General features: G+C 39.5%; 2 protein-coding genes and 2 pseudogenes across 2 annotated transcripts; all 4 read right to left on the reverse strand.

Annotated features, from left to right (window-relative positions):
• Nucleotides 1-16,722: 16,722 nt before the first annotated feature.
• Nucleotides 16,723-17,671, reverse strand: LOC110216915 (olfactory receptor 5V1-like; annotated as a pseudogene).
• A 13,710-nt stretch (nt 17,672-31,381) lies between these two features.
• Nucleotides 31,382-32,357, reverse strand: LOC110216611 (olfactory receptor 5V1-like; annotated as a pseudogene).
• A 15,431-nt stretch (nt 32,358-47,788) lies between these two features.
• Nucleotides 47,789-48,739, reverse strand: LOC110216600 (olfactory receptor 5V1-like). The gene has a single exon (XM_020998459.1). It carries the CDS (start codon nt 48,737-48,739, stop codon nt 47,789-47,791), a length of 951 nt encoding a protein of 316 aa, XP_020854118.1.
• Nucleotides 48,740-67,997: 19,258 nt separating this feature from the next.
• LOC110216892 (olfactory receptor 5V1-like) lies at nt 67,998-68,972 on the reverse strand. Its single transcript, XM_020998938.1, has one exon. It carries the CDS (start codon nt 68,970-68,972, stop codon nt 67,998-68,000), a length of 975 nt encoding a protein of 324 aa, XP_020854597.1.
• Nucleotides 68,973-72,089: the final 3,117 nt, after the last annotated feature.

Genomic DNA, 72,089 nt, shown 5'->3' on the forward strand with positions numbered 1-72,089 from the left:
CAATAAGGTCAAATCGGTTACTGCATATATGTGAAAATATTAGCAGTACTCTTAGGAATGTCACCATTATTTGGGTAGTTGGAAAGAAAGGTTTGGGCTGAGCTGAGTATGATGGGTGATACTAAAAAAAAAATAAAACTGTGTGGGGAGAGAGAAAAAGGAGGCATAAAAGGAAAAACTGATACAGAAGCTAGTAGGGAGGAGGGCCATCAGTGCTAGAACCTTACTGTCAACAGGAATGAGTTAAAGAGGAAGCAATACACATACACACACACACACACATAATATGCATTATATATGTATAAAAGTCTTGTAAATTCAGAAAGAAATAAGAGGGCAAGGGGTAGGTGGGGGGGAGGATAAGGGAGGGACTTTTAGAGGAGTGGGTAGGTTCAGAAATAGGAGGGCAAAGTAGCAGGTAGAAGTAAAGCAGAAGAGTGATGAGGGACAGGGTAGATAGGGTGAGAAGGATAGCGAAGAATAATAGGAAGGAGGAAAATATACAAGTAATTGTAGCTTAGATTGTGAATGGGATGAATTAACCCCTAAAATGGAAATGGATAGCAGATTAAAAATTTGAATTCAACATCATGTTGTTTTCAGGAAATATTCTAAAAATGAGAGATACACACAAAGATAAAATAAAGGGCAGGAGTAGAATTTAGTATGTGAAAAAGCAGGGATAGTAATCATAATCTCAGACAAAATTAAAGTTAAAATAGATTTAATCAAAAGTGAAAAAGAGAGAAGCTACACTATGTGTCAGCAATATTATTCAATGTTGTTTTAGTCCATTTAAAATACCTAGCCAGTATAAAATATTCGAGTGTATACCTGCCAAAACAGACACAAGAAATATATGAACATAAATATAAAATACTTTTTATACAAATAAACTCATATCTAAATAATTGAAGTACTATTTATTGTTCCTGGGCAGGTAAAGCCAATATAACTTTTAAAATGACAGTTTTACCTAACTGATCTATTTATTCAATGGCATCCCAATTAAATTACCAAAAAAATTATTTTCCTGGGTTAGAAAAAATAATCAAAAGTTCATTTGGGAGAACAAAAAGTTAGGAACTTCAAAGAAACCAGGGGAAAAAGATGTAAAGGAAGTACATTCAGCAGTTTCAGACCTTAAATATGTTATAAAGCGAGGGCATTGTTGAAGTGTAAAATGGATAATTTGGATTATTTTATTTTTTCATTATTTTTTATTAATTTATGTTGATTTATCAACAATCACTTCCATAAGTTTTTGAGTTTTAAATTTTTCTCCCTCTCCCTCCCCCTTTCCCTTCCCAAGATGGCTCGCAATATGATATAGGCTATACACATACATTCCTATTAAACATATTTTCACATTAGTGATATTGTAAGGAAGAAATAGAACCAATAGGAGGAACCATCAGAAAGAGGAAACAAAACAAAACAGAGGGAGAAAAATAACAAATGGTATGCTTCTATCTGCATTCAAACTCCATAGTTCTTTCTTTGGATGAGGATAGCATTTTCTATCATGAGACCTTTGGAGATGTCTTAGATCCTTGCATTGCTGAGAAGGGCTAAGTCTATCAACATTCGTCATTGCACAGGGTGGCTGTTGCTGTGTACAACGTTCTCTTGGTTCTGCTCACTTCACTCAGCATCAGTCCATACAAGTCTTTCCAGGTTTTTCTGAAGTCTGCCTGCTCATCATTTTTTACAGCACAATAGTATTCCATTACATTCATATACCACAACTTGTTCAGCTGTTCCCCAATTGATGGGCATCCTCTCAATTTCCAATTCTTTGCCATGACAAAAAGAGTTGCTATGAATATTTTTGTACATGTGGGTCCTTATCCCATTTGTATGATCTCTTTGGGATACAGTGCTATTGTTGGGCCAAAGGGTATGCACATTTTTATAGCCCTTTGGGCATAGTTCCAAATTGCTCTCCAAAATGGCTGGATCATTTCACAACTCCACCAACAATGCATTAGTGTTCCAATTTTCCAACAATTTTGATTATTTTAAATTAAAATTTTCTTATATAAATAAACCTATGTAGCCAAGAATAGAAGGAATGCAGAAAAGTGGGAAAAATGCTTTCAAAAACAATCTCTGTAGTGTAGGAAATGATGAGCTTGTTGATTTAAAAAATCAGGAAAGATTTGGACTTATGGAGGAAGATGCTATCCGCCTTCAAAGAAACAGACGATAGGAGGGGTCTTACATATATGTATGAGTGTATATGTGTATATATGTGTGTGTCTATAGATATCTATGAATACATGTAAATGTATATATATATATGTGTGTGTGTGTGTGTGTGTGTGTGTGTGTGTGTATGTGTATATATATATATCTCCCCACTTAATTGTCACCTTCTTTAGGGTGAGGGGAAAGGGAAGGGGAAAAGGTAAAATAAAAAGTATGCAGCAGAGAACAAACAAAAACCAACAAGGAAGCAAAGGAAAGCTGGGCAGCTTTGAAAACAATGTGTATTATTTATATTTTCCTTTTTTAAATTAATTTATTTTAACCTTAAATAAAAAACTTAAATATACAATAAGAAAAGAAAAAAAATTATAAACTTAAATATTAAAATTTAAATAGAAAAGAAGAAAAGAAAAATAAAGCATTGCCATGTGCACAGCAGAATGTAAAAGGATTCAAAATATACAGTAATAAATTTCCATTTCAAAAAAGCCTATATAATAAATACTACTCATTGTGTTGAGTTGTCCATGTTTTCTTTGCTTCCTTCTAAGTTTTCTTTTGTTCTCTGTTGTGCACTTTTAACTTTGTTTTTCCCCCCCAGTTCCTTCCCCCTTCCCCCAAGAAGGTAAAATTAAGTGCAGATACATACACACGCACATACGCACATCTACATACATAACCACATGCAAACATACATACATACGCATATACACACAAAGATAAATACATGCATATAAACATACATACACTTACATACACATACATATATTCTTTTTTTAATGTAAATTTATTTATTTGTAGTTTTCAACATTCATTTCCACAAGTTTTTGAGTTCCAAATTTTCAACCCGTCTCACCCTCCACCCACCCCAAGATGGCATGCATTCTGAATATCCCTTCCCCTAGTCTGTCCTCTTTTCTTTCTCTCCCCCTTCTCTTATCCCCTTCCCCTTCTATTTTCCCATAGGGCAGGATAGACTTCTGTACCCCATTTCCTGTATTTCTTATTTCCCAATAGCATGTGAAAACTTTTTTTTAAAACATGTTTTTAAAACTTCAGGTTTCAAATTTTCTCTCTTCCTCCCTCCCCACCCACCCTCATTGAAAAGGCAAGCAACTCAATATAGGTTGTACATGTGCAGTTATGCAAAACACTTCCATAGTAGACATGTTGTGAAAAACTAACTCTATTTCCCTTAATCCTATTCTGCCCTCCCATTTATTCTATTCTTTCTTTTGACCCTGTTCCTCCTCAGAAGTATTTACTTCTGATTACACCCTTTTCCAATCTGCCCTCCTCTCTATCATCCCCCTGCTCTCTTGTCCCCTTCTCCCCCTATTTTCCTGTAGGGTAAGACAAACTTCCATACCCAATTGAATGTGTATGTTATTCCCTCCTTAAGCCAAATCCTATGAGAATAAGATTTACTCATTCCCTCTCACCTTCCCCTGCTTCCCTCCACTGTAAGAGACTTTTCTGTTTTTTCTTGTGAGATAATTTACCCCATTCTACTCTCTCCTTCTTTTTCTTCTGAGTATAATCCTCCTCATCCCTTAATTTTATTCTCCAGATATGACCCCTTAATCTTCAACTCACCCTGTGCCATCTATCTATCTATCTATCTATCTATCTATCTATCTATCTATCTATCTATCTACTATCTACATACATATAATTTTTTTCCTCCAACTACCCTAATACTGACAAAGGTCTCATGAGTTATAAATATCATCTTTCCATGCAGGAATGTAAACAGTTCAATCTTAATAAGTCTCTTATGATTTCTCTTTCCTGTTTACCTCTTCATGTTCCACTTGAGTCCTGTATTTGAAAGTCAAATTTTCTATTCAGCTCTGGTCTTTTCATCAGGAATGCTTGAAAGTCCTCTATTTCACTGAATGACCATTTTTTCCCCTGAAGGATTATACTCAGTTTTGCTGGGTAGGTGATTTTTGTTTGTAATCCTATCTCCTTTGCCCTTGGGAATATTATATTCCATGCCCTGCAGTCCTTTAATGTAGAAGCTGCTAAATCTTGTGTTATCCTGATTGTGTTTCCACAGTACTTGAATTGTTTCCTTCTGGCAGCTTGTAATATTTTCTCCTTGACCTGGGAACTCTGGAATTTGGCTACAATATTCCTAGGAGTTTTCCTTTGGGGATCTCTTTCAGGAGGAGATCTGTGGATTCTTTCAATTTCTATTTTGCCCTCTGGTTCTAATATATCAGGGCAGTTTTCCTTGATAATTTCTTGAAAGATGATGTCTAGGCTCTTTTTTTGATCATGGCTTTCAGATAGTCCAATAATTTTTAAATTCTCTCTCCTGGATCTATTTTCCAGGTCAGTTGTTTTTCCAATGAGATATTTCACATTGTTTTCTAATTTTTCATTCTTTTGGATTTGTTTTACAGTGTCTTGATTTCTCATAAAGTCACTAGCTTCCAATTGCTCTATTCTAATTTTTAAGGAAGTATTTTCTTCAGTAGTCTTTTGGACTTCCTTTTCCATTTGGCCAATTTTTTTTTTAGGGCATTTTTCTCCTCATTGGCTTTTTGGACCTCTTTTGCCATTTGGGTTAGGCTATTTTTTAAGGTGTTATTTTCTTCAGTATTTTTTGGGTCTCCTTTAGCAAGCTGTTGACTTGTTTTTCATGATTTTCTTGCATCACTCTCATTTCTCTTTCCAGTTTTTCCCTGCTTCCCTTACTTGCTTCTCAAAATCCCTTTTGAGCTCTTCCAAGGCCTGGGACTGATTCATTTTCTTGGAGGCTTTGGATGTAGGAGCTTTGACTTTGTTGTCTTCTTCTGGTTGTATATTTTGATCTTCTTTGTCACCAAAGTAAGATAATATAGTCTGACTCTTTTTGTGCTGCTTGCTCATGATCCCAGCCAGTTACTTGAGTATTAACCTCTTTGTTAAGGTAAGAGTCTGTTTCCAATGTGGAGAATGTACTGTCCCAAGCTTCAGGGGTTTGTACAGCTGTTTTCAGAGATACTTGTAGGGACCTGTAAATTTTCAGTTCTTCCAAGGTGGTATGATAAGGGGCGAGGTGTTTACTCCTTTCCTGGCCTGTGACCACAAGTATTCCTTTCTGTCCTGTAGCTGTGAGGAGGGGTTCCTATCCACAGCCACTACAAGCTCCACCACACCAGCGTTCCTCCTCACCCCAGCACCGCCACCCAGAACTGTGACCCAGATCCAAACACGGGCAAAGCAAAAGATTCCTGCCTCAGCACTGGCAAAGAGATCCCTGCAATCCCTCTCTGATCAGCCACTGGATTCCCCCTCAGTCTGTGGGCCGGAAGCATGGGAAGCCCACATATACATATTCTTAGATATCTGTAATCATACTCAAATATAGACAATATACATTCATATGCATCTATGTAAGATCATACTATACGTATTCATCCTCTGTTTCTCTGAGGGTGAATAACCTGTTCCTTCATAGGTCCAAGTCTTTCCATATTTTTCTAAGTCCACCAACTCATCATTTCCTACATCACTACGATATTCCATCCTTATACTGTCTAGTTATTTTAAATGGCCTAAAACAATATTGGTTAATATAGCTGACATATAGTGTAGTTTCCCTATTTTTCTCTCATGATTAAATCTATTTTAGCTTTAACTTTGTCTGAGATCACGATTACTACCCTTGCTGTTTTTTTCCCTAATAAATTCTACTGATTTTTATTTCATGTTTGTGTGTATCTCTTATTTCCTTTCCCTCCTGACTCCTCTACTTTACTTCTACCCACTACCTTGCCTTTCTATAATTTAACCTATCCCATCTCCAAGGATCCTTCCCTTATCTTTCCATTCCCATTAATCTAAACATTCTTCTATTACCTCCCCCCCATCCTCTTCCCTTGCTTTCCACTCTAAAAATCCCTCTTATCCTCTTCCCCTTCCCTTACCCTTAGCCTTTTATTTCTTTCAGAATTTAGAAGACTTTTATTCATACATATATGTGTGTATGTGTATGTATGTATTATATATATGTATTATTCCTTCTTACATGGGAATTCTATGATTCCCCATGGAAGTGGAATTCCAGAACTACCAGCCCTCTTCCCCCATATAATTCTGCTATGTCAGTTCTTCCTCCTGCACCTTGTTTATATAAAATAATTACTCTTTTTACCTGTTCCTAAATGGTCTTACTTTTTAAAAAAATCTTATCACACTCAGGTCTACCCCAATCTTTCTTACAAACTACCCGATTAATAATAATTGGGTACTAATAATACTAATATGGTAATACTAATATTAATACTAATAATACCAAAATAATACTAATAATACTAATACTAATAATACTAAAATACTACTACTGATAATAATCTTAGACATATGTTTTACATTTCTTCATATGAAAAGTAAACAGTCTGTCTTTATTGAGTCTCTTGTCTGATACGTACCTTATATTTCTCTTGGATCTTATATTCAAATCTTCCACTAAGTTCAGGGTGTTGTTGTTGTTGTTGTTTTTAACAATATCCTGAAAGTCTGACAATTCATTAAATGTCCATTTTTTTTTCATTCAGGATTTTGCTTAGCTTTGCTGGGTATGATATTTTTGGCTGCAACCCCTGTTCTTTTGCTCTTCGATATGTAGTGTTCTAAGACCTGCGGTCTTTTAGTGCTGCAGGTGCTAGGTCTTATGTGATTCTAATTCTGGCACTGCCGTATTTAAACTTTTTTTTTCTTGTTATTCATAAAACAATGTCCTTGAGCTGAGGGTTTTGGAATTTGACTGTGCTATTCCTATGGGTTTTTGTCATAAAATCTCTTGCAGGTGGTGATCAATGAATTTTTTTCTATTTCTACTTTCTCCTCTTGATCTAATACTTCAGAACAATTTTCTTTAATTATTTCTTGTATTATTGTATCAAGATTCTTTTTTTGATCATAGCTTTCAGGTAGTCTGATTATTCTTATGTTTTCTCTTCCTAATTTGTTCTCCAGATCAGTTATTTTTCTTAAAAGATGTTTCACATTCTCTTCTATGTTTTCATTCTTTATATTTCGTTTTGTTATTTCTTGGTCTCTTATAACTTTGTTGGCTTCCCCTTGCTCAGTTCTAACTTTCAAGGAGTCATTTTCTTCCTTAAGATTCTGGATCTCCTTGTCTAATTGGTTGACTTTCTTTTCATAATTTTCTTGGTTTTTTTTTATCTTATTTAAAATTATTTTTTACCTCAATTGCTCTCATTTGATTTTTCAAGTCTTTTTTAAGTTCTTCTATTAGTCATTTTTGGGCAGGTGACCATTTGACATTACTCTTTGGAGTAGGAGAGCTTTTCTTTTTTTACTTCAGTATCCTCGTATGAAGACGAATCCTAATCTTTTTCATTCCCATAGTAACTTTATATAGTTGGATGCTTTCTCCTTTGCCGGCTTTTTTTTTTTTTTAATTTGTAGCCACTTATTTTTTTATTTTTTGCAATCCTCTCTAGTCCCGGATTGGGGGGGATGGTGCCTCTGGCCTCAGGTCTTCCTTCAATTCTCTCATCTAGCTTGGAACCAAAATCAAGAACTCTGCCCTCCTGTAAGTACCCCCAGCCAGTGGTGTCCCCTGCTTCTGCAACTCAACGAGTGAGTGCTGGTTCCTTCTTGCCCAGGGCGTTGTCTCAGCAGCTCAGCTGGGTCTAGCTTTCCTTATCAGCAGGGGTTCCCTCAATCTCCTCTGGCTCAGACTCCCAACTCTCACCATCATCCAGGAAGTGAAAGTTCCTATAGCTGGAGCCAAGGCTTACCTCCCAATCCAGATAGCCCCAGGATTTGCTACTTGTTTCAGTGGGACTAGCCTGGAGGTATTTACTCTTCCCCAGGACCAAACCTCAGTTCCTGGGATTTTTCTTCTGTTCTTCTAGGATTGTCCCAGGAGGACCATTGTTTTGCCCCAACTCTTGTTTATTTTATTTTATTTTTTTATTTTAACTCTTGTTTACTTTTACAACTCTACGTTTGCCCTGAGGCGCTATTTTATATTGTTCGTTGGGGAGATCTAGGGAGCTTGGAATTTTCTAACCTAATCTTCCATCTTCCCAAAACCCTCTCCTCAATGTGTAGTATTTATTCCATAGCTTTTCTTGAAATGGAAATTTATTGTTTTACATTGTATCCTATGTTCTGCTGTGTACATGACAACATTTTTGTTTTCTCATTTTGTATTTAAGTTTAAAATTTTTAAGAATTACAAAAAATTTTAAAAAGCAACGATATCCCTTTTGTTGTGGATGTATCACTGAATTTGTCTTTTTATACACAGACCCTGGGAACCATGACCCCATGATAACAAATGCTGTACCATCTTAGGGTATTTCCCCCCACGTTAAAATCCTGTTTCCTTTTAAAGTCGTTCAGAACCTAGCCCCCCTGTCTCTGCAGTCTTCTTACTCCTCCGTCCCCTCTACACACTCCAGGATCCTGTCACACTGGCCTCCATGCTGTTCCTCCCATAGGATCTTCCACCTGCCTTTTCATATGTCTACTCCCCCATGCCTTCATGTCCATCCCGGCTTCCTTTAAGACTCGCCTCAAATCCCACCTTCTGCAACAGGCAGAGGGGTATTAGATTCTTGGGCAGAAATGGATACTTAGAGATTAAGATATCTGATAGAGCCTTTTAAACAAAGTTATAGGTTCAGTCACCTTGATGGATGGAAGGAAGGAAGGAAGGAAGGAGGGAGGGAAGGAAGGAAGGAAGGAAGGACGGACCTTGCTGATGGGGAGAAGAGGCTTTCTCTCCCTTGCCCCTGTCACGGTAGAGCTTGCAAACTGATTATTGCAATGCACTAGCCTTTTAGGGAACTGGAGAGATCTGAGATGTCATCTAGAAACATCTCTGGAAATGACTTCTAGTGCGAATCAAAGACAATGTTAGGGAACATAAACATAGGCAGTGACCAGGTTCTGGAACAGGTCTTGTTTGCAAGGCTTGATAATTAAAAAATAAAATCCCTTCATTGTTCATTTCTTCCTTCCTCCCTTCCTCCCTTATTTCCCTTTTTCTTTATTTTTTTTTCTTGGTTCCAACCCTGCATTTCCTTTCAGTTCTTGGCCTAGACTCACCTTCCTCCCCCGTGGCCCCTCCCTCCCCCGTGGCCCCTCCCCCTTGCCACTCTCTTCACCCCCCCCCACCCCACCCCACCCCGCCCCGCGCAGGTGCCCCAGGCACCAGGGAAGGGCCTGACCAAGGGGAGGCTCATCTCACTCTGCACGAGGACGATGTGAGGGAGGTCACGCGGGTGTCCTGGAGCACGAGGCCAGCACCTGGGACTGCCTGGGGGCCTCCCATACTGACCATCCACGTGCTTTCCCAGCCCAGGGAGCACGTGCTGCGGGAGAGGACGGAGCCAAGGCCCAGGCTTCGGTTCTGCCCACCTCGACGATCCGGGAGCACCGCCCAGACCAGAGGGCTGAAGGTCCGAGTGGACCACGTGGCTTGTTACAAGCCCGTCCCCCGAGGGCCTGGGGTTCGAGCCCTGATGCCCGCGGCTGGGGGCCAGAAGGCCAGGCCCGAACTCCTGGGACACGTGGGCGGGTGACAGGCCCGGGAGAAGACAAGGGAGGCGGGGAGGAGAGCAGAGGAAGCAGGATGACCCGGATGGAGCAGCAGCGGTGCCCCTGACCGCCCCCCCCTTCTCCCTGGGGCTCAGCAAGATGCCCCCCGAACCAGTAAATGAAGATTTTTTAAAAATCTTAACTCTCAACTGAGATACAGTTGAGAAACTCTGTAAAGTTTCTCTGCTATTTTTAAAAAAAGTTATTTGTTAGTATATAAATGTAGAGAGAAGAGAGGAGGAAGTAGTTGATTCTGATAACTTCATTTCCTTTTGGAAATTCAATGTTATCTTTAATTTTGGTCATTTGATAAAAATCCGCTTGGTAGGTTTATTGATTTTATCGGTTTTCTAAAAGAATCAACCCTCAGCTTTGTTTCATCATTTCCGTGGTATTTTTTCCCATTTATCCCTTTTTTCTCTATGACTTCTTTTGTGTTTAGTTTGGGTTTCTTGATGCTTTATTTTTTAAAATATAATTACATGCTCTGTTTATTAATCCTCTCTTTATAAAGTTTGTTGATGTGTTTTAGCCATTGCTTTATGTGTATCCTAAAACTTATGGTATGTTGTATCATTATTATTGTTCTCTTTAACAAAATTGTTAGTTGTTTCTGTGATTTGTGCTTTGATCCATTCATCGAGGATATCATTATTAGTCTCAGTGTTTGACTTTTGTCCCCTGCATTAAGTATCGATTTTAATTGCATTATGGTCCAAAAACGATGTGCTTTATATTTCTGCTTTTTTACATGTATTTTTAATTTTTCTGTGTCCATTGTCTACTTTGTAAAGGTACTACAAAATGCTGAGAATATCTATTTACTTTAGTCTTCCATTCAAAAGATGGCATTCATCTTCTTTTTAAAAATTTAATTTATTTTTTGTTACATGTTGAATTCTGAGCTGTCTTCCACTGTCTTTGAACCCTGCACTACATAAGGCCAATATTTGACATAAATATATATGTGAAACTATGCAATATATACCTTTTTTTTTCTGGGAGTGGATAGCATCTTCCTTCATAGGTCCTTTGTAGTTGATTTTAATATTTATTTGACTCAAAATAGTTTAGTCATTCACAGTTACTCTTGGAACAGTATTGCTGTTACAACATTCTCTTGGTTCTGCTTCTTTCACCCTTCATTGTTTCATGCAAGTCATTCCACATTTTTCCAAAATCAATCTGTTTATCATTTCTTACAGCACAGTAATATTTCATTATGGTTATATACCATGGCTTATTCAGCCATTCCCAGATTGATGGGTCTCTCTTCAGCTTCCAGCTCTTTGCCACCACAAAGGGAGCTGAAATATATTTTAGAACATATAGGTCCTTTTCATTTCCCCCCCAGTCACCTTGGGAAACAGACCTAATAGTGGTATTGTTGGGTCAAAGGTAGGCACGGTTTTATAACTCTTTGGGCATAATTCCAGAGCCATACACCAGCAGTGTATTAGTATTGCCATTTTTCCAGATCTCCTCCCACACTTGTCATTTTTCCCTTCATTCATTTTAGCCAATCTGATAGGTTTGAGATGGTATCTCAAAGTTGTTTTAATTTGCATTTCTTTAATCAATAATGATTTAGAGCATATTTTTCATATGACTACATATAGTTTTGATTTCTTCTTCAAAAACTGCCTATTTGTATCCTTTGACTATTGACCAGTTGCGGAATGACTCATCTTCTTATAAATTTGACAGATTTCTCCCTTTACTGGAGATATGAGGCCTTTATCTGAGAAACTGTCAATTAAATTTTTTCCCCAATTTTCTGCTTTCCTTCTGATTTTGGTTACCTTTGTAATTTAATGGGATCAAAATAACCCATTTTATAATAATCACAAAGCTTTCTATCTCTTGTTATTAATAAATTCTCCTATCCATAAATCAGATAGGTGATATGTTCCATGGGTTGGTGGATAGAGCACTGGGCTTGGAATCAGGAAGACTCACCTTTATGAGTTCAAATCCATTTTCAGACATTCACTAGCTGTGTGACTCTGGGCAAGTCATTTAACCTTGTTTGCTTCAGTTTTCTCATCTATAAAAATGAGCTGGAGACGGAAATGGAAAACCACTCCAGTATCTTTGCAAGAGAACCCCAAAATATGGTCATGACGAGTCAGACACTACTAAAATGACTGAACAACAAGAAATATGTTCCATATTCTTCTAATTTACGTATTATATCTCTCTTTATGTCTAAGCCACATGTCCATTTTGACCTTATTTTGGTTAATGTTGTAAGATACTGGTCTATACCTTGTTTCTTCCAGACTGCTTTCAAGTTTTCCAAACAAATTTTACCAAATAGTAAATTCTTATCCCCAAAGCTTAAATCTTTACATTTAACAAACATAAGTTTGCTATAATCAGCATTAGTCTTTCAAATCTAATTTGCCCCATGGTTATATCAGTTTTATGGTTTCCTTTTAATTTCTCTTTTTGTTAGGTTTCTCTTGCTGTGTGAGACATATTAGTCTCCTGCAATTGTTAGATTACTTTTTTTTTCTATTCTGTTCACCATTATGAATTTAGCTGTTAACTACCATTTTGTGCAGATACACTCAGTTGTGACCGTGGTTTTATCTGGTGCATATTAAATTTTGTTCCAGTCTTCCATTTTCATTCTGTGTATAGCTTTATTTTTCAGATTTATGTGCAACAAATTGCTGGCCCTTATTTTCTTATTTATTCTCCTGTTCTCTTTCTTTTTATTGGATTTTAAAATCCAGGTACATTTGTGGTTATATTTATTGAATTTTCATCTCCTCCTATTTATTTCTTTTGACTTGATTTTTATATCCTTCTTTCAAGTTAATATTTATTTTATCCTTCAGATTAATTTTGCTTATAGCAATTTGATACTTGTCTGTTTCCATAAGCTTTCCCTCTCACTTCCGATTACTACCTCCTCAAAGTTCCTTGAATTAACTTAAATTGTTGATTTCCTTTTCTATGTGTGTATCTCCCCAGATCTTTGATCTTGCCTGATACTCAACCAGATGAATGTGTTATTTGAAATCTTGCCTTCCCACTTCAGCCCCACAGCCAACATTTTAGCTTAAGTAATATTCTTAATGGTGCTTTGTTCCAAGAGGTTTTCATTTATTTTGTCTTCTTCAATATTACTATCCTTTTCTGAATTGTATTGTGTCATAGATGGGATCTGGATATACTTGTATAATATATATGTTATATATAATGTTTATATAAATACACTGTGTGGAGAGAGAAAGACAGAGAGCACATAAGAATGCAAGGGCAAGGCTTAAGTGACATAATTGATATTAAAACACTTTGCAAATTTTAAGGTGCTCAATCTGCGTGTGTGTGCATGTATACCAGTAAACATCATCACTATTATTGTTATAAGCCTAAAGCTTCCAGGGCTAAATCTGGTGATGATTTCATTCCCTCAGCCTTCTATTGCACTCACCCTGAGCTCAAGTAATATGCAAAGCAGTGTGCCAGTAAATATTAACTGGATTCTGCAGGGGGGAAAATGTATGTACACACACTTTAGAGTTTAATCTTACTTGTTTTAACTTTTGACAGCAATGGAAATGAATAAAGCAGCTTGACATTACTTGTGATTCAAACAATGTTAGTTGTCACCAAATTGACTTTACTGTGGTATAATTTCACAAATAAGTGCTGTTTCTCCTTGTAGTTTTATGTTGAATTCATTGTTGTTCAGTCGTTTCAGTTGTGACTGACTCTTCATGACCCAATTTAGGGTTGTCTTGGCAAAGTTACTGGAGTAGTTTGTCATTTCCTTCTCTAGCTCATTTTACAGATGAGAAAACTGAGGCAAACAGGTTTTCAGTGACTTGCCCAGGTTCACACAGCTAGTGAGTGTCTGAGGCCAGATTTGAACTCAGGGAGATGAGTCTTCCTGACTCCAGGCCCTCCATGTAACACCTAGGAGCCCATGAATTCATTAAGAAACATCGAGTCTGCAGCAAAAGCTAATTTTCAGAACTATTCAGTGTTTGATAATAGCAGTTGAGGATGATTCTTCTCATTTAGAAAGATTTCATTCTCAGCCCTAAGCTAAAAAACTCACAATAAAACCTTTTTCTGTCTCTTCGAGTTTGACACGAGTGTGTGCTAGTCATCTAGCTATGCAGCTGTCTACTCCAGGCCATCTAATTATCTGCCTGCCACATGCGTAACTACTCATTTCCCACCCCAGTCCCTTTCCCTGGCTACCACTTGCCTATGTTGTCTTCCCATGCAAGAACGTAAGCTCCTTGAGGGCAGGAACTGTGTGTCTTTTTATATCTGTCCCCAGGATGAAGCAAAATGTGTGACACACGGTAAATCCCTGCTACATGCCTTTTCATTCATCCGTTCCTTCCTTCCCTCTTTCCTACCTTTTCTACCTTATTGAACTTACCCAACCATGATTACCCAGGGCCTGTTCCTAGCTTCTCCTGTTTAGACCCACTATCTAGCTGCCGTTTTTGACCCATTACTGGCGCCATAAGTCAGCATCTGGCTCGTGGAGAGTCCTTAGTTCTATAGATGATGTGGTGGCTGCCAAGTGGTAGGAAGGCAATTGTACAACGAATTTCATTGCACATATTTAAGGATAAAAATCATCTGAGAGTGTCATGTAAGAAGTCAAAAGCTTGCAAGCATATTAACAACTTATGTTAATTTCACCGACAAAATAGAAGTACAGAAATAGTACTCATTAGAAGGCCTGATATAGTAGAACTATAACACTATGAAATGTATAATGTTTTAGACATATAGTTCTTCAAAATGCAAATATCACAGGACAGGGGCATCTACAAGCCCCTGGTTGCTAAGGACACCCTCAACCTCAGTACTTTAAAAAATTAATTTAACGTTTGTTATTGTGTATTATAATTATTAAGCCATTCCATTTTTCAAACATTCTAATTATTAAGAAGATCCCCCCTTTCCCCCCAACACATCAAGATTAAAGTTGCTTCTTCATTAATGAATTACTGTGTACCAGGCACTATGCTAAGGACTGGAGAAAGGCAAACACCAAAACAAATTCTACTCCTTGGTCTCAAGAAGCTTCTAATTGAAACTCACAGTCACGGACTATTGAGTTAGCTTCTAGGTTTGTATCCCTTCCATTCTTTTCTGTTATTCCCACAATAGGAATCATTTAATATGAAGAGTTATGTTGATCTAGATGAGGTATTTTTAATCTTTTTGCTTGGCATGGACCCTTCTGGCAGTCTGATGAAGCCTATGGACCCCCTTCTTAGTCAGTCAATACATATTTTGTTAAGCACTTAGAATATGTCCTCTGCTAGGTGCTGAGAATATAAAGAAAGTTTTACAAAGGCTACAAAGAAAGACAGTGCCTGCTCTCAAGGACCTTATGGTCTAATGAGGGACACACCTGAAAAGGAGTAAGATTGGGAAAGGGTGCTTGCAAAAGGTTGGATTTTAGGTGGCCCATGAAGGGATCCCAGGAAGCTAGGAAGTGGAAGTGAGGTGGGAAAGTATCCCAGGCATGGGGGACCTATGGCCAGTGAAAATGCCAGGAGTCAGGAGATAGAGTGTCTTTCTCAAGGAACACTAAGAAAACCAGTGTCACTGGATCACAGAATAAATGATGGAATATAAGAAGGGCTTTGAATAACAGAACATTTTATATTTGACCCTTGAGATGATAGGGAGCCTCTGCAGCTTGTTGAGTAGGGGGTGAGATGGTCAGACCTGTGCTTAAGGAAGATCACCTTGACATCCATCTGAGTGAAGAAGGCCTGGAGTAGAGAGAGAACAATCCTCAGACTATGGAGTAGCCCAGATATAAGATGGCGTGGGTCTGGTATCAATATGGTGGCAGTAATATGGTCAGAGGAGAGAAGGAACATATACAAAAGACGCTATGATGGGAACATTTACAGATTTTTCAATAGATTAGATGTAGGAGCAAAAGTTAGGAGTCATGAATAACACCTAGATTGTGATCCTAGGGACTAGGAGGATGGGGGTTACCCTCAATAGTAAAGAGAAGTTAGGGAGAAGGGAGGATTTAGGGGGAAAGCTGAGTTCAGCTTTGGACGTGTTGAGTTTAAGATGTCTATGGGACATCCACTTCAAAATGTCCAAGAAGTACTTGGCGATATGACCCTGGAGGTCAGCAGAGAGGGTTAGTTCCAGATAAACAGATTTGAGCATCATCAGGAGAGAGATGATCATTGAATCCATGGAAGCTGATGAAATCACCAAGTGAAACAGGAAAGAGAAGACAGTCCTGAATAGAACCCTGTGGGGCACTCGAGGTTAGTGGGCATGCCCTAAATAATGATCTAGCAAAGGAGATGGAGAAGGAATGATCACTAGAAGAGGCCAGTGTCAGGAAAACCTAGAAAGAAGAAAGTATTGAGGAGAAAAGAGTGATTAACAGTGACAAAGGTAGCAGATGAGGACTGAGAAAAGGCCATTAGATTCAGCAATTAAGGGATCATGGAAAGCTTTGGAGAAAGCAGTTTCAGTTGAATGCTGAGGTCAGAAGGCAGATTCTAGAGAATTTAGAGATTGAAAGGAAAAGAAGTGGAGGCACTGATTTTAGATGGCCTTCTCAAGCAGTTTAGCCACAAAGGTGGAGAGATATGAGCTGATAGCCATGGGGTAATAGAGGATTTTGTTTTGTTTTGTTTTATTTTTGCAGGTAGAGAGAAATGGGGTATATTTGTAGGCAGTAAGGAAGCAACCAGTACATAAGTTAAGACTGAATATAAAAATGCATACTGGAGAGAATAAAAAGGAAAATGTGATGGTAGAGAATAGAGTCTTTAAATGCATGAAAGAGAATGGATTCCAATGGAAATCAATTATATTGAGAATACAGGTAATAAATATTTCTTAAGCCAAGGCAATGCACCCCAGGTTACTGATTTGAACACTGGAATCAGTGGATAAAATTTATCCTACTCATAGTTTCCTCAAGGCAACTTTGACTTCCTTGTTTCTCAGGCTGTAGATGATGGGATTTAACATGGGGGTAACAATACAGAAGAGGACAGAGATCAGGATGTCCACATCCAGGGAGTACCCTGAGCTGGGCTGATCATAGTTGAAGTTTCCAGTTCCATAATAGATAACCACCACAGTGAGGTGAGAGGCACAGGTGGAGAAGGCTTTTTGTCGCCCTTGAGCAGACTGGATTTTCAAGATGGCAGAGATAATGAGCATATAGGACACAGCAGTGAAGAGGCAGGGGCTCAGACCAATGGTGGCATACATAGAGTGCGACCTCATTAGCTGAAGTATCTGAGCAGGAGAGTTTCAGGAGTAAAGGAATATCACAGAGAAAATGTCTGATCTGGTTAGGACCACACAAAGTAAGAGTTACCATGAGCCCTATGTGTGTCAGAGAATTCACTACCCCACACAACCAGGACCCAGCTGCTAAGTAGGCACAGACCCTCTTGCTCATGAGAACTGGGTAATGTAATGGATGGCAAATAGCTATAAATCTGTCATAAGCCATCGCAGCCAACAGGACACACTCAGAACCTGCAAAAGTAACAAGGAAGAAGATTTGGGACAGGCAACCTTCATAGGTAATGGTCTTCTTCTCTCGGAAGAAGTTCACCAGCATGATGGGGACAGTGGTGGAGGTGTAGCAGATGTCCAGGAAGGACAAGTTGCTGAGGAAATAATACATAGGAGTATGAAGAACAGGGTTGATTCTGATGGCTGTTAATATGAGAAGGTTCCCCAGAAGAGTTACCAGATATACAACCAAAAATATCAGGAAGAACAATCCCTGCAGTTCTGGGTGGTTGGAAAAGCCCAGGAAGAGGAATTCAGTGACAACTGTTTGGTTTTCCCTTTCTTTAATGTCCTTCATAGCTGGAATGAAAATAGAAGATGTCATTGTTTCAGGGAGAAAAAAGTTAGCACCTTCTTCTATCTCACCCCCCTCCCCACCTTTACTACACTATTGGCTGCAGGAATCAATGGGAGGTTCTTAACCCATAACAGAGAGAGCACAGGAAGGACAAACATGGACAAACATGTACTCATATGAAGACAGCCTCGTGAATTTGGAGTTCTCTCTGAGTAGATTGCTTCATTGATATTCACTGACCCCTCTGCACTGAGCTCAGTGATGGTTTTCCCTTTCTTTAATGTTCTTCATAGCTTCAATGAAAATAAAAATATCATGGTTTGAGGGAGGAGAGGGTTAACCCCTTCCTCTCACTGGATCATTCATTCACATCATTTGAGATGAACTCAAACTTTAGACAGATCTATCAGAATTGTTAGAGGGGGCTGACCTTTGTCCATCGTTCAGAGTGGATCATCGGCTGCTAGAAACAAATTTGTTTTCATCCCAGCTGGATCTGAAATGAGAAGCAAAGATGAAGAAATGATGCTTTGGAGGGCAGATGAACTCACTGATGAGGCAGGACAGAAGCTGTGCTGTGATTATAAAGGTTGCTCTCAAGCTGTTTAAGCCTGTGACCTCGTTGTACTTCAAGAGAATATAAGATCATAGCAGTGGCCACACTGCATCCAACCAATGGTCCATTCAGCCCAAATCCTGTTGACAACAGACATCCTAAAGGGAAGTACCGGAGGAGAGCCTTTTGTCCACTGATTTCAATTTAAGAGTTGGTAATGAGGTATGGACCAGCTTCATCTGATTCTCCAGGAAAGGAAAGTAATACTCCTGATCACATTACATGTGGAGAATGGTTCAGGACATTTCCTTTTAAAAAAAAAAAGGCTCCTAGAACCTACATTTAGAATCTGAAGAGAGCTGGAGATCTACTAGTCTAATTCCTTCATTTTGTGGAAAAGGAAATTGGTACCCGGACAGGTTAAGTAATTTGCCCAAGGTTACACAGCTAGTAAGCTACAGATCTGAGCACCGATCCTGTGACCCCAAGATCAGAGCGAATTCTCCAGGCCTTGGCTTCAGAGCTATCACATGCTCTTAGTTCTCCTTCCTTTCTAACTGCTCCTTCTGTATCCTTTACAGACCTCTGAAGGAAAGTATCACTCAAAGGTTTAGCTTTGACCCACTTCTCTCCCTACTCTCTCTTCCTTGAAAATCTCATTCAATCTTTTGACTTCAACTCTGTTTTTGCAAGTGACTCTAAACTTATATCTGGAGTCCTGAATCACAGTGGTAAATCTCTCCAAAGAAGTGAAAGAGGAAACAATAGATGAGGAACCCAAATGTACTGGGGGTGGGGGGGTAAGACAATCTGGAAGAGAAGCAAAACCCTACAACACTGAGAGATCTGTGTACACCATATATGAATTTCATATAAGTAAAGCACGTTGATCTTAAAGATAAGATTTAAAGAGACAACTGAAGGATCATAGGCCACCCCGAAAAACACGACAAGTCAAAAAACCTGTGCCAGTACCATCTCAAAGAATTCAGAGTCAGACTACCTCTAATCCAAGTACAGGCATTTATTGAGGATTGATAACCCTCAGAAGCAGACTAGGTTCCAAGAGGAATCAGCAAGTTTAGTAAGACAACACAGGCAAATTTATCGTGTATTGATGACAATTACACAACAGAAATTATGAAAAAGGCAGAAAGGGTTTGTTAAGGGATTAGATTTTAGGGGAGGGGTCCCTTCTATGGTTTGGTGATCAAACATCCTGATCCTGGTACTTTCTGATTGGCTAGCTATTGTGGTCCTGTCTGGTCAAGATGGATAGTTAGGTATTGTGGTCCTGTCTTGGGCTAAAATGAATGATGTTGACTGTGGTTGAGTAAAAGGATGTACTTGTTCAAACGTGTGAATTGGATCTGGGTCAGCGGCTAGCTAGGGGCAGTGGCTGTATTGAATCTGGGGGCTTGTGGTGTGGTTAAAGCCAGATTGTGTCTTCAAATCAAGACATTCCTGTTGTTCAGTGGGGCCCACAAGGAAGTTAGAATATTGGGGCCAGGGGCAGCTTTATTAGGATTCCATCAACCATTATGCAACAAATAGTACCCTCGGAACTTTTGAATACAGAAAACAAAGCAACAATTGAAGGAATCCATAGATCACCTCCAGAAAACAGCAACAACAACATTAACCCCAGGCTTCAAACTCCAAGATACATGATGAGTAAAATTCACAATTCCAATGACAACAAATGCTTCAAGCCACCAAGAAAAATGCCTACCACTGTAAAGGAAAGGAAATTCAGGTAGCCCTTAGGGTGTGCCCTCACTCTGCTTCTCATCCTACATACACTGTCACTGATTTTTGCATACTCTTCACTCCCTGTCTCTTTTTAGGGGACACAGACCTCCATTCGTTCCCATGTTCCACACTGAAGGATTTTTGAGAGGCAGTATTTATGTTGCTTGATCCTTTCCCTCGATTCTGTTGAGCTGCAAGCATCAAGGCTTCTGCTGACCCAAACTCTGGGCCCTCTGATTATGGATTACCTATGGGGCAATATCACATAATTAACACAATTAAACAAATTGTTTAGGGGAAGGAGAAGAAAGAGAGAGAGCCAGGTTTGAGGTCACATCAGAGAGGGAAGGAGAGGCACACAATGAAATTTGGCCACAGATCCCAATACCCCTGGAGTCTTGAGCCAAAGAGGTTGAAGGAAAAGGGTTTAGAGTAAAAGAAATGGAGAAGTAAGAGAAGAGGGTGAATCGAAGGGGCAAAGGAGGCAGTCAGTAATCCCAAAAGATCTGTGCAAGAAACCAGTGATATTGGAATATAATACTTTACATCCAGTAGCTTCTAGAGAATGAGTCTTCAGCAGTTAAGATCAAGCTCATCATACAGAGAATAAAACAAGAGCCCATGAGTGCAAGTCATAGGGAAGCATACTTCAGTTCATTATAGGGAAGACTTCCCTGACAACTAGAGTTTCCCAAGAATGGTTGGTAAGAGGTTATTTCCTCTCTTGATGATAGTCAGAGTTAGAGAGCAAGAAACATGGCAAGAGCTGGAGCCAATGTGAGTCCTTGAATGAGAACCGAAGCCCTGGGTTCAAGTTCTGACCCTCCCACTGGATCAGATAAATGATACAACCTATGTGACCTTATCTGAACTTCAAAGGACATTCAGCTTCTCTGTCTCAGTTTCCTCATTTACAAAACTGGGGCAATGATGTTAGTAGCAGGTACCTCACAGGGCTGCTGTGAGGATCAAGACATATAAAGTGGTTGTAGACATATATTGTTGCTATATAAATGTCAGCTATTGTTATTATCACAGAAAAGACAAAATGAATGAAGAATGTCTGTTGTCCAAATTATGGCATGAATCTGAATGGACATCCTATAGAGAGAGTTTTTCAGTAGTACATAAATCTAGGACAGGCAATGCAGATGGACTATGGACTGTGTCAAGTTGAGAAGGAGGAGTAGAGTGGCTTCAGCTGCATTCAGGAAATTGAGAAGCACTTCTGATGACCTTAGGCCTCTCATGAGAGCAAACTCCTATCTTTTCAACACAAACATTACAGTGCGTTTCCAAAAAGCTCAAGATAGCATCTCCTGGAGGACAGTGGAGAAGTGCATGGTTATCAGGCTACAACATGTCACCACTGAGGAGCTCTGAAAGAGAATAGGTGTGAACAGCATCATCAAATAATTTTTGACGGAAAGAAAAGATGGTCTGGACATGTAGGAAGAGTGGGGAATGAGAGGTAGATAGTCAAAATGCTCCAAAGGGAACTGCACTAAAATGACAGGAGAAAAGGAGGACAGCTTCAAGCACATTGGGTGAACTGAGGCTTTCAGGATGACATAGTCAAGAACAGCACAAGATGAGAGAGCAAGAATGGGTGCCAATCTGTTTCCCTGGATGGCACTCCCAAATCTATGGGATCACAAAACCGTTAGAGTAGCATATTCTCCCTTTTCTTTTCCAGGGCATCTATAACTTCCAAAGTACTCTCTCAAATTTCTCAGTAACTCTATCAGGGCCTTCCTGTCCTTCCTCTCTCCTGTTATCAGTCTCAGGGACTTATTGATGACTTCACTAACAATACGACCTTCTCTTTAGCTTTAGACCTGTAGGGTCAACAAATCTGGAACTGTTCCTCATGAATATCTGGAATTTTGAAATTCTACCATGACCTCTTTCTCCTCCCTTTCCATCTCTCCTCTGACACTCATAGTGAATCTATCCTTTGCCCTTATCACAGTCTATAGTCCCTTGACATTCCTCTATTTTCCCAATCTAACTCATTCCCTGTGGTTTTGTTTTTACTATATATAGCCATGACTACATGGTCTGCCAGTTGAAGGTTTCACTAGTTACTAACCTCTACTCCCTTACATCCTTCAGCTACACTATTAATCACCTATAATTATTCATCCCTGTGTTACCCTCAACATCTGATTTCAATGTTTCTTCTCCAGGATGCCTGTGTCAGTGGTGAAAATCATGCAACCCTGACAATTTCAGCCATTGAAAGCTTGGGTTACAAGCCCTGATTTTTGACAGCACCTCTACTCTACCTCATTCACTTCACATGTTATTCCCCACAGCATCAACTCCAACTTCTTCCCTCCCTCTGACCCTCATTCCCACAAATGGTGATTTTGCCACTTGTAGGTTGTGTAATAGTGGGACTTCTTTTTGTGTATGGGCAGTACAAGATGGCCACTGAGGTCTCTTCTAATTCTCAATCCTGCAATTCTGTCTCCTTCACTAAGAAGATTGAGGACACCAGACATCAACTCACACTTCAGTCTACTATACTCTTCCTTTCCTGAACACTTCTCAGCATCCCCACTCATTTTCTTCTACTTCCCTCTTCTCTCAAAGTGAAAGACATCCCTTCCCCTAACAAAGTCTCCCGGGGCCTTTGAACCATTATCTACCCCTCTTTCAGGACCTTACTACAGTGACAATTCTCTTTTTTATGTACTATCAATCTTTCCTTCCCCCCTGTGTACAGACATGCTCAGGTCTTCCCAATTCTAAAACTTAAAATCAAACCAAAATTTACTCTGCTTAATCTCATCAAGCTGCCATCCTGAAACTTTTCTTATTGCCAAACTTCTTGTAAAAGTCTCCCCGAAAAGCCTCTACTTCTTCACAAACCCATCTTCTCCTCGGTCCCTAGTATTGGGCTTCCATCCTCATCTCTCTGTTGAGACCATCCCCTCAAGGATCATCAATGACTCTTGTTTTCAGATGATTTAGCCTTTTTTTTTCAGTCCTTATCCTCTTTGAATTCTTCACTGCTTTTAACTCATTCTTTGCTATTGGATACCACTGGATATACTTCTTTGGCTTTATTGCCAAGGCAGACAGATGTCACAGTGAATAGTGTTTCAGGCTTGGAGTCAGGGAGATCTGAGTTCAAATCCCGCCTCAGACACTTACTAGCTGTGTGACCCTGGGCAAATTGCTTACTCTTTGTTTGCCTCTGTTTCTTCATCTCTAAAATGGGGATAATAATAGCACTTACTTTGCAGGGTGGGTGTGAGGATGAAATGAGGTAATAAATGCATAGAAGGTGCTGTATAAATATTAGCTATTATTATTATTATCATCATGGCTATCACATTCTCTTAATTCTTCCTTACTCCTTCTCTATCCTTTGTTGACCTCTGAAGAAGGGTATTTCTGAAGGGTCTCTTCTTGGCCCACTTCTCTTCTCTCTACTCTCCTTCAAAAATATCATTCAATCTTATGGGTTCAACTATGTCTGTGTGAGCGACTCTGAAACCTTTACGTGCAACCTTGACCTCCCACCTAAGCTCTAGACATAATTCTAAAAGAAAGTTTCCTTTGATGATTCTAACCCATCTGACTACCATCTCATCTCTCTTCTCTCTTTCACTGCTACATTTCTTGGAAAAGTTGCTTATGCCCATGTCCACTTCTAGATTTTTCTAAGACATTACTAACTGGATTTCACATCCACTCTTCAAACCAAGCTGTTTCTGACTCTGTCTCTCTCTCTCTCTCTCTTTTCCCCCATTTTCTTTTACATTTCTGTTTGTGGCACCACTATTCACTTGTTAACAATAATAGCTACCCTTTATATAGCACTTACTGTATGGCAACCATCGGGCTAAGTACTTTAAATTATTATTTAATTTGATCCTCCCAAAAACACTGAGAGATCGGGGCCGCTCAGCTGGTAAATGTCTGAGCCAGATTTGAACTCAGGTTTTCCTGACTCCCAGCCTGGTACTCTTATCCAGTGAACCAACTGGCTTTTTCTACAAGTACCTGCTAAACCCTTGAGGAGGCAATAATATGCAGAAGGGCTTTTCAGCTCTCTGTAGCTACTGATTATCCCCCTGCTCATAAAGGAATGGCCAGGTTCATCCTAGGGTATAGGATCTGATTTAGAAGTGGAAGGGACCTTGGAAGTCATCTTACTCAGCCCCCTCCTTTTCCAAATGAGGAAACTGAGGCTGAGATCGAGTGCTTTGCCCAAGATCACACAGGTAGGAATTGGCCAGGCTCGGACTCAAACTCAGGTAGTGTGACTTCAGATCAGAGGAACATGCTCTGGATCAGATGTTTTAGGCTGGCATGGGAGGAGCACCTGACCTTGAGACAGAAGACTTGGATTCTAGTCTTCCACTTAAAGAGTGGGTAGCCTTGTACAAATCATCTTTAACCCTTTGGTTCTGAGTTTCCTCATTCATAAAATCTGGTGTAAATTGGACTAGAGGATCTCTCAAGTTCTTTCCAATTAGAATATTTCTTTGGTTCCTTGGGGCGCATGTTGTTAACAGTACATTCTCTTTTCTAAAATATTCCCGTACCTCACATTGTCCTGTAGAAACAGTAAATTGCCTCCAGGCTAAGAGGGGTGTCCTGCTGAGGCCTGGGCAGTTGGGGCTGGCCTGCAGGCTTGGGGAGAGAAGTAAACCAGGACAGGCCTACACACAAAGAGCATGTTCACCAGAGGCTGGAGCTTCTGGTTTAATGGAATTACTGGCTCAAGGGGTAGTTTAGCTTTATTTGTATTTAATCTTCTATTCTCTCCCAGCTTTGCTGGGAAACAAATCCTGTCCGTTCCCCTCTGAAACATCTCCCAAATCTGTCCTTCCATTCTCTTTGCTGTTCGCATGGCTCCCAAGGGCCCTCATCACCAAGTGCTTGCCTGCACTACTGTAGCAGCCCCAAAGCAGGTCTTCATCCTCTGTTCTCTGCTCCCTCTAAAGCAGTCTTCATGCTGGGACAGTCTTTCCTTTCTAATGTACCGATCTAGTGATACCTAATTCTGCTCTTCCATCCACAATGGTAATGGTATTTTGCTGAATTAACTGATTTTTTTTTCAATTAAATTGTCAACATTTTTTCCTTTACAGAAACCCTGCTGAAGATAAATCTGAACACACTTATTTCTCCTGGGTCTCACCTGTGGTAAGAATATTCTTTTGCCCATGGATTCCCTAGGATAAAGAGTCAAATTATTTTATGAAAGTCAGAAAAAAATTGGGATGTTTTATATCACTTAAACAAATATGACTTACCTCTTGCTTTGGAATTTTCTTCTTAAAAAAATAGGTGAAAGAAATGAGGTGTAAAGCACAAAGGAGAGGTTGTGCTTTCTTGAATGGGAAGAAAATGAATTTCATGAGGATAACACTGAAAAGTTCCTTCTTTAGCCTTGAGATCAGAGGTGGAATCACCTCTGGCAGTGAGCTGTTGCCTAGATTACTGCAATGAAAAGATTTGGGCTTTTCAGGTCCTCCTCTGCTGGCTGCTCTACCTTCTTGCCTAGCCACAGAGGTTACTCCTGTGTGAGATGAGGGACATCAGCTTGAAGAGTTCAAGTTATCAACCAGGTTATTTTCTATTAACCTGGTCAATCCCTAGAGGCCAGAGCAGGCTTTAGTCCCTGAGGTTATTTTCTTGAGTCTCTGGACTAGCTCCACTTTAGTGCCTCAAGCAATGGGGCTTTCCTTTCCCCGGGGTCAGAGGCTCATGGAAAGGGACCCTGAGAATCACCTCTTTGAAGCCTTTCTTCATTTATTTCCTTGTCAGCATTTCTGCTTTTCCTTTACTATATAATTCTGGAATATTGAACTTCAATTCACTATTATTATTAAGCTTTTATTGTCTATACCACACTACACTTTAATTTTGGTAATTTGACCTTTTTTTTTTTATATCAGCTTGGCTGAAGGTTTATTGATTTTATTGGTCTTCTCAAAGAATCAGCCCTCAGCTTTGTTTTACCATTTCTGTAGTATTTTATTTTTCATCGCATTTCTTTTTTCTGAGGGGTGTGTGTGTGTGTGTGTGTGGTTAGTTTGGTTTTGTTGATGCTCTAAGTGGTTTTTAAAAATTATATGTTCTGTTTATTATTCCTGTCTTTTTAAAGTTTGGTAATGTATTTTTAGCCATGGTTTTATGTGTACCCTAATATTTTAGGTATGTTTTATCATTATTATTCTTCTCTTTAACACAATTGTTAATTGTTTCTATGATTTGTGCTTGGATCCATTCATTCATGATATCATTACTAAGTCTCTGATTTTGGCTTTTGTTCCCTGTATTATTAATTAGTTTTTATTGCATTATGGTCTAAAAGGGTGTGCTTCCTCTTTTTGCTTTTTTATATTTATTTATAATGTTTCTGCACCTATTGTCTACTTTTGTAAATATACAAAGATAATGTGGATATAAACGGTACCTTAGGGGTTAAGAAGAATATTAAGGGTTGCTTTTCCAGTACTTTGTGAGGCCTCTCTTGAGTGGGGGCGCATTCTGTTGTTCATCCTTTAACTTAAGAGCATCCTGAAGTCCTTTTTCCGTTATCTTGAAATACCACAAAACTTCTTATCCTTGACCATAAAATTCCTTGTCTGCCTTATCCTATGTCCCCCCCATCCTATCCCTAATTTTTAACCTGTGTCCCCCTTCCCTTATGCTTAATCTTTAACAACCATAAAACCCTAAAAACCTTCCTTTCATTAATCTGTAGCCATCATAAGACTCTAAAAATCTATAGGCTGTATAGCTTTCTGTCTATATAAGCCCAGTCCCCCCCAAATATCAGCATTTTTTTACTCAACCCCATGGCTACAGTAAAAGGTTTGCATGTGCTTTTCACATAAATAAAAGCAGCTCTTGATGGCTAAGAGAACATTGTCTAAGTGAATTCTTTCACACTTGAACCACTCTCCCAAATCTGACCTCAACAGAGAAATGCTGAGGATATATATTTTATTTAGTGTTCCATTCGGAACGCGACATTTGTCTTTTTCTTTTTTTTAAATTATTCTTTTATTTTTGTTACAGTTTGAGTTCTGAGCTGTCACCTTCCCTCCCTTTGAATCCCACACCATATAAGGTCAACATTTGACACGTATATTTGTGAAACCATACAATACATACTTCTATATATCAGTTTTTCCTCTAGGGGTGGATAGCACCTTCCTTCCTAGGTTTATTGTAGTTGATTTTCATATTCATATTACTCAGAATAGTTTAGTCATTCACAGTTACAGTTACTCTTTGAACAATATTGCTGTTACGGTATACAACATTCTCTTGGTTCTGCTCATTTCACTCCCAATTATTTCATGCAAGTCTTTCCATGTTTTTCTAAAATTAACCTCCTTGTCATTTCTTACAGCACAGTAATATTCCATCGCAATCATATACCACAACTCATTCAGCCATTACACAATTGATGGGGATCCTCTCAATTTCTAGTTCCTTGCCACCACATAGCTGCTATAAATATTTTCAGAAAATATAGGTTCTTTTCCTTTTTTCGTGATCATCTTGGGAAACAAACCTAATAGTGGTATGCTGGGTCAAAGGGTATGCACAGTTTTATAGCTCTTTGGGCATAATTCCAGACTGCTCTTTAAAGTGTCTGGTTCAGTCCACAGTTCTATCAGCAGTGTATTAGTGTCCCAGTTTCTCCACATCCCCTCCAACATTTGCTCTTTCCCCCTTCTATCATTTTAGCCAATCTGATAGGGGTGAGATGGTACCTCAAAGTAGTTTTAATTTGCATTTCTCTAATCAATTATGGTTTAGAGCATTTTTTCATATGACTAAATATAGCTTTGATTTTTTTTTCCTCCAAAAACTACCTGTTTATATCCTTTGGCCTTTCACCAATTGGGGAATGACTCATTCTTATGAATTTTACAAAGTTCTCCTTATATTTGAGATATGAGGCCTATATCTGAGAAACTTTCCATAAAAATTTCCTCCAATTTTCTGTTTTCATTCTAATCTTGGGTACATTGGTTTTATTTCTACAAAACTTTTAAAATTTAATGTAATTAAATTTATCCATTTTGTATCTTACAGGGTTCTCTATCTCTTGTTTATTCATAAATTCTTCTCTTATCCATAAATATGAAAGGTAATATGTTCCATGTTGTTCTCATTTATTTATGATATATATCCCTCTATGTCTTGGTCACATATCTATTTTGACTTTATCAAGGTAAATGGTGTAAGATATTGGTCTATACCTAGTTTCTGCCAGACTGCTTCCAGTTTACCCAACAAATGTTACCAAATAGTTAATTTTTGTCCCCCAAGCTTAAATCTTTACATTTATATGTTTCTTTTTATAATCAGAATCAGTCTTTCAAATCTAATTTGATCTGTGGTCATTTAAGTTTCATATTTTCCTAATTTCTCTTTCTGTTAGATTTATCTTGCTCTGTGAGACATATTAAAGTCTCCTACATTTGTTAGATTGCCCTTTTTGATCTGTTTTCTATCCTGTTCACCTTTATGAATTTAGATGCTATATACCATTTTGTGCAAATACACTTAATGGTGACAATTTCATCTGATGCTTAGCAAATTTTGTACTGGTCTCCCATTTTCATTCTATGTGTAGTGTTATTTTTTAGGTGTGTGATTTATATGCAACAAATTGCTGGGCCTTGTTTTCTTTTCCATTCTCCCATTCTCTTTCTTTTTATTGGATTTTAAAATCCAGATACCTTTATGGTTATAATTGTTGAATTTACATCTTCTATTTATTTCTTTTGTCTTGGTTTTTATATCCTTCTTTGAAGTTAATATTTTGTTCCTGAGATCAATTTTGCTTATAGTAATTTGATGCTTGTCTCTTTCCATAAGCTTTCCCTCTCAGTCCTGATTACAACCTCCTCAGAGTTCCTTGAATTAACTAAAATAGTTAATGTCTCTTTCTTTGCCTATACCTCCCCAGATCTTTGACCTTGACCTTTCTTCGACCAGATAAATGTGTCATTTGAAATCTTGCCTTCCCACTCTAGCACCACAGCCAACATTTTAGATTAAATAATATTCTTTTGTGGTGCTTTTTTCTAAGAAGTTTTCATTCTTTATGTCCTCAATATTCCTATCCTTTTCTGAATTGTATTATGTAATGTATGGGACAGATGTATACATATATAATATATATGTTTCATATATTATATATATAGATGTGGTTTACATAAATACAATGTGGGGAGGGGGGGAGAAAGAGAAAGAGAGAGAGAAAATACAAGGGCAAGACTTAAGTGAGATAAAGGATAAAGAATATTTTGTCAAACTTCAAGGGTACGTACATACATATAATGATATATACACACACACATACATATATATATATATATACACATACATGTATACACACTAATTATTATTGTCATTATTATTGTTATAAGCCTAGTTAACCAGGGCTAAATTTGGTGATGATTTAATTCCCATGCCTTCTATTGTACTTATCCTGAGCTCAAGCAATATTTAAAGGAATGTGCCAATAAATATTAACAACTGGCTTCTCCAGGGAAAAAAAATGTATTCATACACTTCAAAGTTCAATCTTACTTCTTTTAACTTTTGACAGAAATGGAAAAGTATAAAGCAGCTTAACATTACTTCTGATTCAAAATTTCACAAATAACTGCTGTTTTTCCTTGTAGTTTTATGTTGAATTTTTTGTTATTATTCAGTCTACTTTTCAGTTGTGACTGATTCTCCATGAGCTCATTTGGGGTTTTTTTTGGCAATGAAACTGGAGTGGTTTGCCATTTCCTCCTCTAGCTCACTTGACAGATGAGAAAACTGAGGCAAACAGGGTTCAGTGACTTGCCCAGGGTCACACAGCTAGTAAGTGACTGAGGCTGGATTTGAAATCAGGTGTTCCTGACTACATGCCCAGGACTCTATGCACTGGGACTTCTAGCTGCCCGTGAACTGATTAAGAAATATCAAGTCTCCAGCAAAAGCTAATTTTCAAAACCATTCAGTGTTTGATAATAGTGGTTGAGGATGGTTCTTCTCATTCAGAAAAATTTCATTCTTGGTCCTTATCTCAAAAATTGATAATAATATATTTTTTCTCTATATATATACATGATGGGTATATGCTAATCACCTAGCCATCCAACTATCTCCTCCTGGCCATCTTATCATTTGCCTACCATATGTATAAATATCCCTTTCCCATCCCAATCCCCTTCCACCCCTCTTTCCCTGGCTACCAGTTGCCTATAAATGTTGTCTTCCCTTGTAAGAATGTAAGCTCCTTGAGGGCAGGAACTGTGTGTCTTTTTATATTTGTCCCCAGGACTAAGCAAATGTGTGACATGTAGTAAGTCCTTGCTAACTGCTTTTTCCTTCCTTCCTTCCTTCTTTCCTTCTTCCTTTCCTTCCCTCCCTCTCACCTTTTCTACCGTAACTCAACTTACCCAGTCATGTTCACCTGAGTCCTGTTCCTAGCTTCTCCTGTTTTGACCTATTATCTTTTTCCTAGTCTTGAGCCATCATTGACATCATAAGATCATATCTGGGAGTTAGGGAGAAGGGAGGATTTAGAGGGAAAGCTGAGTTCAGTTTTGGACATGTTGAGTTTAAGGTGTCTATGAGACATCCCAACAGGTACTTGGAGATATGACATTGGAGGTCAGCAGAGAAATTTAGTGTGAGATAAAAGGATGTAAGCACCATCAGCAGAGAAATGCCAATTGAATCCATGGAAGCTGATGAAATCATCAAATGAAACAGAAAAGAGAGGAAAGGGAAGAGAGTCCAAGACAGAACTCTGTTGGGCACTCAAGGTTAGTGGGTGTGCCCTAAATAATGATCTAACAAAGGAGATGGAGAAGTGATCATTCCATCACTTAGGTAGGAGGAGTACTAGGAGAGTCTAGTGTAAGGAATACCTAGAAAGAAGAAAATATTAATGAGAAGAGGGTGATCAGTACTGGCAAAGGTTGCAGATGAGGAGTGAGAAAAGGCCATTAGATTCAGCAATTAGGGGATCATGGATAACTTTGGAGAAAGCAGTTTCAGTTGAATGATGAAGTCAGAAGGCAGATTTTAGAGAATTTAGAGAGTGAAGGGAAAGGAAATGGAGGCATTGATTTTATATGGCCTTCTCAAGCAGTTTAACCACAAAGTTGGAAAGATATGAGATGCAGCTATCGGATAATAGAGAGTTTTTTGCAGGTGAAGAGAAATGGAGCATGTTTGTTGGCAGTAAGGAAGCAACCAGTAGATAGGTAAAGACTGAAGATAAAAATGGAGAATGGAAAAGATAAAAAGAACTATATGATGGTGGAGAATAAAGTTGTTAAATGTGTAAAATACATAGGATTACAAAGGAAACTAACTATATTGAAAAGTTAATGAATATTTTCTTTTTTAAAACCAAGTTCATGGACTCCAGGTTAAGGACTGATTTGAATACTGGAATCACTGGATAAAATATACCCTTCACATAGTTTCCTCAAGGCAACTTTGACTTCCTTGTTTCTCAGGCTGTAGATGATAGGATTTAACATGGGGGTGACAATACAGAAGAGAACAGAGGCCAGGATGTCCACATCCACGGAGTAGCCTGAGCTGGGCTGATCATAGTTGAAGTTTATGGTTCCATAGTAGATGAGCACCACAGTGAGGTAAGAGGCACAGGTGGAGAAAGCTTTTTGTCGCCCTTGAGCAGACTGGATTTTCAAAATGGCAGAGATAATGAGCATATAGGACACGGCAGTAAAGAGGCAGGGGCTCAGACCAAAGGTAGCACTGGATATATAGAGTGCGACCTCATTGACTGAAGTGTCTGAGCAGGACAGCTTCAAGAGTAGGGGGATATCACAGAGAAAATGGCTGATCTGGTTAGAACCACACAAAGTGAGAGTTGCTGTGAGCCCTGTGTGTGTCAGAGAATTCACTAAATCCACACAGCCAGGACCCAGCTGCTAAGTAGGCACAGACCCTCTTGCTCATGAGAACTGGGTAGCGTAATGGATGGCAAATGGCTATAAATCTGTCATAAGCCATAGCAGCCAACAGGACACACTCAGAACCTGCAAAAGTAACAAGGAAGAAGAGCTGAGACATGCAACCTTCATAGGTAATGGTCTTCTTCTCTCGGAAGAAGTTCACCAGCATGATGGGGACAGTGGTGGAGATGTAGCAGATGTCCAGGAAGGACAAGTTGCTGAGGAAATAATACATAGGAGTATGAAGAACAGGGTTGATTCTGATGGCTGTTAATATGAGAAGGTTCCCCAGAAGAGTTACCAGGTATACAACCAAAAATATCAGGAAGAACAATCCCTGCAGTTCTGGGTGGTTGGAAAAGCCCAGGAAGAGGAATTCAGTGACAACTGTTTGGTTTCCCCTTTCTTTAATGTCCTTCATAGCTGGAATGAAAATAGAAGACATCATTGTTTGGGGGAGGAGAAAGTTAACCCCTTCCTCTATCTTACCCCCCTTTACTACACTATTGGCTACAGGAATCAATGGGAAGTACTTAACCCAGAACAGAGAGAGCACAGGAAGGACAAAGATGGAGAAGCACATACTCATATGAATACCAAAATACAGCCACCCAAGGGAGGAACCTTTTTCACTGGAATTCTCAACTCATGCTTTTGGAGTTCTCTCTCACTAGATTGATATGAACTGACCCCTCTGCACTGAGCTCAGTGATGGACTGACTGCTGTTTTATACAAAGGCTCTGCTGCAGGACATTCTTTCACATAGTTAATAAACACTTCTTAAGTGCCTGCTACGTGCCAGTCACTGTGCTAAGCACTGGGGACACAAGCACAAAAAAGAAAGACAGTACAATGACACTGCTTTCCTTCTTGACCCCTCTCTGAGCTAGTAAGTTTCTGAGGTCAAATTTGAGGTCAGATCTACCTGACTTTGGGTCAACACTATACTCACTATGCCACCTAGCTGCCTTAGGCCAGTCACAACCTCCCAGGGCCCCCTGAATGTATTCCCAAGGTGACATAAATACCTGGTTGGCATCATGGGGGCATGTGGAACAAAAGCCAACGGATACATTTCCCGTTACATTGTCATGTCCCCCCTAAATCTCTACTCAAGGCTAAAGAGCTCCATTCTCTTCAAAACTCATTTGCATAGGGGGAATTGTGGCAAACACTCTTGGGGATGGGTGCCTTGAAATGGCTCTGTCTACACGTATAAGGTCAAACTGCAATGAGGCTGTTTTTTAACAAGCACACCCGATGAAGTTCCTCCTTTCAAAGTAGTCACCTTGAGAATATTTAGGCTTATACTTTATATATTCTTTATATTTTGAGGCACCTAGTTGGTGCAATAGAGTGCTGGGCTTGGCATCAGGAAGACTTCAATTCAAATTGGGATTCAGAAACTTTCTAGCTATGTGACCCTGGACAAGTCACTTAATCTTTTTTTTTTAAAGGCAATTGGGGGTTAAGTGACTTGCCCGAGGTCACACAGCTAGTAAATGTCAAGTGTTTGGTCTGAGGCCAGATTTGAACTCAGGTCCTCCTGACTTCAGGGCCAGTGCTCTATCCACTGCTCCACCTAGCTGCCCCTACTTAACCTTTCTTTAACTCAGTTTGTTCAACTATGAAATGAAAAAAATGATAGCATTTACCTAGCAGGTTGCTGTAAGAATCCAGTGAGATAAAATTTGTGAAGTCCAGTGGCTGGCACAAAGCAGGCACTTAATAAAAATGTGTTTCTTTCCATATTCCAATGATGCTGCCATTATTCAAAACTTCTAGGGAACTCCTCTTTGGGAATTGCCTCCTGAGCCTCCAGGATTGCTTTGAAAACATCTTTGATGGTGACAAATCTTCATTCTTTGAGGGTGGATTTAGTTTGGGAGAGTGACCAAAGATCATTCATAACCTGTTGGTGATTAAGTTGGGTTATAAAAGAATGAGATTGATTTTCTTGTGTGGCTCATAAACTGACCCTGAAGGAAAATTATACCATGTATCCTTTAGAACCACAGGGCCAAGCATGCCTCAGAACTCCCTGACTGGGGATGCAGACACATAATCCTGTGTTCTTACACTGATCCAGGTGACTATCACGTCCTATGCTCATGATCTCCCTTCATTGGAGTGAATAATGGAATGTCATGAGTATTATACTAATGCTTCTTTAAAGGATGTAATTAGGTGATATCTTGTAGAATGGAAACTGTCTCTTGGCAAATGAAATGCAAATGCCAAGGTAATACAGCCCAGCTCACCGCATCATCTCATCCACATCATTTGAGATGAACCCAAACTTTAGACAGATCTGTGAGAATTATTAGAGAGGGCTGACCTTTGTCCATTGTCCAGGGATTATCCACTGCTGGAAACAAATTTGTTTTCATCCCACCTGGATCTGAAATGAGAGGCAAAAAGCAAGACAAGATGCTTGGGAGGGCAGGTTAGCTCATTGATGAGGCAGGACAAAAGCTGTGCTGTGATTATAAATGTGGTTCTCAAGCTGTTTAAGCTTGTGACCTGGTTGTACTTCAAGAGAGTATAAGAACATAGGAATGGCCACACTGGTTCCAACTAATGGTCCATCCAGCCCAAATCCTGTTGACAACAGATACCCTAAAGGGAAGTACCATGGGAAAGCATTTTATCCACTGATTTCAGCATAGGAGTTGGTAATGAGGTATAGGCCAGCTTCATCTAGTTCTCCTAGAAAGGAAGCAATAGTCCTGTTCTCATCACATATGGAGAACAGTTCAGGACCTTTCATTTTAGAAAATCTCCTAGAAGCCTACATTTAGAACTTGAAGAGAGCTGGAGATTTGCTAGTATTATTCCTTCATTTTATGGAGCAGGAAATTGGTACCCAGAGAGGTTAAGTAATTTTCCCAAGGTTACACAGCTAGCAAGCAGCAGATCTGAACCCACATCCTCCTACCCCAAGGTCAGTCCCTTTCCCATTACTCCATTATGCTTCTCCAAGCTATGGCTTCAGAGCTATCACATGCTCTTAGTTTTCCTCCCTTTCTAACTGCTCCTTCTGTATCCTTTACAGATCTCTGAGAGAAGGTATTCCTCAAAAGTCTGGCTTTGGCCCACTTCTCTCTCTGCTCTCCTTCAAAAATAGCATTCAATCTTATGGGTTCAACTATGTATGTGCAAGTGACTGTGAAACCTTTATGTGCAGCCCTGACCTCCCATCTAAGCTCTGGACATAATTCTAAAAAAGGCTTCCTTTGATGATTCTAGCCCGTCTGACTACCGTCTCACTTTTCTTCCCTCCTTCACTGCTACATTTCTTGGAAAAGTTGCTTATGCCCATGCCTCCACTTCTAGATTTTTCCAAGACTCCCCTACCTGGATGTCATAGCCACACTTCAAATACAACACCTTCCCAACTAAGCTTTCTCTGTCTTTGTCTCCCCATTTATATTTACATTTCTGTTTGGGAACCACTATTCACTTGTTAATAATAATAGCTACCATTTACAGAGCATTTATTATCTGCCAGCCAGTGGACTAAGTATTTTAAATTATTATTTCATTTGATCCTCCCTAAAACCTTGAGAAGTAAGGGCCATAAAGCTAGTAAATATCTGAGGCCAAATTAGAACTCAGGTCTTCCTGACTCAGGCCAGGTACTCTATCCATTATACCACCTGCCTTTTTGTATTAAGCACCTTCTAAACACTTGAGAAGGAGGTGATAGTTTTCAGCTCTCTATATCTACTGATTATCCCTCTACTCACAAAGGAATGGTCAGTTTCATCCCAAATTATAGGATATGATTTAGGATCGGAAGGGACCCTGGAAGTCATCTCACTCAACACCCTCCTTTTCCAAATGAGGAAACTGAGGCTGAGATCGAGTGCTTTACCCAAGATCACACAGGTAGGAATTGGCCAGGCTCAGACTCAAACTCAGGTCATTTGATTCCCAGTCAGAAGAACATGTTGTAGACGAGATGTTTTAGGGTGAATTCAGGCAGAAGGCAGAGTGGGAGGAGCACTTGAACTTGAGACAGAAGACTTGGATTCTAGTCTTCTACTTAAGGATCAGGTGGCCTGGCACAAATCATCTTTAACCTTTGGGTCTGAGTTTCTTCATATGTAAAATAAAGTGTATTTGGACTAGAAGATATCTAAGGTTCTTTCCAATTCAAATATTTCTTTGATTCTTTAGGGTGCCCTTGTTAAGGAGTGTGTTCTCTTTTTAAAAATATTCCTGTACCTCTAATTGTCATCTAGAGACAGTAAATAGCCTTCAGGCTCCTGCTGATGTGTGGGCAGTTGGGGCTGGTTTGCAGGCTCGGGGAGAGAAGTAGACCAGAGTAGGCCTACACACAAAGAGCATGTTCACCAACAAACATGGGGCTGGAGCTTATGGTTTAATGGAATTATTGGCTGAAGGGGTAGATCAATGGCAACAGAAGCCAGTAGCTTTATTTGTGTAATCTGGTATTCTCTCCCAGCTTTGTTGGGAAACAAATCCTGTCCATTGCCCTCTGAAACATCTCCCCAAACTATCCTTTCCATTCTCTTTGCTGTTTTCATGGCTCCCATGGGCCCTCATCTCCAAGTGCCTGCCTGCACTACTGTAGCAGTCCCAAAGCAGGTCTTCTTCCTTCTGTTCTCTCCTCCCTCCAAAACAGCCTTCATGCTGGGCAACCTCACCTTTCTAATGCATTGATCATTCTATTCTACCATTCACAATGGCAATAGGATGGTATTTTGCAGAGTTGACTTTTTTTTTTCAATTAAATTAACCGGATTTTTCTACTTTACATAAGCTCTGCTTAAAATAAATTTGATGGCCATCATTTCTCCTGGGTCTCACCTATGGTAAGAGCATTCTTTTGCCCATGGATTCCCTAGGATAGAGAATTAATTTAAGAAAGTTAGAAAAAAATTGGGATGTTTTATATCAACTAAATCCCTTATGACTTACCTCTTGCTTTGGAATTTTCTTCTTTAAAAAATTGGTGAAAGAAGTGAGGTATAAAACACAAAGGAGAGGCTGTGGTTTCTTGAATGGGAAGAAAATGAATTTCATGAGCATAACACTGAAAAGCTTCTGCTTCAGCCTTGAGATCTGAGGTGGCATCACCTCTGGCAGTGAGCTGCTGCCCAGGTGCCTGCAGTGAGAAGACTTGGGCTTTTCAGGTCCTCCTGTGCTGGCTGCTCTACCTTCTTGCCTAGCCTCAGGGGTTACTCCTGTGCAAGATCAGGGACATCAGCTTGAAGACTTCAAGTTATAAACCAGGTTATTTCCTCTTAACCTGGTCAATCCCTAGAGGCCAGAGCAGGCTTTAGTCCCTGAGGTTATTTTCTTGAGTCTCTGGACTAGCTCCTCTTCAGTGCCTCAAGCAATGAGGCTTTCCTTTTCCCCAGGGTCAGAGGCTCAGGGAATGTTTGAGCTCTAAGGGAACCCTGAAAATCACCTCTTTGAGGCCTGTAGACACTTACTTTCTTGTCAGCATTTCTGCTCTTCCCTTACTGGATAATTCTCGCATGTTGAACTTCAGTTCACTAAAGATTTATTAAATTTCTACTGTCTACTATGTTGAAGGACCATAGGCCTTGGAATACTACATTCCTTAGAGCAAAAAAGCTGGGGTTAAGACCAAGAGTAACTTACCCAGCAACGTTAAGTATAATCCTGAATGAAAAAAAAATGGACATTTAAAGAACAGAAACACTTTCAAGTTTTAGTGACAGAAACCCCAGAACTTAAGGAAAAATTTGACCCGTACCCTCCAGCAGAAATACAAAGTAAACATTAAAGACCTATTATAATGGACTCAATAAGGTCAAATTGTTTACTTCTCATATATGAAAATATTTGCAGCCCTCTTATGATAGTTGTCACTATTTGAGTAGTTGGAAAGAAAAGATTGGGCTTGGCTGAGTGTGATGGAGCGATTCTAAAATAAAACTGTAGGGAGAGAGAAAAAGGAGTAATTATCTCATACAAATGAGGCATAAAAGGAAAAATTGATCCAGAAGAAACTAGTGTGGGGAGGGCTAGTAATGCTGGAACCTTACTCTCATCAGGAATGGGTTAAAGAGGAAACAACATATACATCTAAAAGGGTATAAAAGTCTTCTAAATTCAAGGAAACAAGAAGGCAAAGGGATAGGGTAGAGCAGAGGATAAGAGAGGGACTCTTAGAGGGGTGAGTAGTTTGAGGAATAGGAGGGCAAGTAAGTTGGTAGAAGTAAAGCAGAGGAGTGAGGAGGGATATGATAAATAGGGTGAGGAAAAATAGGAAGGAGGAAAATACCCAACAAGTAATTTTAGCTTAGAATGTGAATGGGATGAATTAACCACTGAAATGGAAATGGATAGCAGATTAAAAATTTGGATTCAACAATATATTGCTTTCAGGAAACATTCTAAAAATGAGAGGTACACACAAAGATAAAATAAAGGGCAAGAGTAGAATTTAGTATGTGAAAAAAGCAAGGATAGTAATCATGATTATAGACAAAGTCAAAGTTAAAATAGATTTAATCAAAAGTGAGAAATAGAGAAACTACATTATGTATCAGCAATATTATTTAATACTGTTATTGACCATTTAAAATACCTAGACAGTATAAAATACCTGAGTGTATACCTGCCGAAACAGACACAGAAACTATATGAATAAAATATAAAATACTTTTTATGCAAATAAACTCAGATCTAAATAATTGAAGCAATATTTATTGTTCCTGGGTTGGTAAAACAATATAATTTTTAAAATGTACTTTTATGTAGCTAATCTGTTTATTCAATGCAATCTCAAGTAAATCACTAAATAATTATTTTGCTGAGTTAGAAAAAATAATCGCAAAGTTCATTTTGAAGAACAAAAATCAGGAACTTCAAAGAAAGCAGGGGGGAAAAAAAGATGTAAAGGAAGTAGATTCAGCAGTATCAGACCTTAAAGTATATTATAAGGTAAGAGCATTGTTGAAGTATAAAATGAATAATTTTGATTATTTTAAATTAAAATTTTCTTGTACAAATAAAACTCATGTAGCCAAGAATAGAAGGAATGCAAAAAATTCGGGGAAACTTTCATAGACAGTCTCTAATTAGATATGATTGACTTGGAATATGTCTATGGCATAGGAAATGATGAGCTGGTTGCTTTAGAAAAACATGGAAAAACTTGGACTTACGAAGAAAGTCCATGCTATCCACTTTCAGAGGAACAGATGATGGCAGGAAATAAGCATAGTATGGTCTTACATATATGTGTATGTCTATAGATATCTATGTATATGTGTGTATGTGTATATATGCATACATGTGTATATGTACACACACATATACATATGCATGTATATGTGTGTGTGTATATATACACATACATATATACATATGCATATATATGTATATGTGTATGTATGTGTGTGAATATATATATATATATATATATATATATATATATATATATATATATATATATATTTATATTTATCCATGCTTAATTGTAGCGTTCTTTAGGTTGGGGTGAGAGGGAGGGGAAAAAATTAAGTAAAAAGTGCACAGCAGAGGACAAAAAAAAAACTAACAAAGAAGCAAAGAAAAGGTGGGTAGCTTTGAAAACAATGTGTAGTATTTATTATGTAGATTTTCTTGAAATAGAAATTTGTTTTATATTTAATCCTCTCTTGTGTTCTGCTGTGTATGTGATTTTTTTTCCTTTTCTGAGTTTGTATTTAAATTTAAATTTAAAAAAAATTTTACAAAAAAATTTTTAAAAAGCTATGATAACCCTTCAGGTGAGGAGACATTCCATTGGTTGTGGATGTGTAACCTTGTTTTTCTTTCTGCACAAAGACTCTGTGAGCTACAACACCGTTATAATGGATGCTGCTCTATTTTTGGGTATTTCCCTCACATATTAAAATCCTGTTTCCTTTTAAAGTCCTTTAGAACCTATTCTCCTCCTGTCTTTCCAATCTTGTTACACTTTAATCCTCTCTACATACTCTAGGATCCAGTCCTACTGGCCTCCATGCTGTTTTTCTCATAGGATACTCCATCCTCTGTCTCCATGCCTTTTCTTATTTTTTTCCACCTTATATTTTTAAATTTTCTTCCAATTACACATAGAGATAGTTTTTAACATTCAGTTTCATAAGATTTTGAGTTCCAAATTTTTTTCTCCCTCCCCTCGCTTCTCCCCAAGACAGCAAGTAATTTGATACAGGCTATATGTGTACAATGATATTTTCATGTTGTGAAAGAATCAGAACAAAAGGGAAAAGCCACAAGAAAGAAAAAAAAAGAAAGAAGAGTATGCTTGATCTGCATTCAGTATCCACAGTTCTTTTTCTGGATATGGTTAGCATTTTCCATGAAGAGTCTTTTGGAATTGGCTAGCCCTATATTGCTGAGAAGAGCTAAGTGTATCAAAGTCGATCATCACACAACGTGGCTGTTACTGTGTACAGTGTTCTCCTGGTACTGCTCATTTCACTCAGCATCACTCCATATAAGTCTTTCCAGGTTTTTCTGAAATCTTCCTGCTCATCATTTCTTATAGCACAATAGTATTCCATTAAATTCATATACCACAACTTGTTCAGCCATTCCCCAGTTGATGGGCATCCCCTCAATTTCCAATTTTTTGCCACCACAAAAAGAACTGCTGTAAATATTTTTGTACATATAGGTCCTTTCCCCTTTTTATGATTTTTCTGTTATAGACCTAGTAGTGGTATTGCTGGATCAAAGGGTATACATAATTTTATAGCCCTTTGGTCATAATTCCAAATTACTCTCCAGAATGGTTGAATCAGTTTACCACTCTACCAACAATGCATTAGTGTTCCAATTTTCCCACATCTTCTCCAACACATATCATTTTCCTTTTTTGTCACACTAGCCAATTGGATAGGTGTGAGGTGGTACCTCAGAGTTGTTTTAATTTGCATTTCTCTAATCAATAGTGATGTAGAGCATTTTTTCATATGACTATAGATAGCTTTAATTTCTTCTTCTGAAAACTGCCTGTTCTTATCCTTTGACCATTTATCAATTGGGGAATGACTTGTATTCTTATAAATTTGACTCAGTTCTCTATATGTTTTAGAAATGAGTCCTTTATCAGAGACACTGGCTATAAAAATTGTTTCCCAGCTTTCTTCTGGGAAATTTTCTTATAATCTTGGTGGCACTGGTTTTGTTTGTGCAAAGCGATTTTAATATAATGTAATCAACATCCATTTTGCATTTCATAATGTTCTCTATCTCTTGTTTGTTCATAAATTCTTCCTTTTTCCATAGATCTGATAGGTAAATTGTTCTTTGCTCTCTTAATTTGCTTGTGGTATCACCCTTTACGTCTAAATCATGTACCTATTTTTACCTTATCTTGGTATACCATGTAAGATGTTGTGTCTTTGCCTAGTTTCTGCCATACTGTTTTTTTTTTTGGCAAGGAGGGGTTCGGCGGTGGGGTTAAGTGACTTGCCCAGGGTCACACAGCTAGTAAGTGTTATGTGTCTGAGGCCAGCTTTGAACTCAGGTCCTCCTGACTCCAAGGCCAGAGCTCTATCCATTGTGCCACCTAGCTGCCCCTTTTGCCATACTGTTTTCCAGTTTTCCTAGCAGTTTTTGTCAAATAGTGAATTCTTATCCCACAAGCTGGAGTCTTTGGGTTTATCAAACAGTAGATTACTATAGCCTTTGATTACTGTGTCTTGTGTACCTAATCTATTCCTCTGATCCACCACTCTATATCTTAGCTAGTAATAAATGGTTTTGATGATTGCTGCTTTATAATACAGTTCTAAATCTGGTAAGGCTAGGCCACCTTCCCTGCATTTCTTTTCATTAATTCCCTTGATATTCTTGACCTTTTGTTCTTCCGGATGAATTTTGTTATTATTTTTTCTAGCACTATAAAATAATATTTTGGTAGCACTGAATAAGTAAATTGATTTAGGTAGAATGGTTATTTTTATTATATTAGCTTGGCCTATCCATAAATAACTGTTATTTTCCCAATTATTTAGATCCAACTTTATTTGGGTGACAAGTGTTTTGTAATTATGTTCATATAGTTCATGAGTTTGTCTTGGCAGGTAGACTCCCAAATATTTTATATTGTCTACAAGCATTTTATTGTTTTTATTTTATTTTTTTCATTTTTGGTGAGGCAATCAGGGTTAAGTGACTTGCCCAGGGTCACACAGCTAGTAAGTATCAAGTGTCTGTGGCTGAATTTGAACTCAGGTCCTCCTGGCTCCAAGGCCAGAACTCTATCCACTGTGCCATCTAGCTGCCCCTACAGTCATTTTAAATGGAATTTCTCTATCATTTGCTGCTGGGCTTTGTTAGTAATATATAGAAATGCTGATGATTTATGTGGTTTTATTTTTTATCCTGCAAGCTTGCTAAAGTTGTTCATTATTTCCAGTAGGCTTTTAGTTGATTCTCTGGGATTCTCTAAGTATACCATCATAGCATCTGCAAAGAGTGGTAGCTTTATTTCCTCGTTGCCTTTCTAATGTCTTCATTTTCTTTTTCTTCTTTTATTGCTAAAGCTAACATTTCTAGTACAATATTGAATAACAGTGGGGATAAGAGACATCCTTGTTTTACCCCTGATCTTATTGGGAAAGCTTCCAGCTTATCTCTCTTACATATAATGTTTGCTGATGGTTTTAGATAGATGCTACTTATCATTTTAAGGAAGACTCCATTTATTCCTTTGCCCTCTAGTGTTTTTAATAGAAATGGGTTCTGTATTTTGTCAAAAGCTTTTTATGCATCTATTGAGATAATCATATGATTTCTATTAGTTTTATTATTGACATGGTCTATTATGCTAATAGTTTTTCTAATATTGAACCAGCCCCTGCATTTCTGGTATAAATCCCTCGTGGTTATAGTGTATTATCTTTATGATAAATTGCTGTAATCTCTTTGCTAATATTTTATTTAAAATTCTTGCATCAACATTCATTAGTGAAATTGGTCTGTAATTTTCTTTCTCTATTTTGGTTCTTCCTGGTTTAGGTGTCAGCACCATATTTATATCATAAAAAGAATTTGGGAGGATTCCTTCTACACCTGTTTTTCCAAATAGCTTATGTAGTATTGAGATTAATTGTTCTTGAAATGTTTAGTAGAAGTCACTTGTAAATTCATCGGCCCTGAAGATTTTTTTCTTAGGGAGTTCATTGATGGCTTGTTCAATTTCTTTTTCCGAAATGGGGTTATTTAAGTATTTTATTTCCTCTCCTGTTAATCTGGGCAATTTACATTTTTGTAAATATTCATCCATTTCACTTAGATTGTCAGATTTATTTGTATACAGTTGGGCAAAATAGCTCCTAATTATTGTTTTAATTTACTCTTCATTGGTGGTGAATTCACCTTTTTCATTTTTGATACTGGTAATTTGGTTTTTTTTTAATCAAATTAACCAAAGATTTATCTATTTTATTGGTTTTTTCATAAAACCAGCTCTTAGTTTCATTTGTTAATCCAACAGTTTTCTTACTTTCAGTTTTATTAATCTCTCCTTTGATTTTCAGAATTTCTAATTTAGTATTTAATTGGGGATTTTTAATTTTTTCTTTTTGTAATTTTTTAGCTGCATGCCCAATTCATTGATCTCCTTATTCTCTAGTTTATTCATATTAGCATTTAGAGATGTAAAATTTCCCCTGAGAATTGCTTTGGCTGCATCCCATAAGTTTTGGTATGTTGTCTCACTATTGTCATTCTCCTTGTTGAAATTATTGATTATTTCTATGATTTGTTGTTTGACCCACTCATTTGTTAGGATTAGACTATTTACTTTCCAATTAATTTTAGTCTATCTTTCCATGGCCCTTTATTACACATAATTTTTATTGTATCATGATCTGGAAAGGCTGCATTTAATATTTCTGCCTTTCTGCATTGGATTGTGAGATTTTTATGATCTAATACATGGTCAGGTTTTTTAAAACATGGTCAGTTTTTATGTAGGTGCCATATACCACTGAGAAAAAGGTATATTCCTTTCTATCCCCATTCAGTGTTTTCCAAAGGTCTATCATATCTAACTTTTCTAAAATTCTATTCACCTCCTTAACTTTTTTCTTGTTTATCTTATTTATTTTATTTTTTAAATATAAATTTGTTTATTTTTAGTTTTTAACATTCACTTCCACAAGTTTTTCAGTTCCAAATTTTCACCCCATCTCCCCCTTCCCCCCACCCCAGATGCATGCATTCTGAATATCCCTTCCCCTAGTCTGTCCTCTCTTCTATCTCTCTCCCCTTCTCTTATCCCCTTCCCCTTCTATTTTCCTGTAGGGCAGGACAGACTTCTGTACCCCATTTCCTATATTTCTTATTTCCCAGTAGCATGTGAAAATGTTTTTTTTAAACATATGTTTTTAAAACTTTAGGTTTCAAATTTTCTGTCTTCCTCCCTCCCCACCCACCCTCATTGAAAAGGCAAGCAACTCAATATAGGTTGTACATGTGCAGTTATGCAAAACACATCCATAGTAGACATGTTGTGAAAAACTAACTCTATTTCCCTTAATCCTATCCTGCCCTCCCATTTATTCTATTCTTTCTTTTTACCCTGTCCCTCCTCAGAAGTATTTACTTCTGATTACCCCCTTTCCCAATCTGTCCTCCTCTCTGTCATCCCCCTGTTCTCTTGTCCCCTTCTTCCCCTCTTTTCCTGTAGGGTAAGACAGATTTCCATACCCAATTGAATGTGTTTGTTATTCCCTCCTTAAGCCAAATCCTATGAGAATAAGATTCCCTCATTCCCTCTCACCTTCCCCCATTTCCCCTTCCACTGTAAGAGACTTTTGGGGTTTTTTTGTGAGATAATTTACCCCATTCTACCTCTCCCTTTCTTTTTCTCTGAGTGTAATCCTCTCTCATCCCTTAATTTTATTCTCCAGATATGACCCCTTAATCTTTAGCTCACCCTGTGCCTTCTATCTATCTATCTACATATACATACATATAATTTTTTTTCCTCCAACTACCCTGATACTGACAAAGGTCTCATGAGTTATAAATATCTTTCCATGCAGGAATGTAAACAGTTCAATCTTAAAAAGTCTCTTATGATTTCCCTTTCCTGTTTACCTCTTCATGTTCCCCTTGAGTCCTGTATTTGAAAGTCAAATTTTCTATTCAGCTCTGGTCTTTTCATCAAGAATGCTTGAAAGTCCTCTATTTCACTGAATGACAATTTTTTCCCCTGAAGGATTATATTCAGTTTTGCTGGGTATCTTGTTTATTTTATGGTTAGATTTATCTAGTTCTTCGAGGGAGAAGTTGAGGTCCCCCCCCCACTAGTGTAGTTTTGTTGTCTATTTCTTCCTGTAACTCAATTAACTTCTCCTCTGAGAATCTGGATACTATACCACTTGGTGCATATATGTTTAGTTTTTGTATTATTTCATTATCTGTGGTACATTTTAGCAAGATGTAGTTTTCTTCCTTATCTCTTATAATTAGATCTAGTTTTGCTTTTATGTTGTCTGAGATCAGGATTGCTACCCCTACTATTTTTACTTCAACTGAAGCATAATATATTCTGATCCAGTCTTTTACCTTTACCCAGTCCTTGCTCTCAAGAGGCTTCTGATTGAATCTCACAGTCATGTACTATTGAGTTACCCTCTAGGTGTATACCCCATCAAATCTTCTCTGTTATTCTCACCATAGGAATCATTTATATAGGAAGAGTTATATTGATCTAACCTAGGTGTTCTTAATCTTTTTATGTTGCATGGACCCCTCTGGCAGTCTGATGAAGCCTATGGACCCCCTTCTTAGTCAGTCAATAAACATTTTGTTAAGCACTTAGAATGTGTCTTCTGCTAGGTTATAAGAATATAAAGAAAGTTTTACAAAAGCTACAAAGAAAGACAGTGCCTGCTCTCAAGGACCTTATGGTCTAATGAGGGACACAATGTGAAAATAACTATGCACAAACTATAAACAAGGTAAATTGGGGGGAAAAAATAAAGGGAAGGCAGTAAAAAGGAGTAAGATTGGGAAAGTGCGGGCAGCTAGGTGGTGCACTAGATCAGTGCACTAGATAGAGCACTAGCCTTGGAGTCAGGAGGACCTGAGTTCAAATTTGGCCTCAGACACTTGACATTTACTAGCTGTGTGACCCAGGGCAAGACACTTAACCCTGATTGCCTAAAAAAAGCAGCTGTTTTTTTGGGGGCAGCTAGATGGCACAGTGGATAAAGCATCAGCCCTGGAGTCAGGAGGACCTGAGTTCAAATCCACCCTCACTAGCTGTATGACTCAGGGCAAGTCACTTAACCCCAATTGCCTCATCCCCCCAAAAAAAGATTGAGAAAGAGTGCTTGCAAAAGGTTGGATTTCAGATAGCTCATGAAAGGATCCCAGGAAGCCAGGAGGTGGAAGCAAGGTGGGAAAGTATCCCAGGCATGGAGGAATCTATGGCCAGTGAAAATGCCAGGAGTTGGGAGATAGAGTGTCTTTCTCAAGGAACACTAAGAAAACCAGTATCACAAGGTCACAGAGTAAATGATGGAATATAAGATGTAAGAAGACTAAAAGTGAGGAGGAGCAGGTTGTGAAGGACTGTGAATAAAGGACCACTTTATATGTGATCCTCGACATGGTACGGAGCCACTGAAGTATACTGAGTCGGGGTGAGATGGTCAGACCTGTACTTTAGGAAGATCAATTTGACATCTGAGTGAAGGATGGCTTTGAGTAGAGAGGGACCAATCAGCAGACTATGTAGTGGTCCAGACATAAGATGGTAAGGGTCTGGAACCAGTATAGTGGTAGTGTCAGAAAAGAGAAAGAACGTATGCAAAAGATGTTATGATGAGAACATCTCCACATTTGGCAACAGATTAGATATAGGGAGCAAGAGTGAGGAGTCATAGTTAACACCAAGATTGGGTTCATGGGTGACTAGGATGAGAGGTGTAAAAGAGAAGGAAGGGAGAAGGGAGGATTTAGGGGGGAAACTGAGTTCAGTTTTGGACATGTTGAGTTTAAGATGCCTATGAGACATCCAGTTCAAGATGTCTGAAAGGGAGTTGGAGATATGAGAGTGGAGGTTGGCAGAGAGGTTTAGTGCCAGATAAAGAGATTTGAGCATCATCGGCAGAGAGATGATCATTGGATCCATGGAAGCTGATGAAATCACCAAGTGAAATAGTATAGAGAAGAGAATAGTATAGAAAAGGGAAGAGAGTCCAGGACAGAACCCTGTGGGGGCATGCCCTAAATAATGATCTAGCAAAGGAGACTGAGAAGGAACGATCCCCTAGGTAGGAGGAGTACTAGGAGAGGATGGTGTCAGGAAAACCTAGAAAGAAGAAAGTATTGAGGAGAAGAGGGTGATCAACAGTGGCAAAGGCTGCAGACAAGGACTGAGAAAAGGCCATTAGATTCAGCAATTAGGGATCATGGATAACTTTGGAGAAAGCAGTTTCAGTTGAATGATGAGGTCAGAAGGCAGATTCTAGAGAATTTAGAGAGAATGAAAGGAAAGGAAATGGAGGCATTGATGTTAGATGGCCTTCTCAAATAGTTTAGCCACAAAGGTGAAGAGATATGAGCTGATAGCCATGGGGTTATAGAGGGATTTTTGCAGGTCATGTTCATACTCAGTAAGGAAGCAACAAATAGATAGGTAAAGATTAAAAATGAAAATAGAGAATGGAGAGAATAAAAAGGAAAGTGTGATGGTGGAGGATAGAATTTTTAAGTGCACAAAATATACAGGATTAAAAAGGAAACCAATTATATTGAAAATAGTTAATAAATATTTTTTTAAACCAAGCTCATGGACCCCAGGTTAAAAACTGATTTGAACACTTGAATCACTGGGATAAAATATACCTTTCACATAGTTTCCTTAAGGCAACTTTGACTTCCTTGTTTCTCAGGCTGTAGATGATGGGATTTAACATGGGGGTGACAATACAGAAGAGGACAGAGACCAAGACGTCCACATCTAGAGAGTAGCCTGAGCTGGGCTGATCATAGTTGATGTTGGAAGTTCCGTAGTAGATGACCACCACAGTGAGGTGAGAGGCACAGGTGGAGAAGGCTTTTTGTCGCCCTTGAGCAGACTGGATTTTCAAGATGGCAGAGATAATGAGAATATAGGACACGGCAGTGAAGAGGCAGGGGCTCAGACCAATGGTGGCACTGGATACATAGAGTGCGACCTCATTGGCTGAAGTATCTGAGCAGGAGAGCTTCAGGAGTAGTGGGATATCACAGAGAAAATGGCTGATCTGGTTAGGACCACACAAAGTGAGAGTTGCTGTGAGCCCTGTGTGTGTCAGAGAATTCACTACCCCACACAACCAGGACCCAGCTGCTAAGTAGGCACAGACCCTCTTGCTCATGAGAACTGGGTAGCGTAATGGATGGCAAATGGCTATAAATCTGTCATAAGCCATAGCAGCCAACAGGACACACTCAGAACCTGCAAAAGTAACAAGGAAGAAGATTTGGGACAGGCAACCTTCATAGGTAATGGTCTTCTTCTCCTGGAAGAAATTGACCAGCATGATGGGGACAGTGGTAGATGTGTAGCAGATGTCCAGGAAGGACAAGTTGGTGAGGAAATAATACATAGGAGTATGAAGAACAGGGTTGATTCTGATGGCTGTTAATATGAGAAGGTTCCCCAGAAGAGTTACCAGATATACAACCAAAAACATCAGGAAGAACAATCCCTGCAGTTCTGGGTGGTTGGAAAACCCCAGGAAGAGGAATTCAGTGACAACTGTTTGGTTTTCCCTTTCTTTAATGTCCTTCATAGCTGGAATGAAAATAGAAGACATCATTGTTTGGGGGAGGAGAGAGTTAACCACTTCCTCTATCTCACCCCCCTTCCCTACACTATTGGCTACAGGAATCAATGGGAAGTACTTAACCCAGAACAGAGAGAGCACAGGAAGGACAAGATGGACAAACACATACTCATAGAAATGGTTGTTGTCCTTAGGAACAAAATGACATCACCACGTTAGAGTCAAGTTATAGTGCGTTTGACTACTGTTGATCAGGCCAAAATGAACTTGCAGTGCTCTCCCACAGACTGTGTGCACATAGTCCAGGTGAACATTTGGGTTGGATTCTCTAAATCTGTGCATCTCACATTTCTTTTGAGATGCCTCAGTTCTGCTTTACTTAAACAGCACAGCACCTTCTTTGATGTGGGCATGCCATGGGCAGTCCTTTGCTAGTGTTTTCCGTGTTACACAATGAATTCCAAAGTTCTTCAGAGAGACCTTGATAGTGGGAGACTCATATAAATACCAAAGGACAGCCACCCAAGGGAGAAACCTTGGCTTGAACTGGAATCTTCAACTCATGGATTTGGAGTTTTCTCTTTCTCTTCAACTGCTTCACCAATATTCAATGACCCTTCTGCATTGAGCTCAGTGATGGACTGACTTATTTTATACAAAGACTCTGTAGGTTTGACATTCAATGATTCAGTCAATAAACATTTATTTAAAGACTGTCCAATCATCCTGCTTTCTTTCATTCATTTCATTTGCTTTCATTCCCTTCTCTGACCCTAAGGTCACACAACTAGTAAATATCTATGGTCCAATTTGATGTAGACTCAGTCTACATGACTCCTGGACAACACTGGGCCTGTACACACATTGGGCCACATTCGGTCACAACTTCCTAGGCTTCACTGGATAGGACTTCAATATGACATACACATCTAATGATACATTATGACACCACGTGGAATAAGAGCCAACATACACATTTGCCATTACGTTATCATGTCCTCCACAAATCTCTTCTCAAGGTTAAAGATCTTTAATCTCTTCAAAACTCATTTTCATAGGGGGAACTGTGGCAAACCCTCCAGGGGATGGAGGAAGGGAGCCACAAGACTGAGGAAAGGTGATCTAGGGTGGAAGAGTCACCAGAGTAGAAAGTAGAGGGAAGCAAAGAGAAAAATCAAGGAAGTGAATTACAAACTTTGCATCCTTGGCAACTTTTACCTAGAAGTGGCTTTGTCTACATGTATAAGGTCAAACTGCAGTGGGGCTGGTTTTTTAAAAAAAGCTTACCAGATGAAGTTCATCCTTCCAAAGTAGTCACCTTGAGAATCTTTAGGCTTATACTTTATATATTCTTTATATTTTGAGGCACCTAGGTGGTGCAATGGATACAGTGCTGGACCTGACATTAGGAAGACCTGAATTCAAATTCTGATTAAGAAACTTTCTAGCTATGTGACCCTGGGCAAGTCATTTAACCTCTAACTCAGTTTGTTCAGCTGTAAAATGAGAATAATAATAGCATTTACCTGGCAGGGTTGTTGTGAGAATCCAATGAGATAAAAAAAAAAAAGCCCTTAGCCCAATGGCTGGCACAGAGTAGGTAGGCACTTAATAAAAACTTGTTTCCTTACTTGTTCCAATGATGCTGCCATTATTCAAAATTTTTAGGTAATGCCTCTTTGGGAATTAACTTCTGAGCTTCCAGGATTGCTTTGAAACATCGTTGATCATGAGAAATCTTAATTCTTTTAGGGTGGATTTGGTTTGGGGGAACCACTAAAGATCATTCATAATGTGGAGGTAATTAAGTTGAGTTATAAAAGAATGAGATTGATTTTCCTGTCTGGCTCATAAACTGACCCTGAAGGAAAGTGACACCATGTATCCTTTGGAACCACAGAGCCAGGCATCCCTCAGACCTGCCTGATTGGGGATGCAGACACATAATCCTGTGTCCTTGCACTGGCCCAGGTGGCTTTGATGTCCTGTGTGATACAGTGAATAATGGAATGTCATGAGTATTACACTTGTGCTTCTTTAAAGGATGTAATCAGGTGATACCCTATAGGAAGAAAACTGCCTCCTGGCAAATGAAATGCAAATGCTAAGGTAATACAGCCCAGCTCACAGCATCACCTCATCCACATCAATTGAGATGAACCTAACTTTAGACAGATCTATCAGAATTGTTACAGAGGGCTGACCTTTATCCATTGTTCAGAGTGGATCATCCACTGCTGGAAGTAAATCAGTCTTCATCCCACCTGGATCTGAAATAAGAGGCATAGATCAAGACAAGATGCTTGGGAGGGCAGGTTAGCTCATTGGTGAGGCAGGACAGAAGCTGTGCTGTGATTATAGAGGTGGTTCTCAAGCTGTTTAAGCCTGTGACCTCTTTCTGTATCTGTCTAGTCTAATTCCTCCATTTTATGGAGGAGGAAGTTGGTACCCAGAAAGGTTAAGTATTTTAACCAAGGTTTCACAGCTAGCAAGCAGCAGATCTGAACACAGATCCTCTGACCCCAAAGTCAGCCCCTTTTCCAGTACTCTAGGCTGCTTCTCCAAACCTTGGCTTCAGAGCTATCACATTCTCTTAGTTTTCCTCCCTCTCTAACCACTCCTTCTGTATCCTTTACAGAGGAAAGGTATCCCTCAAAGGTCTGGATTTGACCCTCTTCTCTTCTCTCTCCACTCACTCTCCCTTGAAAATCTCATTCAATCCTTTGACTTCAACTATGTCTATGCAAGTGATTCTGACAGTGAATGGAGTCCTGAATCTACAATGGTAAGTCTCTCCAAAGAAGTGAAAGAGGGAAAAATAATGAAGAATGCAAATGTGCTGGAAGGAAAAACAATCTGGAAAAGAGAAGCAAAACCCAATAACATTGAGAGATCTGTATACACGATATATGAATTGCATATAAGTAAAACACATCGATCTTGAAAACAAGATTTAAAGTGACAGCTGAAGGATCATAGGCCACCCTAAAAACATGACAAGTCAAAAATCCTGAACACCATTATGTAACTAATAATAGTCCAGAACTTCTGAACATAGAAAACAAAGTACCAATTGAAATAACTCATAGATCGCCTCTAGAAAAAAAAAAACAATAATAACAATCCTAGGCTTCAAACTCCAAAATACATAGTGATTACATTTCACAGTTTCAATGACAAGCAACAAATTCTGTAAGCCACCAAGAGAAATAACTACAAATATAAAGGAATAGCCCTTAGGGTAAAACTTTACTCTGCTTCTCATCCTGTGTACCCCATCACTGATGTTGTATGTGCTCTTTACTCCATGTCCCTTCTTAGGGGACGCAGACTTCCATTCCATGTTCCCCTCTGAAGGATTTTTTCAGAAGCAGTGTTTATGTTGCTTGATCCTTCCCCTCAGTCCTGTTTAGTTGGGGGACAAGTGTGGGGCTTGTGGTTACCCAAACTCTGGGCCCTGTGATCATCGACTGCCTATTGGGCAACAACACAATCACCTTGTTTAGAGGAAGGAGAAGAATGAGAAAGAGCCAGGCTGGAGGTCATGGCAGAGAGGGGAGGAAAGGGGCACAATGAAATTTGGCCATCAAACCTCAAACTCCTGGAGTCTTGAACCAAAGAGGCAGAAGGAAAAAGGTTTGAGTGAAAGAAATGGAGAGGTAAGAGAAGAGAGGGAATCAAAGGGAGAAGAGAGGCAGTCAGTCATTCTTGAGGATTTGTGCAAGAAACAGTGATACTAGGGTAGAATACTTGATATCAGGAGCTCCCAAAGAATGCGTCTTCAGCAGCTAATAGCAATCTCATCACATAGAGCCCATGGGTACAAATCATAGGGAGGCATACTTCAGTTCATTACAGAAAATTCCCTAATACCTAGCGTTTTCCAAAAATGGATTATAGGAGGTTATTTCCTCTCTTGGGAGTTAGAGAGCAAGAAACATGGCAAGAGCTGGAGCCAGTATGGATCCTTGAATTGGAACCAGAATACCTGGGTCAAGTCCTGGTTTGAGCAAAGAAGTGATACAACCTGTGTGACCTCATTTGAACTGAGAAAGTCATTCAACTTCTCTGAGTCTCCGTTTCCTCATTTACAAACTTGGGATAACACTATTGGTAGAATGTATCTTACAGGGCTGGTGTGAGGATCAAGACATATAAAGTGCTTTAGAAAACTTAGTGCTATTGTTATTATTACTGAAAAGACCAAGTAGACAAAGAGTGTCTATTGTCCACATTATTACATGAATCTGAATGGACGTCCCACAGAGCTTTCCAGTAGTACACAAATCCAGGACAGGCAAAGAAAGTGGAATGTGAGCTGTGTTCAGTTCAGAAGAAGGGGTAGAATGGGTTAACTGCATTCAGGAAATTGTGATGTACTTCTAATGAATTCAAGCTTCTCATAACAGCAAAGTTGTATCTTTTCAACAGAACATTGTATTAACATTATGAAGTCACCAGTTTCACTTTCTTCTCTGGAACCATCTGGGTCCAGTGGCAAGATATAGATCAGGATGACTGGAGATGGCCCTGGATCTAGCAGGAGACTTTGGCCTTTGTAAGTTAAGGTCCTTAACAGGTCTCAGTTTGACTGAGGCAAGACCCATTCAGTGATTAAAGCTAGGTAAGAAATGAGGCAGAGAATGGCCTTTTTACCTAATGTGAAAAAAAAGTGGACAGCTTCTGGCAAGTTGGGTGGACTCAGGCTTTCAGGATTACATAGACAAGAGCAGCACAGGATGAGCAGGCAAGGGTGGGTTGCAATCTACCCCTGGAAAGAACTACCAAAAACTTTAGAGAATCATATTCTCCCCATTCTTTTTACTGGCATCTACAATTTTTAGGCCACTCTCAGGTTTCTCAATTACTCTATCAGGATCTTCCTCTCCTTCTTCTCCTCTGCTGTCAATCTCAAGGACTTATTGATGAGTTCTCTAACAACCTGACCCTCTTTTAGATCTGTAGGGTCACATGTAAGACCTCAACAACTCCAGAACTGTGTCAAATATAATATCAGGAATTTTGAAATTCTACCATGACCAGTCTCATCCCCGTTTCCCTCTCTCCTCTGACACTCACAGTGAATCTATTCTTTGCCCCTATCAAAGTCTATAGGCCCTTGACATTCCTCTATTTTCCCAATCCTACTCATTCCCTATGGTTTTGTTTTCACCATATATAGCCATGACTACATGGTCTGCCAGTGGAAGGTTTCACTAGTTACTTTCCTCCACTCCCTTGCAACTTTCACCTTCAATATTAGTCACCTGTGATTATTTATTCCTGTGTAACTTTCAGCATCTGATTTTACTGCTTCTCATCCAGGAATTCTGAATGTTAGTGGAGAAAATCATGAACCCTGATGACTTCAGTCACTGAAAGCTTGGGTTACAATCACTGTTTCTTGACAATACTTCTGCTCTATCTCATTGACTTCATTTGTTATTCCCCATAGCATCAACTCCAAATTCTTCCTTCCCTCTGATCCTCAGTCTAACAAATGATGATTTTGCCATTCGCTGGGGGTGTGATAGTGGGGATTCTTTTTGTGTATGGGTTGTACAAGATGGCCACTGAGGTCCCATATAACACTCAAATTCTGCAATTCTGCTTCCTCTTCACTAAAATTGAGGACATCAAATACAGCTTTCAGACAACTATACTTTCTCTTTCCTTAACACTTCTCAGCATCCCCACTCATTTTCTTCTATATCCCTCTTCTCTCAGAATAAAAGGCATCCCCTCTCCTAACAAAATCTAATACTTCTCCCTGATTTTGAACCTATTATCTACTCCCTCCTTCAGGACCTTACTACAGAGACAATTTTCTCTTTCATGTACTATCAATTTTTCCTTCCCCTCTATGTGTAGACATGCTCAGGTCTTCCCAATTTTAAAACTTAAAAACAAGCAAACAAAAACCAAGTTTGTTAAGTTTATCAAGCTGCCATCCTGAAACTTTTCTCTTCTTACTGCTAAATTCATCATAAAAGTCTTCCCCAAATGCCTCTACTTTCTCCCAAACCCATCCTCTCCTCAGTCCCTAGTACTGAGCTTCTATCCCCATCTCTCTGTTGAGACCATCCCCTCAAAGATCATCAGTGACTCTTCTTTTCAGATGATTTGGCCTTTTTTCAGTCCTCATCCTCTTTGAATTCTCCAGTGTTGCCTAACTCACTCTTTCCTATCAGATACTTCTTTGGCTTAATAACCAAGGCAGCCAGTTGTCACAGTGGAGTGTTGTCAGGCCTGGAGTCAGGAAGATCTGATTTCAAATCCAACCTCAGACACTTAATTGCTGTGTGCTTGGACTAGTTACTCACCCTTTGTTGCCTCTGTTTCCTCAACTGCAAAACAGGGATAATAATAACACTTTATATGCAGAGTGGCTAGGAGGATGAAATGACTTAATAATTGTAAAATGCTTAGCACAGGCAATGTATAAATATATAAACTATATACATGTTAGCTATTATTATTATATTAGCTGTCACATTCTCTTAGTACTCCTGCCTTTCTAACCAATCCTTCTGTATCCTTTATAGACCTCTGAAAAAGAGTATTCCTGAAGGATCTGTTCTTGGCCCACTTCTCTCTCTACTGGCTCTCCCTTGAAAATATCATTCAATCCTGTGGGTTCAACTATGTCTGTTCAAGTGACTCTGAAATCATAATATGCAGCCTTGACCTCCCATCTAAGCTCCAGACATAATTGTAAAAGAACCTTCCTCTGATGATTCTACCAGGCATGGGCAACCTGTGGCTTCAAGGCCACATGTGGCCCTCTAGGTCCTTGGGTGTGGCCTTTTGACTGACTCTAAGTTTTATAGAACAAATCCTTTTATTGAGGGGATTCATTCTATGAAGTTTGGATTCAGTCAGAGGCCACACTTGAGAACCCGGGGGGGGGGGCACATGTGGCCTCGAGGCTGAGGTTCCCCAGCCCTGTATCTAGTCCATCTGGCTACCATCTCATCTCTCTTCTCTCCTTCCCTGATAAATTTCTTGGAAAAGCTGCTCATGCCCATGCTTCCACTTCTAGATTTTTTCCAAGACATCATCACATGGATGTTCCACCTTCATTTCAAGTACTACATGTCCCAAACCAAGTGCTTTTATTTTCCAAATGAGGAAACTGAGGCTGAGATTGAGTGCTTTGCACAAGATCGCAGAGGTAGGAATTGGCTGGGCTCAGACTCACACCACTCAGGCAGCTTCACTCCTGATCAGAGGAATATGCTGTGAATCAGATATTATAGGGTGAAAAGAGGCAAGAGGTACAATGGGAGTGTTGAGATTTAGGGGTGCTGGGACCCCGATATTGAAGGGCAAGCAAAGCATATCCTGCCTCATATGAATTCGACCCCAAGCCTTCTTTCAGCCAAAGACAAGGTATAATTAGAACAACCATCAGGGTGGGCAAGATTCTAAGAATCACACTCTTGGCCAGATTTTAAGAATCTGAGCCTTTGTAATGAGAATACAACCAGGCCAGACTCTTAAGGAATCTTAGCACTTTAATGGGGATAAGATGGATCTTTTTGTATATAGAGAAGACTGTGGGAAAAGAGAAGGGGGGTCTAGAAGGAATTAAGGGTGGGAAGTGGCCAGGGGGCAATCCAAGGTAAGGCTGGGCTCAGGTAACTAAGAATTGGAGGTTTGGGTGTGGGGCCACAATGAAAGGATTAACTGGGAAGGGCCGGCTGCCCCAGGCGAATGCCAGGGACTTGGGCCACATGGGAAAGTCCAGGGCTTTTCCTTTTTAGGGTCCAGATCCCAAAGACATGGTCTTTTCCTTTTAAGGATTCAGATCTCATCCCTATCAGGAGGAGCACTTGATCTTGAGACAGAAAACTTGGCTTCTAGTCTTCTATTTAAGGATAGGTGGCCTGACACAAATCATCTTAAACCCTTTGGGTCTGAGTTCCCTCATTTACGAAATGAAGTGGAAGTTGGATCAGAGGATGTCTAAGGTTCTTTCCAATTAGAATATTTCTTTGGTTCTTTGGGGTACCCTTGTTAAGGGGTACATTCTCTTTTCTAAACTGTTCCTGTACCTCAAACTGTCATCTAGAGACAGTAAATTCTCTCCAGGCTAGCCAGGGTCTCCTGCTGAAGTCTGGGCAGTTGGGGCAGGCCTGCAGGCTTGGGGAGAGAAGTAGACCAGGGGCTAGAGCTTCAGGTTTAATGGAACTGTTGTGGTCTGAGAGGTTGTGACCCCTCATGTACTAGAGTACAAGACAGGGTCATCTGGAATGAATTCACAGACTCAAGCATTCTTTAAGTCAAGTTGGCAAAAAGTTTATTGTCACACTTTTCAGCAGGCAAGGATTCTTAAGGAACCTGTGACCTTAGAGGGGTACAGTTAAAGTTTATATAGGATAAAATATAATAAAACATGTGTCAAATATGCTAACTAGGTGATTCAGGGTGGGATTCAGGAGTGGTTAAGGAGTGGTCAGTTCTTAAAGGAATGTGCACTTCTTGTATCTATCTACCCAGAGTTCACCAGGAAAAGCCCACAAGGGGGACCACACAGAGGTGGGGTTTTAGGCCTGCTATGTCACTAAGTTAAGTAGCGGTCAGGGGTAACTGAGAGTTGTCCAGTCTGCCACCAATCAGTGTCTTGACAAGATAGATGTAGGCACTATACATATTTCTTAGGTCTAGAATACAGACAGTGAGGAGTCCAGGATATAGATAGTGAGGTGGGGCAGTAGTATAGATAGTCCAGTGGGTAAGACTATCTTTATGATGCAATGCAAAGCCAGTTCAAACTAATAATTCCTTCAGGTGCTGTTTGTAACTGCAGCAGGGAGACAGATATGGGTCTTGCTGGGGCCCACTCATGAGTAGTTGCTAGGCACAGTGTCCTTGGGCTGGGGAGAAACTGCCAGGGACAGTGTTTCTGAGGCTAGGGAGACACATGGTCATGGAATTGGGGTCCCAGTACAACCACCCAAGCACCATATCAGAATTATTGGCTCAAGGGGTAGATCAATGGGAACAGCAGCCAGTAGCTTTATTTGTGTAATCTTCTATTCTCTCTTGCTGGGAAACAAATCCTGTCCTTTCCTCTCTGAAACATCTCCCAAATCTGCCCTTTCCATTCTCCCTGTTGTTCCCAGGGCTCCCATGTGCCCTCATCTCCAAGTGCCAGCCTGCACTACTGTAGCAGCCCCAAAGAAGGTCTTCATCCTCTGTTCTCTGCTCCCTCCAAAGCAGCCTTCATACTGGGCAGCCTCACCTTTCTAGAGCACTGATCATTCTACTCTACCATCCACAGTGGCAATATAATAGTATTTTTGCAGAATTGACTATTTTTTTCAATTAAATTGTCAAAACTTTTTTACTTTACATAAACCCTGCTGAAAATAAATTTGATAGGCCTCATTTCATGGGTTACACCTGTGGTAAGAACATTCTTTTGCCCATGGATTTCCTAGGATAAAGAATTAAATGATTTTAGGAAACTCAGAAAAAATTGAGTTAATAAAAATATGACTTACCTCTTGCTTTGGAATTTTCTTCTTTGAGAAAAAATAAGTGAAAAAAACCAAGTGTAAAACACACAGGAGAGGTTGTGGTTTCTTGAATGGAAAGAAAATGAATTTCATGAGCATAACACTGAAAAGCTTCTGCTTTAGCCTTGAGAACAGAGGTGGAATCACCTCTGGCAGTGAGCTGCTGCCCAGATGCTTACAATGAGAAGATTTGGGCTTTTCAGGTCCTCCTCTGCTGGCTGCTCTACCTTCTTGCCTAGCCACAGAGGTTACTCCTGTGTGAGATGAGGGACATCAGCTTGAAGAGTTTAAGTTATAAACCAGGTTATTTCCTGTTAACCTGGTCAATCCCTAGAGGCCAGAGCAGGTGTTAATCATCAAGGTTATTTTCTTGAGTCACTGGACTAGCTCCTCTTTAGTGCCTCAAGCAATGAGGCTTTCCTTTCCCCAGGGTCAGAGGCTCATGGGATGTTTCAGCTCTGAGGGAACCCTGAAAAGCACCTCTTTGAAGCCTTTCCACACTTACTTCCTTGTGAACATATCTGATCTTCCCTTACTACTCTGACATATTAAACTTCAGTTCACTAAAGATTACTGTCTATACCCCACATTACATAATGACAGAGGTCCCTGCCCTCCTGGACCTTACAATCTAGTCTCTCCATATATATACAGCACCTGGGGCTCTCCTTCACCTGTGAACTCCCATGACTGCTACCCCCAGGTTGGAGGCATGTCATGAGTGCGAGTCAGCATTCACTGAAAATCAGAGTTCATGATCTTTTCTTGATGTGTTTTCTTTTATCAGCCAATCAGAGAAAAGGACGTGTAATTCAACAGCACAGCAAATTAAGTGACCAAAGGGTCTCCCCAGACAAACCAGGGGACACTTGTCCATAGGAAACCAGATTAGCTGTGGAAAAGAGAGCATACAGCAGAGTGTAAATGGAGGGACGTAAGGCACATGCATGGGCAGAAAAGACACAAGGAGAGCATTCATGGGTGGAGCAGACGTGGCAAGGACAAATGGTGCATCTGACAGTGCTATTTGCCCCTGTGAAATGTCCATGATATCCTTTGGTGATGTCTCTGGGAAGGCTGTTTTGTTTACTGAGCTGGGGGACTCAGATGCTTGGTTTTAGGAGGCCTCTTCAGGCCCTCTACTGTTCTCTGTTATTCTTAAGCCCTATTGGAGGGAATATCAGGGGTGGGGAACCTACAGTACTGAGGCCACATGTGGCCTCTAGGTCCTCAAGTGTGGCCCTTTAATTGAATACAAATTTCACAGAACAAATCCCCTTAATAAAAGGATTTGTTCTGTAAAACTTGGACTCAGTCAAAAGGCCACACTCAAGGACCTAGAAGGCCACATGTGGCCTTGTTCACCACCCCTGGGATCCTCCACTTCCCATCTCTATGCCTTTTCAGTGTCTGTTCCCCCACGCCTTCATCTCCACCCCAGCTTCCTTCAAGACTCACCTCAAATCCCACCTTGTGCAAGAGGCAGATTCTTGGGCAGAAATGGATACTTAGAGATTAAGATATCTGATGGAGCCTTTTAAACAAAGTTATAGGTTCAGTCACCTTGAAGGAAGGAAGGAAGGAGGGACGGACCTTGCTGATGGGGAGAAGAGGCTTTCTCTCCCTTGCCCCTGTCACGGTAGAGCTTGCAAATTGATTATTGCAATGCAGCAGCCTCTTAAGGAGGTGCAGAGAGATCTGAGATGTCATCTAGAAACATCTCTGGAAATGACTCCTAGTGCAAATCAAAGACAATGTTCGGGAACATAAACATAGGCAGTGACCAGGTTCTGGAACAGGTCTTGTTTGCAAGGCTTGATGATTAAAACATAAAATCCCTTCATTCATTCGTTTCTTCCTTCCTCCCTTCCTTCCTTATTTCCCTTTTTCTTAATCTTTTTTCTTGGTTCCAAACCCTGCATTTCCTTTCAATTCTTGGCCTTGACTCACCTTCCTCCCCCGTGGCCCCTCCCCTTTGTCACTCTACCCCCTTCCCCCCCCCGCCCCCTCGCTCAGGTGCCCCAGGCACCAGGGAAGGGCCTGACCAAGGGGAGGCTCATCTCACTCTGCACGAGGCCGATATGAGGGAGGTCACGCGAGCGTCCTGGAGCACGACGCCAGCGCCTGGGCCTGCCTGGGGGCCTCCCATACTGACTATCCACGTGCTTTCCCAGCCCAGGGAGCACGTGGTGCGGGAGAGGACGGAGCCAAGGCCCAGGCTTCGGTTCTGCCCACCTCGACGATCCGGGAGCACCGCCCAGACCAGAAGGCTGAAGGTCCGAGTGGACCACGTGGCTCATTACAAGCCCCTCCCCCGAGGGCTTGGGGTTCAAGCCCTGATGCCCACGCCTGGGGGCCAGAAGGCCAGGCCCGAACTCCTGGGACACGTGGGCAGGTGACAGGCCCAGGAGAAGACACGGGAAGTGGGGAGGAGAGCAGAGGAAGCAGGATGACCCGGATGGAGCAGCAGAGGTGCCCCTGACCACCCCACCCCCCCTTCTCCCTGGGGCTTAGACCCGAAATCTGGAAGGAGGAGCCGGGCCCCACCCACGAGAAGCACAGGTGCGCAGTCCGGGCCACGGGGTCCAGGGCTGGGGGAGGATGCCCTCCTGCCCAGGTCACCTGGGCCTGCCAGGCCAAGGGCAGAGAGGGCTGAGGAGCCAGGCCACTGGGCAGAGGTCGTCCCGCTGCAGCAGGAAGGAGCTAGGAGAGGAGAAGGACCCGGGGCAGGAGGAGCCCAAGGTGTGAAAACCCTTTTAGGGAGGGCAGGCTGGTGGCAGAGGCGCGTCCCAGAGAAGCCACGGAGTGCTGTGGGAGTCGGAACTGTCCAGTTGGGGTGGACCCGGGTCCAGTTGGGGTGGACCCGGGTCCACTGGGCTGTGGGGCTCAGCAAGATCCCTCCGCCAACCTGTGCGTGAAGATCAAAAACACTGTATGTTATTGCTTCTATAAGTAGTGTTTCTCAGCTATTTTAAAAAAAAACTTGTTTAGCATATAAATGGAAAGAGAGAGAGAAGAGTATATGGTTGGTTCTAATAATTTCTTTTTATTGCCTGTTGCAGATTCACTACTTGGTAATTTGATCTTTTTTTTAAATCAGTTTGGCTAAAGGTTTATTGATTTTATTGGTCTTCTCAAAGAAGCAGACCTCAGCTTCCTTTTGCCATTTCTACAGTATTTTATTTTTCATTATGTCTCTTTTTTTTCTGAGTTCTTTTGTGTTTAATTTGGGTTTGTTGATGCTCTAGGTTTCTATATTTTAATAATTACATGTTTTGTTTATTATTCCTCTTCTTTTAATGTTTGGTAATGTATTTTTAGCCACTGGTTACTAAACTGCTTACTGCATCCTAAAATTTTAGGTATGTTGTATCATTATTCTTCTCTTTAGCACAGTTGTTAATTGCTTCTGTGATTTGATTTTTGATCCATTCATTCAGGATAGCATTACTAAGTGTCACATTTGGCTTTTGTTTCCTGTATTAAGTATTATTTTATGGTCTAAGAGGGTGTGCTTCCTATCTCTGCTTTTTTATATTTATTGATAATATTTCTGTGACCATTGTCTACTTATGTAAATGTGCCAAGAAATGCTGAGAATATGTATTTTCTTTAGTCATCCATTCAGAAGATGCATTCGTCTCTATTTTTAAAATTTTATTTATTTATTTTTGTTACATTTTGAGTTCTGACCTGTCACCCTCCCTTTGAACTCCATACTACATAAGTTCAACATTTAACACATATATATATATATATGTGAAACTGTACAATACATACTTCTGTATATCAGTTTTTCCTCTACAGGTGGATAGTATTTTCCTTCATAGGTCCAATTATAGTTGATTTTAATATTCATATTACTCAGAATAGTTTAATCATTCACAGTTAACTCTTTGAACAATCTTGCTGTTACTGTATACGACCTTCTCTTGGTTCTGCTCATTTTACTCCCAGTTATTTCATGCAAGTTTTTCTATGTTTTTCTAAAATTAATCTGCTTGTCATTTCTTACAGCACAGTAATATTCCATCACAATCATGTACCACAACTTATTCAGCCGTTACACAATTAGTGAACATCTCCTCAGTTTCCAATTCTTTGCCTCCACACAGAGAACTGCTATAAATACACACACACACACACACACACACACACACACACACACACACACACACGTATTTTAAATACAAGTTCTTTGGGCATAATTCCAGATTGCTCTCTAAAATGTTTGGATCAATTCACAGTTCCATCAACAGTATATTAGCGTCCCAGTTTTTCCACATCCCCTCCAATATTTGTTATTTTCCTCTTCTGGCATTTTAGCCAGTCTGATGCCTATGAGGTGGTATCTCAAAGTAATTTTAATTTGCATTTCTCTAATCAGTTATGGTTTAGAGCATTTTTTCATGTGATTACATATAGCTTTAATTTTTTTCTTCCAAAAACTGCTTGTTTGTCAAAGGATTTTGACCATTTACTAATTGGGGAATGACTCATATTCTTACAAATTTCACAAAGTTCCCCGTGTATTTGAGATATAAGGCCTTTATCTAAGAAACTTTCCATAAAAAATTTCCCCCAATTTTCTTCTTTCCTTCTAATCTTGGGTACATTGGTTTTATTTGTATAAACCCTTTCTAATTTAATGTAATAAAAATTATCCAGTTTTATAACTCCCAAGGCTATCTCTTGTTTATTCATAAATTCTTCTCTTATCTGTAAATCTGAAAAGTAATATGTTCCATGTTGTTCTCATTTGCTTATGATACATCCCTTTATGTCTAGATCATATATCCATTTTGACCTTATCTTAGTAAATGGTGTAAGATACTGGTCTATACCTAGTTTCTGTCAGACTGCTTTCAGTTTTCCCAACAAATATTTGCCAAATAGTGAATTCTTATGGCCCAAATTAAATCTTTACATTTATCAAACACAAGGTTTTTATAATCAGAATTGTTCTTTCAAATCCAGTTTGTCCTGTGGTCATATCTGTTTTATATTTTCCTAATTTCTATTTCTGTTTATCATGCTGTGTGAGACATATAAGTCTCCTATAATTGTTAGATTATATTTTATGGTCTGTTTTCTATCCTGTTCACCTTAATGAATTTAGATATTATAAACCATTTTGTGTAAATACACTCACTGGTGACAATAGTTTTATCTGCTGCATTTTGTACTAGCCTCCCATTTTCATTCTGTAAGTAGTTTTATTTTTTAGATGTGTTATTTATTTGCAACAAATTGATGGGCCTTGTTTTCTTAACCATTCTCTTTTTATTAGATTTTAAAATCCAGGTACATTTATGGTTATAATTGTTGAATTTACATCTTCTATTTATTTCTTTTGTTTTGATTCTTGTCTCCTTTTGAGTTAATATTTTGTCCGAGATTAAATTTGCTTATAGTAATTTTATGCTTGTCAGTTCCTACAAGCTTTCCCTCTCTCTCCTGATTACCACCTCCTCTAAGTTCCTTGACTTAACTGATATTGCTGATATTTCTTTCTTTGCACCTCCCCAGATCTTTGACCTCAACCAGATAGATGTGTTATTTAAAATCTTGCCTTCCCACTCCAGTGCTACTGCCAAATTTTTCGCTTATAAATAATATTCTTTTGTGGTGCTTTCTTCCAAGAAGTTTTCATTTATCATGTCCTAAATATTCCTATTCTTTTCTGAACTGCATCATGTCATAGATGGGACATAAGTATTTATATATAATATAAATTTTATTTATATACACACACACACACACACATATAAATATAAATTAAATTTGCATAAATACGTTGTGGGGAAGGAGAGAGAGAATATAAGTGCAAGGCTTACTTGAGAAAATTGATATAAAATATCTTGCCCACCTTGGAGTGTACATACACACACGTACATATACATATATACTAATTATCATCATCATCATTATTATTGTTATTAGCCTAGTTGCCAGGGCTAATTTTTGCACTCCCCCTGAGCTCAAGCAATGTTTAAAAGAATTTGCCAGTGAATATTAACAACCAGATTTTCCAGGGGAAAAAAAAGTATTCACACACTTTAAAGTTTAATCTTACTTATTTTAACTTTTGACAGCAATGGAAGTGTATAAAGCTGTTTGACATTACTTGTGATTCAAACAAAGTTAGTTGTCACCAAGTTGATTTTACTATGGTATAAATTTCACAAATAAATGCTGTTTTTCCTTGTAGTTTTATGTTGAATTCATTGTTGTTTTTCAGTTGTTTTAGTTGTGACTGATTCTTCATGATCCCATTTGGGGTTTGCTTGGCAAAGAAACTGGAGTGGTTTGCCATTTCCTTCTCTAGCTTATTTTACAGATGAGGAAACTGAGGCAAACAGGGTTCAGTGACTTGCCCAGGGTCACATAATTAGTAAGTGTCTCAGGCTGAATGTGAACTCAGATGTTCCTGACTACAGTCCCAATATTCTATCTACTGTGCCACCTAGCTGCTCATGAATTCATTAAGATACATCAAGTCTGCAGCAAAAGCTAATTTTCAAAACCATGCAGTGTTTGATAATAATGGTTGAGGGTGGTTCTCAGTCAGAAAAATTTCATTCTTGGCCCTTAGCTCAAAAAATCATAATAAATTTTTTTTTCTCTTTTCTGGCTTTGACATGATGGGTATGTACTAGGTAGCTAACCATCCAGCTGTCTATTCCAGGACATCTTACAATTTCTCTGCCACTTGCATAACTACTCATTTCCCACCCCAATACTTTTTCACCTCTTTCCCTGGCTACCACTTGCCTATAAATGTTGTCTTCCCTTGTAAGAATGTAAGCTCCTTGGGGTCAGGAACTGTGTGTCTTTTTATATTTGTCCCCAGGACTAAGCAAAACATGTGACACGCAGTAAATCCTTGCTACATGCCTTTTCGTTCGTCCATTCCTTTCTTCCTTCTGACCTTCTTTCCTTGCTTCTTTCACACCTTTTCTACCTTAATCAACTTATCCAATCATGATCACCTGGGTCCTGTCCTTGGCTTCTCCTATTTTGACCCATCACCTTGTTGCCAGTTGACCCAGCATCGATGCCATAAGGTAGTACAGAGTTCATAGAGAGTCCTTAGTTCTATAGGTGATGTAGTGCCTGCCAAGTGATAGGAAGGCAACTGTATGGCATATTTTAAATGATATTTGATTGAAATTATGCTAGGATAAAAATCATCTGAAAGTGTCATGTAAGAAGTCAAAAGCTTGCAAGCATATTAACAACTTATGTTAATTTCCCAGATGAAGGAGAAATACAGAAATGGTGCTCACTAGACGTGATATTGTAGAACTCTAGAACACCATGAAATGGACAATGTTTTAGACATACAGATTCCAAAAACTAAGTGCCACAGGACAGTGTTTGGCATCCTCGAGTCCCCAGTTATGAAGACTCTTTCACCCTCAAACTCAGTACTTTTAAAAAATTAATTTAACATTTGTTATTCTGTACTATAATTATTTAATCCATTCCACTTTTCAAAACTTCTAATTATTAAGAATATCCCCTTTCCCCCCCAACACATCAAGATGAAAGCTGCTCCTGCATTAATGACATACTGTGTAGCATGCACTATGCCAAGGACTGGAGATATCAAAAGAACGGCAAAACCTAAACAAATCCCAGTCCTTGCTCTCAAGAAGCTTCTCCTTGAAGCTCACAGTCATGTACTATTGCATAAGCCTCTGGGTTTGTACCCATTCAATTCTCTGTTATTGCCACTATAGGAATCATTTATATAGGAAGAGTTATATTGACCTAGACTAGGAGTTCTTAACCATTTTGTATGGGCCCTTCTGGCAGTCTGATGAAGCCTGTCCACACCCCCTTCTTAGTCAGTCAATAAACATATTTTTAAGCACTTAGAATGTGCCCTCTACTGAGTGTTGAGAATATAAAGAAAGTTTTACCAAGGATACAAAGAAAGACAGTCCTTGCTGTCAAGGACCTTAAAGTCTAATGAGGGATACAACATGAAAACAATCATGCACAAACAAGCTATAAACAGGATAAATTGGAAATAATTCAAAAATAGAAGGAGCTAGAATGAAGGGAGATTGGGAACGGCTTCTTGCAGAAGGTGGGATTTTAGGTGGCCCATGAAGGGATCCAGGGAAGCCAGCAAGTGGACATGAGGTGGGAAAGTATTTCAGGCATGGAGGACCTATGGCCAGTGAAAATGCCAGAAGTTGGGGATAGAGTGTCTTTCTTAAGGAACAATAAGAAGACCAGTGTCATTGAATCACTGAGTACATGGTGGAATATAAAAATAAGACTAAAGGTAGCCATCACTAGGGCATGGTGGGGGTGGGGAGAGAGAGAGAGGAAAAAATGTACATGATAAGTTTATTTAAAAGGAATAGCAAATTGTACATAATAGATTTGCACTTTTGTGTGCAGTCATTTATTTTATGATATTTCATGGAAACGTTTGTTTTATTCTAACACTAAAAATAAATACGACAAACAAAAGACTAAAGGTGAGCAGGAGCAGGTTAATAGGGCTTTGAATAACAGAGTATTTTATATTTGATTCTTTTGATGAAAGTGAGCTACTGGAGTTTGTTGAGTAGGGAGCTTAGATGGTCAAACCTCTGCTTTAGGAAGATCACCTTGACATCCATCTGAGTGAAGGACAGCCTGAAGTACAGAGTGACTATGGAGTAGTCCAGACATAGATGGTAAGGGTCTGGTATCAGTATGGTAGCAGTGCTAGAAGAGAGAAGGAACGTATACAAAAGATATTATGATGGGATCATCTTCAGCCTTGGCCACAGATAAGATATAGAGAGTAAGAGTGAGGAGTCATGAATAACACCTAGATGGTGGTTCTGGGGACTAGAAGGATGGGGGTTACCCTCAATAGTAAAAAGTTAGGGAGAAGGGAGGATTCAGCTCTGGACATGTTAAGATGTCTATGGGACATCCAGTTCAAGATGTCCGACAGGTACTTGGAGATATGACACTGGAGGTGTCAGCAGAGAGGTTTAGCACCAGATAAATAGATCTGAGCTTCATTAGCAGAGACATGATAATTAAATCCATGGAAGCTGATGAAATCACCAAATGAAACAGAAAAGGGAAAAATGAGTAGACAGTCCAGGAGAGGACCCTGTGGGGCACCCAAGGTTAGTGGGCATGCCCTAAATAATGATCTAGCAAAGGAGACTGAGAAGGAATGATCACCTAGGTAGGAGGAGTACGAGGAGAGGCTAGTGTCAGGAAAACCTAGAAAGAAGAAAGCATTAATGAGAAGAGGGTGATCAACAGTGGCAAAGGCAGCAGATGAGGACTGAGAAAAGGCCATTAGATTCAGCAATTAGGGGATCGTGGATAACTTTGGAGAGAGCAGTTTCAGTTGAATGATGAGGTCAGAAGGCAGATTCTAGAGAATTTAGAGAGACTGAAAGGAAAGGAAATGGAGGCATTGATGTTACATGGCCTTCTCAAATAGTTTAGCCACATAGGAGGAGAGATACAAACTGATAGCCAGGAGGTTAAAAGAGGGTTTTTTGCAGGTGAAGAGAAATTGTCAAGTTTGTACTTAGTAAGGAAGCAACAAATAGACAGGTAAAGAATGAAGATAAAAATAGAAAATGGAAAGAATACAAAAGAAAGTGTTATGGTGGAGAATAAGGTTGTTAAATGCATCAAATACATAGGGTTACAGGGGAAACCAATTATATTGAAAATAGTTAATATTTTAGACTAAGTTCAATAGGTTAAGAATTGATTTGAACACTTGAATTACTGGATAAAATATACCTTTCACATAGTTTCCTTAAGGCAACTTTGACTTCCTTGTTTCTCAGGCTATATATGATAGGATTTAACATGGGTGTAATAATACAGAAGAGGACAGAGACCAGGATGACCATATCTAGGGAGTAGCCTGACCTGGGCCGGTCATAGTTGAAGTTTATGGTTCCATAATAAATAACCACCACAGTGAGGTGAGAGGCACAGGTGGAGAAGGCTTTTTTCCTCCCTTGAGCAGACTGGATTTTCAAGATGGCAGAGATAATGAGCATGTAGGATACAGCAGTGAAGAGGCAGGGGCTCAGACCAAAGATGACACTGGTTACATAGACTGCAATCTCATTGGCTGAAGTATCTGAGCATGAGAGCTTCAGGAGTAAGGGAATATCACAGAGAAAATGGCTGATCTGGTTAGGACCACACAAAGTGAGAGTTGCCATGAGCCCTGTGTGTGTCAGAGAATTCACTACCCCACACAACCAGGACCCAGCTGCTAAGCAGGCACAGACTGTCTTTCTCATGAGAACTGGGTAGTGTAATGGATGGCAAATGGCTATAAATCTGTCATAAGCCATCGCAGCCAACAGGACACACTCAGAGCCTGCAAAAGTAACAAGGAAGAAGATTTGGGACAGGCAACCTTCATAGGTAATGGTCTTCTTCTCTCGGAAAAAATTCACCAGCATGATGGGGACAGTGGTGGAGGTGTAGCAGATGTCCAGGAAGGACAAGTTGCTGAGGAAATAATACATAGGAGTATGAAGAACAGGGTTGATTCTGATGGCTGTTAATATGAGAAGGTTCCCCAGAAGAGTTACCAGGTATACAACCAAAAATATCAGGAAGAACAATCCCTGTAGTTCTGGGTGGTTGGAAAACCCCAGGAAGATGAATTCAGTGACAACTGTTTGGTTTCTCCTTTCTTTAATGTCCTTCATAGCTGGAATGAAAATAGAAGATATTGTTTGGGGGAGGAGAGAGTTAATCCCTTCCTCTATCTCACCCCCCTTTATTACACTATTGGCTATAGGAATCATACTTAACCCAGCACAGAAAGTTCACAGGAAGGACGAAAATGGACAAACATATTCATACAAGGACAGCCACCCAAGGGAGGAACCTTGGCTTGACCGGAATTCTCAACTTGTGAATATGGAGTTCTCTCTCACTAGATTGCCCTGGCCCAACTGGCTTTGACGTCCTAGGCTTACGATCATGAGTATTACACTTAGGCTTCTTTAAAGGATATAATTAGGTGATATCTTGTAGGAAGGAAACTGCCTCCTGGCAAATAAAATGCAAATGCTAAGGTGATACAACCATACTCACTGCATCATCTCACTCACATCATTTGAGATGAACCCAAACTTTAGATAGATCTACCAAAATTGTTAGAGAGGGCTGACCTTTGTCCAGTGTTCACAGTAGATTATCCATTGCTGGAAATTAATTTGATTTCATCCCACCAGGAGCTGAAATGAGAGGCAAAGAGCAAGACAAGATGCTTAGGAGGGCAGGTTAGCTCATTGAGGCAGGACAGAAGCTGTCTGTGGTTATAAAGGTGGCTCTCAAGCTTTTAAAGCCTATGACCTCACTGTACTTCAAGAGAAAATAAGAACATAAGAATGGCCATACTGGGTCCAACTAATTGTCCATTCAGCCCAAATCCTGTTGACAACAGACATCCTAAAGGGAAGTACCATGGGAGAGAATTTTGTGCACTCTGATTTAAATTTAAGAGTTGGTAATGAGGTATGGACCAGCTTCATCTGGTTTTCCAGGAAAGGAAAGTAATACTTCGATCACACTACATATGGAGGATGGTTCAGGACATTTCCTTTTAGAAAGGCTCCTAGAACCTACATTTAGAATCTGAAGAGAGCTGGAGATCTACTAGTCTAATCCCTTCATTTTGTGGAAAAGGAAATTGGTACCCAGAGAGGTTAAGTAATTTGCCCAAGGTTACACAGCTAGTAAGCAGCAGATCTGAACCCACATCCTCCTACCCCAGCATCAGAGCCTTTTCCATTACTCCATGCTGCTTCTTCAAGCCTTGGCTTCAGAGCTATCACATGCTCTTGGTTCTCCCTTTCTAATCACTCTTTCTGTATCCTTTACAAACCTTTGAAGAAAGGTGTCCCTGAAAGATCTGGATTTGACTCACTTCCTTTCTCTCTCTCCCTTGAAAATCTCATTCAATCCTTTGACTTAAACTGTGTCTTTGCAAGTATCTCTGAAGCCTATCTCTGGAGTCCTGAATCTACAGGGGTAAGTCTGTCCAAAGAAGTGAGAGAGGAAACAATATGTGCTGGAGGGAAAGACAATCTGGAAAAGAGAAGCAAAGCCCAATAACATTAAGAGATTTGTATACATGATACATGAATTGCATATAAATAAACCACAGTGATCTTGAAGACAAGATTTAAAGAGACAACTGAAGGATCACAGGCCACCCTGAAAAACATGACAGGTCAAAAAACCTGAATATCATTATGCAATAGATAACACCCCCACAGCTTTTGAATACAGAAAACAAAGCACCAAATTATACAATTCATAGATCACCTCCGGAAAACAACAACAATAATAACAATCCTAGGCTTCAAACTCCAAAATACATAGTGATTACATTTCACAATTCCAGTGACAGTTAACAAATGCTGCAAGCCACCAAGAGAAATACCTACAAATATAAAGGAAAGGAAATTCAGATAGCCCTTAGGGTAAAACCTTCATCTGCTTCTCATCCTGTACACCCCATCACTGATGTTGTATGTACCCTTAACTCTATGTCCCTTCTTAGGGGACACAGACCTCCATTCCATATCCCCCTCTGAAGGATTTTTCAGAAGCAATATTTATGTTGCTCGATCCTTTCCCTCAGTCCTGTTGAGTTAGAGGATGGGTGTAGGGCTTGTGGTTACCCAAATTCTCGGCTCTCTGATTGTCGATTGCTTATTGGGCAGTAACACAATCACCTCGTTTAGGGGAAGCAGGAGAATGAGAGAGAGCCAGGCTGGACGTCATGGCAGAGAGGGGAGGGAAGGGGCTCAATGAATTTGGCCATGGACCATAATATTCCTGGAGTCTGGAGCCAAAAAGGTTGAAAGAAAAATGGTTTAGAGTGAAAAAAATGGAGTGAATCAAAGGGATAAGAGAAGCAGTCAGTCATTCTTGAGGATCAGTGCAAGAAACAGTGATATTGGAGGTAGAATACTTGATATCAGGAACTTCCATAGAACAGGTCTTCAGGAGCTAAAATCAAGCTTATCATATACAGTATAGCACAAGACTCCGTGAGTGCAAGTCAGAGGGAGGCATCCTTCAGTTCATTATAGAGAATTCCCTAATACCTAGAGTTTTCCAAAAATGGATTGTAAGAGGTTATTTTCTCTCTTGATAGAAGTAGGAATTAGAGAAGAAGAAACATGGCAAGAGCTGGAGCCAATATGGATCCTTGAATTCGAACCAGAATACCTGGGTTCACGTCCAGTCTCTCCCACTTGAGCAGAGAAGAGATAGAATGAGTGTGTCCTTATCTGAACTGGGAAAGTCATTCAACTTTTCTGAGTCTCAGCTTCCTTATTTACAAAATTGGAATAATAATGTTTGTAGCATGTACCTCACAGGGCTGCTGTGAGGATCAGACATAAAGTGCTTTGCAAACCTTAATGCTCTTGTTATTATCATAGAAAACACCAAATGTATGAAGAATGCCTATTTGTCCAAATTATACATGAAACTGAACAGACATCCTAAAGAGTTTTTTAATAGTACACAGATCTAGGTCCTGCAATACAAGTGGACCATGAATTGTGTTGTGTTGAGAAAAAGTAGAGTGGGTTCAACTGCATTCAGGAAATTGTGAAGTAATTCCAATGACCTCAAGCTTCCCATGACAGTAAAGTCCCATCTTTTCCACACAAACATTGTACCAATGTTGCTGTATGGTAATGAGCACTGGATCACCACTGCTTCCAAAAACCTCAAGATTGGCATCCCCCTGAGCACAGTGGAGACGTGCATGGTAAGCAGGCTACAATGTATAACCAATG

Source organism: Phascolarctos cinereus, unplaced genomic scaffold (assembly GCF_003287225.1).
Source record: "Phascolarctos cinereus isolate Bilbo 61053 unplaced genomic scaffold, phaCin_HiC Scaffold_5;HRSCAF=322, whole genome shotgun sequence".
NCBI classification, from domain to species: domain Eukaryota; kingdom Metazoa; phylum Chordata; class Mammalia; order Diprotodontia; family Phascolarctidae; genus Phascolarctos; species Phascolarctos cinereus.

Bases quoted from the DNA above. Each gene is read 5' to 3' on its own strand.
- LOC110216600 (XM_020998459.1), bottom strand. From the start codon at position 48,739: ATGAAGGACATTAAAGAAAGGGAAAACCAAACAGTTGTCACTGAATTC.
- LOC110216892 (XM_020998938.1), bottom strand. From the start codon at position 68,972: ATGAAGGACATTAAAGAAAGGAGAAACCAAACAGTTGTCACTGAATTC.